Source organism: Arachis stenosperma, chromosome 9, assembly GCF_014773155.1.
Source record: "Arachis stenosperma cultivar V10309 chromosome 9, arast.V10309.gnm1.PFL2, whole genome shotgun sequence".
Taxonomy (NCBI): Eukaryota; Viridiplantae; Streptophyta; class Magnoliopsida; order Fabales; family Fabaceae; genus Arachis; species Arachis stenosperma.
In genome coordinates this window covers 160,258,092-160,328,259 of record NC_080385.1, presented here as the reverse complement: position 1 = coordinate 160,328,259, position 70,168 = coordinate 160,258,092, and the positions used below count along the sequence as shown (strand labels likewise).

Sequence of the window (70,168 nt, the reverse complement as noted above, 5' to 3'; positions counted from 1 at the left end):
CTAATAAATATATTAATAATTATTTTTTTTGTCATTAAAAACAAAATGAATAGTCACTAAAAATGCCTTTTAATAGTGGTGATGGAGTTTTTCTTCTTATTTGTTATTCGGAACACACGTTAATGTTGTTGGTTGATATGAGCAAGTCTTTTAAAAAAAATAATGTTATATATTTAAATTTTGTTGTTAATTAAATCTAATTAAATTAGTTTAATATATATAATAAAAATTAGTTATAATTAATATTATTTCAAGTTTTATTATTTAAGTTGATTGAATTTGATTCATAAAAAAAATTTAGATGTATAATATATATTTTTTTAAAAATTAGTAGTGTATTAATGGTTATGTCTTTATCTTTGAAATGTCAAATGCTTTTCCATCGGAAGAAGGAATATAAATAAATAATGAGAAGCACATACTACTAAACTAATAATTTTTCCAGATGTATTAGTAAAAGATAAAAAGATTTTATACACTTTGTTAGGATCACATCCACTAATGTACTTTTTAAGTTGGTGAATTAAATAGGAATGTGGATTCGCTCAGTGTTTTCATCCTTTCAAAGACTTTCTATATGTGATCATCATACTACCTTTTTATATGTTTATAATCATCACAACACATCATTTAATTCTATGTGATTTGGATTTTTCTTTTCAGCATCCAAAGAAACTGTTATGTGAAGCGAAAATTAGTTCCGTGATTTTTGCTATTCAAATTATCTTATGACATAGGTTAAGAAAATTTTTTTGAATAAATAAACTCAGTACAATAAAGTGAAACGAACTAAAACACAAAATAATATTAATCAAAATAAATAAAAAGTGATATATATATATATATATATATATATATATATTAATATTATTTTCGACATTGCTATTAATATTAGAAGAGATCTTCACTGTTTTACACGTTGTAATCTTATGACATAGGCAAGAAAATTTGTTTCCAATTTAATAACTTAGATGATTTGAGTGGTACTAAATTGAATAAAATTTAGGATTTAAAATTAGAGTTTAATTTTGATGTATTGACAGTATAAAATATTTTATACAGTAATGTAATTACATTCGTTTTTTTGAATGATTATTCTTACTATCAATATAAAAGTAGTTATTTTAGTTGACGTGACGTTACTAATTAGATATACATGTACAACTATTTTACACGGAAGGTTCATCAAAATTAAATTTTTAAAATTAAACCCTAGATTTAAAAAACTAATTTGGATTGGTTGAGTGGTCAACTCATTCGTCCGCTTAAATAAGTGTCGGAATTTGAATTCCGGCTTATATATAGAGTAACCCACTGGCTAGCGACAGATTCTTAAATGGAGACCAGATCTCCAATGAATTAATCTTTAGCCTATCGAGTTAGGGAATACCGTCAACAACGTAAAAAATCCCTAAATTTAGAAATTTCAAGTAACAAATTAAGCAGAACAGAAATATTTGAGAGACCGTTCAAATTAATTTAAAGTTGTCTCATTCTATAGTTATTAATTTTTTAAAATAAATACATAATATTAAATATAATAAATATATCATTTTAAATATTAAATACATAAAATTATAGATGTTAAATTAAGTAAAATAATTTTAAATTATTATTTTTAAATATCTGCCTAACATCACTGCAAATAGAAACTATAGACCAATATAGGTTAATTAAATTAAGAACATAAGAGAGGGGTGGGTTTTAAAAAAACAAAAACGAAAAAGAGAATATATCAATTTCAACCTTTTTTTTTAGCTTTCAACAAAGCACAGCATTCCAGTAAAAATAATAAAAGCAACTCCTACGAAAAGAATGAACAAATTGTATGCATGATAATGGTGTGATAGAATTATACAAAAAGTGGATACTCCAAGAAAAAATTTATAATTATTTTTATATAAAAATATTTTATTTTAATTATTGTATAATAAATTATAAGATTTGATTTTAGTATGTTATAAAAATATTATTTTTATTTAAAATAGGACCAAATAAATAAATTATATTTTTAAACAAAAGTTTTCGTTAGATGATATTTTTAATTTTTTATTGGAGTTAAATATCATACAAAAATATCCCCAGCCATCAACACGTGCTTAAAGAATGAGATTCACCGTTCACGGTAACATTCTCAAATTACGTGAATTTTTGGCCTCATGCACCCTTGAAAAAATTTCTAATGAATTTTAAATATTCCAATGCAATTTGAATTTTGAAGATCTATCTGCTTTATTGATGATGGAGTAACTCACGGAATGTATTAATTAATTAAGTGGGTAATTTTGATCTAATCGATCTCCTTTTGTGGCGTTGCTTGCTTTTCACTCTATTTTAGTATTTTTAGCTTTTCCCTATTTTAGTCAACATTATTATTCATTCATTCATTTATGATGAACAATAATGCACCCTTTTTTTCTCACTTGAATACATGACATGAATGAATAAACTTAGTATATAACTATATATATCATAATTTATTCTTCTTGCTATACTACTTGATACAAACTTTGTGGGACAAACTAAAAACTATTATATATCAATTAGTTTAATTACAAAAAAGTAACTAAAAAAAATAAAAAAATTTGCAAACATGATTAAATTATTTGTTCAAGATATACATTAAATACTAGCCAAGATAATAGTTAACGACTATAAAAAATTAAACGTTTTATTATTTTCAAGTTACATTGAAGACTCTAATTAGTCAAGTTAAATCAAATATGCATCACCTTATTAATATTTATTTTAGGGCTGATTTTATGTTATTTTTACTTTATTTTGTTTTTAATATTTTAGGTCTAATTATAATTTGGTCTATTTTTATTTTAGTAAAATTATGAGCTAAGATTTTGAAATTAAAAAGTATAAAAAATTTTAAATTATTTTGTTTTTAATTTTGATGAATGAATTTTTTTTTAGAATTTTAGATATAAACAAAAGAGATAGAATAATTTTTTTATCTGTTACATCAGAAAATTAAATTAAAGTAAAAGAGTTTTTTTTATTTCTATTTAGAACCAGACAAGTTTAATTTTATATTTTAATAAATCTGCCGAATCAACTAAATAACATCCCTTTGAATTTGGCCATGCACATGTTGGCTTTTCTTTCCAAGCATTTATAATAATTAAAGACAGAATAAAGTTACTTATTATGTTTCACGGTTTCACCTATTTTAGGGTCCTTTAAAGGGAAAAAAAAATCATTACGTCTTCTAGCCTTGATATTATTCTTAGTGCTGTTTTAAGCCACTATTCCACTTTTTCCGTCAATGGTTCTTTTGCAAATACAAATGCTACTGAAATAAATCATTAATTATGTTTTTTTTTCCCTTATTTTACCTTGTATTTAAATCAACATTAGACAATTCTTTACTTTTTTTTTTCTACTAAAAATAGTATTACCACCTACTATTTTCGTAGTTATTTTCCTCTAAAGATCTTTGAAAAACACAAAGACTAATTAAGTAAGAATGTATGTCTAAAGAAACATATAGTGCGGTCCATGAGATGAATGGTTAGATAAAGATAGCTTGAATCTGCAAAAATGGTAACAAGCAACTAACAACCTGTCCGGGTTGTGGGGCAGCATTACCACCACTACACCTAAACGTGAGAATTTGAGGACCAAAACTAATTCCCTGCGAGGTTCTCCACAAGCTACTTTTATAGCCTTTGACATAACGAGCAAGTAATAATTAATAATTGTTATTTGGTTTGGTCAAGCAGTTAACTCACTTGTCTATTTAAATAAGTGTTTGAATTCGAATCTTGTTTTGTACATGCATCAATTCATTAGCCAACAACAAACCTTTAGGTAGCGTTTGGTAGAGAGACAATGACTGAAAGACTGATATTGAGAGACAGACAGAGATTGAAATAAATCTCAGTATTCTATTTGGTGTAAAGTGAGAGATAGAAATTGAAACAAGAATGAAGTTTTAATTTAATTTGTACAAAGAATAAAATTGGAATGAATCAATTGAAATGAGGATATTTTAGGTATAAAATGCTGTTAAAATTTCAGTCTCCATCTTTAAAAATTTTAGTCTCCTGTATTCCTACTTTTTGGAAGTACTGAAATACTGAAATTTTAGAGACAGAGACAAAAATTTTAGTACCAGTCTCTGAACCAACAAACATAATACTGAATCTCAGTCTCTCCGTCTTTGTCCCGATATCTCAAAACAAAAACTACCTTAGTACTTAACCTATGAAATTGGGAAATACCGTAAACAACTAAATAAAATTAATAATTGTACTCATTCTGTATTGTACACTAGACAGCTTATTATCCGATACTAAAGATGTATAAATCGACTCAATATACAATACAAAATAAGTGATTAGGGTTGGAAGCAGAGCCAATTTGAATTCGATTATTTAACAATTCTGTAAGCCAAGTTTATGAACTTAGTGAGTTAAATTTGAGTTTAAATTAGAACTCATATATTAAATGAGTCCCACTTGAGAGTTTGGGTAAGCTGAATTTATTGATTTGTGAACTGAGTCAATTATACATGCATATAAAGTTGTAATTATATATTATTATTATTATGATTATTTGTATTAATAAATATACTATGTATTTTATATTTTTAATTAATAATAATATATAATTTTACACAACACACAATTATAATATTTATGTTTGTTAAATATACGAGAGTGTATTATTTTTTATTTTTGTCATATCTAAATATTTTTGTTTATTTTATTATAGGTTGAATGGATAATAAATCTAATTTAATTATTTTTTATAGAAAAGAACAATATATATATCTCAATGTTTGGCTATAAAATTTTATAATATTTTTTTATCTATGATTTTGGTAGTAGACATAAATTATAGTTGAATTTTTTTATTTAAGTTATAATTTATTTATATAAAATTATAAATTATATTAATCCATACAAATAAATTAAATTGTTAATACATCAGCCATAAACTAAGTTCAATTTTTATAGTCGAATTTAAGTTTAACCAGACTCAACTCAATTCCAATCCTTTTACCTCATCCAATAATAATGAAAATGTGAATTGAGTGAATCCACCATAAATTATAGTGGTTCCTGAAACATGTGCTTTACTCCATCATTCCCACATCATAAGCATCAAAAAGGAACTCACGTTTGCTCCATCTTATAATAATATCATTCTTCCCTTAACAACTCACTGTCTCCCACTATATGCTATGGCTACCACATTCCATTCCAGAACCGAATTATCCAACAAAGCTAACTAAACCTATATTAAAGTAGTACTCTAATCAGATAAAGAAGATGGACCCATTTTAATTTCTATTAATCTCAACTACCGTGACGAATTTTATGTTCTATTTACACCTCAATTCAGAGACGTTCTACTACACGCCATTGACTATTATAAAACGTAATAAACATTATTATGATGAGATGTATCATGTATGTGTATAGATAGGTGCACACGGTGGCTATATGTTAGAAATTTTGAATTATTAATAGTAGTAGGTTCACATGGGACACAGTTCATGCACACTAGGTTTGCTAGTAATTTTTTACCAAGGAGGAAAAATCATTAGCTTGAATTTTACATTTTTCACTACTATTGTGAAAAAAGTAGTAATTAAATAGAACTTATGGTATACCAAAACTAAAAAGAAGTAATAGTTAGTTAATTACCGTGTTTCCCTTCAAAATGTAACAGCTCAAATCATCAATGGTCCCATGTTCCTATTTTCAAAAGAAAAAAAAAATAAAGGAGATTGTAGAGGAATCTTGACTCTTCAACAAATAAAATTTAGACATGTTCAGGATATAATAGAGAAGAGAAATGTACCTGATTTGAGTGATTTCTTGATTTCTTCCTCATGGGGTTGTAGTGTAGCATATTATAATATTGAAAAAATGCTTAGTTGTCCAGTTATATTATAATATTATCCAACAACAGAACCAAACACAAAGTTTGCACGTTTCATTCATTTATTGATCTCATAATTTTTTATTTTTTATTTTGTTACCAGCAGACATTGATCAATCACTAGAAACGGTGCATTATTCGGCAAAGAAACCCCAAGTGTAATAGTGATTTCATTAGATTAGTTAGGAACATATCAAGGGACAAATTAAATACTTAAAACATAACACAACAAAACATAATACAGTATAATTTACTCAATTACACGTAATTATGAGAATTTAACAACAACTTAATGTGTATTTTTGTCATGCCTAAACCAGTTCAATTATTCAGCATTGGAATAGTTCAAGTAAGTGCACGTTTTATATTTTGTGATAGTTTGATTCTTTCTGTGGTTACTGAAATGATTGCACTCTGATCCTGATATGATACAAACCCAACACTAGATTTTTAAGAACTCAGACTTCCTATTTCTACTAAGTCTGAGTGTTCAGAAATTTTACATGCAACCAAACAGAGAAGCATTAAGAAAACTTTAATAATTATTATACTAGTATATTCCTTTTTGTGGTAATAATAATAATTAAGAAAAAACAGAGCATAGGTTAATACTTATGATCACAAATGGGTCCAGAGACATTGTTTCAAAAATGTCGCTTTCCCGAGGTTTACGACATAAAAATAAAGTGCAGGGTCGAAGAGAACTGCAATGATCACTTCTCATTTCACAAAAATGAAAATTATAGACCAGATAATTATTTGCCTGACTATAATTTCAAGCTTTTGCCTAATTTCTTTCATATGAATTTGGGTAGCAAAAGCTGCAATGTGTACCTTAGTGGGGGTTGAAAAATGAAAAACACTTGTCAATCACATTATTTCGAAATCACATGGGTGGGAATATAAAATTTGATAAAGAGAATCACAAAAATAGAAAAAGAAAAAAGAAAAAGAAAAGTGCAAACAAAAATAATCTTGCACTCCCCTCATGGCAACTTCTCATTGTGTCTCCTTCTCTATCCCTATTTTAAGTAAACGTATTAGGTGAATAAATCCAAAATTGAATTCTTAAAATATAAATAAAAAAAAGTGTATAATGATGCATATTATACTATTTGATATTTTTCTACATGTACATGATAGAAAATACAATGAAAGAATTACTGTTATATATATATATATATATATATATATAATTTTACAATCTTGATTTCAGTAACTTCATTTGTTTCATAGTCCCCACAAACACGTGGCAACTATGCTGTGGCAAAAATAGGGAATTATATATATATTTGGTTTGGATTATTCCTTATATCATACCATGCCAATGGCTTCTGTTCAAAACGTGCATAAAGAAATAACAAAATAGTCAAATATCTATATCTTCACCAATCACCCTTGATCCAAGGGATGTGATGAAATGAAAAAAAATAATAGTGACTCACTCAAAGGATCCAAGGTGCATGATGCAAAATGCATAGTGATTACTTTACTTTCCCTGAGAGAAAATAACAGAAAAGAAATAGAGAAAGAGAAAGATGTAAAAAGCATTTTGGAGTTTCTTTTTCGTCAAGATAGGCAACTACTACTCAACAGTTCAGGCAAGGGTGGAATAATGATTAAAAGAAAAACAAAAAAGAATGGTATGGTTGTGTAAATTGGTGTTAATACTTAACACCATACTACACCAGAAGATGCTCATTTATATTATAATGAACAAATAGGACAGAGTTTTTGCAATTGAAAAAAAGGTCACAAGGCCAGCTGGGGGGAACTTAATTTAAGAAAATAAAATCAAATTAGATTGATTTGAATTCATCCCTCTCTATGACAGCTCCCTTCTAACGACTCACTCCCATTATAAGTAACCAAGTATTTCATGCAGCTTTTCTCAGTCACCACTAACACTACACAACAATACAACTATTCTCCCACCCACCCCCCACTTCTCCCAATAGGAGAAAGAAAACACTAGTGGTAAGGTTCTGATCAGAAGCATTGGCCGGAGGAGGCCAGCTCTTTCCTTTCCACCCATGACTGCTAGGGGCAGAGACCCCGCAAGGGGTCGGCTTTGGCCACAATTGGCCATGGCATTCGCCACTCTCTTCATTTCTACTACTGTGGTTTCCGTTACTGCTGACGGTTACCCTTACTACTCTCCACCACCACCTTATGAGTACATTTCACCTCCTCCACCAACTGCTTCACCGCCACCTCCTTATGAGTACAAGTCACCACCTCCTCCACCAATTGAGCACAAGCCACCTCCTTATGAGTATAAATCACCACCTCCACCACCACATGAGCACAAGGCTCCTCCGTACGAGTATAAGTCACCCCCTCCGCCATCACCATCACCTCCACCACCTTATGAGTATAAATCACCACCTCCCCCACCACATGAGCACAAGGCTCCTCCATACGAGTATAAGTCACCACCCCCACCATCACCATCACCACCACCTCCTTATGAGTATAAATCACCACCTCCCCCACCACATGAGCACAAGGCTCCTCCGTACGAGTATAAGTCACCCCCTCCGCCATCACCATCACCTCCACCACCTTATGAGTATAAATCACCACCTCCCCCACCACATGAGCACAAGGCTCCTCCGTACGAGTATAAGTCACCACCCCCACCATCACCATCACCACCACCTCCTTATGAGTATAAATCACCACCTCCCCCACCACATGAGCACAAGGCTCCTCCGTACGAGTATAATTCACCACCCCCACCATCACCATCACCACCACCTCCTTATGAGTATAAATCACCACCTCCACCACCACATGAGCACAAGGCTCCTCCTTATGAGTACAAGTCACCACCACCTCCATACGTATACAAGTCACCACCTCCACCACCATATGAACACAAGGCTCCTCCCTACGAGTACAAGTCACCACCTCCACCATCACCATCACCACCACCTCCTTACATATACAAATCACCACCTCCACCACCACCATATGAGCATAAGTCTCCTCCTTATGTGTACAAGTCACCTCCCCCACCACCATATGAGCACAAGTCTCCACCTTACGTATATAAGTCACCCCCTCCTCCTTCACCATCACCACCACCCCCATATGTATATAAGTCACCACCACCTCCACCACCATACGAGCATAAGTCTCCTCCTTATGTGTACAAGTCACCTCCTCCTCCACCACCATATGAACACAAATCTCCACCCTACTATTACAGCTCTCCCCCACCACCTTCACCATCTCCTCCACCACCTTATTATTACGAGTCTCCACCACCACCAGTAAAGTCTCCATCTCCAAAGCCTTACTATTATAAATCTCCTCCACCACCATCTCCTGTACCCCATCCACCTTACTACTACAACTCTCCTCCTCCCCCATCTCCTTCACCTCCTCCACCTTACTATTATAATTCTCCACCACCTCCTTCACCGTCTCCTCCACCACCTTACTACTATAAATCTCCTCCTCCTCCATCTCCTAAACCTCACCCCCCTTACTACTATAACTCTCCACCACCTCCAGTAAAATCTCCACCTCATCCAACACCTTACTACTACAAATCTCCACCACCACCCACTCCATACTATTATAATTCTCCTCCTCCACCTGTCGTGTATCCTCCACATCCCCACCATCACCCATTGATTGTGAAGGTTGTGGGAAAAGTCTACAGCTACAAGTGCTATGACTGGGAGTATCCTGAAAAGTCACACAACAAGAAACATCTCAAAGGTACACGACATTCTCTACGTCATTTTTTAGTTCTAAAGTCTTGTTATTGTTACAATTGAATTGTCAATTCTTATGCTTTTGAGCATTGCTCGTTATTATCTTCATTTGGCATTCACTTTTTTTCGTTAGAGAATGCATGTCTTTTTCTAGTAGAACTTGTGCTGCATTTTACACAAGCATTTGCTATTAGTACTCACAGTATTTTGTCCCTAAACTTTTCGTGATACTTGCAGTTCCAATCATTTTAGATAACTCTAGAGCATGTAGAAATTAAATGTTAGAATGCATTAACTTAATTTATCTTGAACCAACCACCTAATGAGAAAACCAAAATGAATGCATTAATATTTGATGCTTAAATTAGTAAAGTGTCAATTAGACTTTTTAATAATGTATAGAATTGGAGAACTTTTTGTTACAGTTGATAGGTAAGATACAATCAATGTCTCAATGTACATTCACCATCACATTACTAAAAAATAACTTTTTCTTGTTCAAAACTGGCTGTAGCATGTAATTAATACCAACACTCAACATGAAAATGATAGTTTTCTTTTTCTTCATAAATAAACATGAAAAGGATATTTTAACTCGAGATTCTTTTTATAATTTGCTCCAATATAATATCTTTGGTGGATTTATGATATCTTGTCGTATTATTGTTTGCTAATTGTAATATTTCAATTATGGATCAGGTGCTGTTGTGGAGGTCAAATGCAAAGCAGGCAGACACATCATCAAGGCTTACGGGGAAACTAAGAGCAACGGAAAGTATAGCATTACAGTTAAGGACTTTGATTATGCTAAATATGGCTCCACGGTGTGCAAGGCTAGGTTACATGCTCCACCTAAGAACTCACCCTTCAACATACCCACTAAGCTAAACGAAGGAACCGACTTGAAGGTGAAATCAAAGGACAAATATGAAGTTGTGCTTGAAGCTAAGCCATTTGCCTATGCTTCAAAGAAACATTTTGAAGAATGTGAAAAATCCAAGCCTTCACCAACTCCCTACTACTATAAATCACCACCACCTCCATCACCAGTTTACATATACAAGTCTCCACCTCCACCATCACCTACATATGTATACAAGTCACCACCTCCACCAGTTCACCACTATTCTCCTCCGTACTATTACCAATCCCCACCACCACCTTCACCAAAACCCAATCCTCCGTATTACTACCAATCCCCACCTCCACCTTCACCAAAACCCAAGCCTCCGTACTACTACCAATCTCCACCTCCACCAACACCAGTAGTAAAGCCACCTTACTACTACCAATCTCCACCTCCACCATCACCGGTACCCAAACCTCCATACTACTACCAATCACCACCTCCACCATCACCAAAACCCAAGCCTCCATACTACTACCAATCCCCACCTCCACCTTCACCTAAACCCAAGCCTCCATACTACTACCAATCTCCACCTCCACCAACACCAGTAGTAAAGCCACCTTACTACTACCAATCTCCACCTCCACCATCACCGGTACCCAAACCTCCATACTACTACCAATCACCACCTCCACCATCACCAAAACCCAAGCCTCCATACTACTACCAATCCCCACCTCCTCCATCGCCAGTACCTAAGCCTCCATACTACTATCAATCTCCACCACCCCCATCACCAGTACCCAAGCCTCCATACTATTACCAATCTCCACCTCCACCTTCACCGAAACCCAAGCCTCCGTACTATTACCAATCCCCACCACCACCTTCACCAAAACCAAAGCCTCCGTACTATTATCAATCCCCACCTCCACCATCGCCAGTACCCAAGCCTCCGTACTACTACCAATCTCCGCCTCCACCATCACCGGTACCTAAACCTCCATACTACTACCAATCTCCACCTCCACCATCACCAGTAACAAAGCCTCCGTACTATTACCAATCTCCGCCTCCACCATCACCGGTACCTAAACCTCCATACTACTATCAATCTCCACCTCCACCTTCACCAAAACCCAAGCCTCCGTACTATTACCAATCCCCACCTCCACCTTCACCTAAACCCAAGCCTCCTTACTACTACCAATCCCCACCTCCTCCGTCACCGGTGCTTAAACCTCCATACTATTACCAATCTCCACCTCCACCATCACCATCACCCCCACCACCTTATTATTACCATTCTCCTCCACCATCACCATCTCCCCCTCCTCCTTACTACTATAAGAGTCCTCCCCCACCATCTCCATCACCTCCTCCTCCATACTATTATAAATCTCCACCACCACCTAAAGAATTGCCACACCCTCCTTACTATTATAAGTCACCACCCCCACCATCACCATCTCCTCCCCCACCTTATTATTACAAATCTCCTCCTCCACCTAAAGAATTACCACACCCTCCATACTACTATAAGTCACCACCTCCACCATCGCCATCCCCTCCCCCTCCCTACTACTATAAATCTCCACCACCACCATCACCATCACCACCTCCTCCCTACTATTATCAATCACCGCCTCCACCTAAAAAGCTACCACATCCACACCCTCCTTACTACTACCAATCTCCACCACCACCATCACCATCTCCACCACCTCCCTACTATTACAAGTCACCTCCACCACCATCCCCGTCCCCTCCACCCACTTACTATTACCAATCTCCCCCACCTCCTTATCACTATCAAAGTCCTCCTCCACCATCTCCCACTCCTCATCCTCCCTATTACTACCAATCCCCTCCACCCCCAACGTCATCTCCACCACCACCTTACCACTACGTGAGCCCTCCTCCACCTTCACCATCTCCTCCCCCACCATACCACTACACATCACCACCTCCTCCATCACCAGCTCCTGCTCCCACATATGTCTACAAATCCCCTCCACCCCCAACGTCGTCTCCACCACCTTCATATCACTACGTGAGCCCCCCTCCACCTTCACCATCTCCACCACCACCTTACCACTACGTGAGCCCACCTCCACCTTCACCATCTCCTCCACCACCATACCACTATACATCACCACCTCCTCCCTCGCCAGCACCTGCTCCCAAATACATCTACAAATCACCTCCCCCACCACCAGTTTACATCTACGCTTCCCCACCACCACCTATATACAAGTAAGCTCAGAATGTAGACGCAACAATTGTAATAAATCACGTAAGTTAATAATCTTATCTTAGTTCTTTTATATATATCTCAAAAGCATAAATGTGTTAGTAACCCAAAACTCTTTTTTTCTTTCCAGGTTCTAGTTTTCATCAAGAAATAAAGGCAAGCTCCATTTGGAGCAAAGTGAAACATCTAGCTTCCTGTTCAATTTCTTTAAATAAAAGTCTGGAAAAATCATCTCTAAGCAACAACCTTTATGACTCAAACGAGATTGCTTCTGTTTCTTTGGTGGCCATCTTGCACGTCCTGGTCTTATTGTGTTCCACTGAGAGAGAAATCAAAATGAGGAAGCATGATTTTAAATGTAAATGCCAAGTGAAATTGAGGAGTACAGTCCGCTTTTAGTAATATCTTTAATTTATTTGTGCATAGTCTATTATGGCCATGTTTGATTGCCTTTATATTAATTGTGGCATTTTTGTATTCTACCATGTCCGTTGCTGTGTTTGCAATAAGAGTACTAGCAATAAAGAAGCACATTCAATTTATGTCCATATTATTTCATGTTAGCACAACAAGCAGCATATATTATATATAAAAGGAGTTCAAATAACCCAAGTAAAACATAAAAGAAGTCCAAAAGAAAAAAGACAGAAGATGCATGGTTCACATTCCTCACAAACAACAATCAGCTTAATTATCAGTTGTTCTGTTTTCTCCTCCTAAAATAGCACAGGACGACAACTTTGAAGTTGGATCATTGGCAGAATTACTCATTGACCCTCGGTTGCCTTCTTGCAGTTTCTTCTTTTTTATTTTTTATTTTTTGCCTTTAATTTTCTAGTTTGGAAGTATGGTTGGAGCCAGCTAATCAATACAAATACTTAATAATCATTACTTTGTGTATCTTGCAACAAAAGGTGTTCCAGCAACCAATCAACTAGTAGAAATTAAAAGTGGCAACTTCATTATAAAAGAGGAGGGGCATGGATAGAAAAGGTTTGAAATCTGATTTGCTATCTATAAGAAAATTAGGCATTTCAATGACTAGAAGCTGCTCTATTCTCAATAGTCTATATTTCTTAGAGTGAAAAAATAGAGAGAACAGCCATGCTGCATCAGGTGATGATTGTAAAGAGGTTTAGTTAATTGGTCATCATTAACACTTGGAGTCCTTTTGTTTTGTATAGAACTTTATGAATACTTATTTGTTATTTCTAAAACAAAATGATCTATAGACCCTATAGAATTATATATATTTAACCTAAATATTACCCCAAAAATAATTTGTATACTTAAACTATTGTTATTTCAATGTTTTGTACAGAAATGCATTATAATATAAATTCTTAACTTCTAACTTTAACTTTTTTGATGGATAGATAGATCACAGAAGTATAAAATGAAAAATATTCACTCATTCCATTATTTAATCACTTGTGTGTTAACTCACACTTTCTTTCTCTCTACTTTTGTCTGATGCTTCTCTTAGAACCAAAAGTAAGATGGTGGTGAATGGCAATGATCCTTTGAAGCTGGTGTTTTTCTATTGGTACTTGGGGATGAGCCTTCTAGGATAATTAGAAGATTGGTTATGAGCTTCTTGGGTTCTTCCCTCAAGTTGAACTAAGGCCTTTCTTTGAAAGTCTGCATTCTATTTGTTAACCTTTTGTATGGATGGTTATTAATTTAGTGCTGGAATTTCTTTTGTATTCCTCTTCAATGCTTGTTTTGTTATTCAGATTTAGAAAGCTTTCTTGTCTATTGTATTATGCTTTTAACAACTGAATCAGTAAAATAGAAATTTTTGAAGTAAGTTATTCAATAGTGTGTGCTTAATATTACATCAATACCAACATTTTTCACTGACACAAAACAATGAAATGATAATTGCAACTTCAGTTTCAGGAAGACACAATGCAAAAACATGGTAACTTGAGACAATATGAACATCTAACTGGAAGTTAGTATATATACAATATACAGGGGTTATAAAAAAATGAACCTTGTCTGGTGAACAGCTTCAAGAAACTGCATGACCAAATGTAGAAACTTGCACCTTGGCATGCATCTCGAGCAAGCAAGTACTCATTACTTTTCTGAATGGCAGAGAGATATGAGCAATTATTCAGAAACAAATGCAGTAATGACCAAAACTTAGTTAATAATATTGAAAGACTAACCTTAAACCTTCACCTTCTCCTCCCACTGAGTTTTGTCACGGATTCACACTGTTGTGGCTTTGCTACTGTAAATCAATGTGACAAACTCTTTACACTTTTACATATATACTTTCCTCATTAAGAATATGCAATTTAGATAGAAACAAAGCAATATAACGAATTACTCAAAATCCTATGAATGATACAAAGGGTTTGAACTTCAATTACCCGAACAAATTCAAATTTATACAAATGATACCTCAACTCAATGTGAAGATCCGAAAATGATATCTCAATCTTAGTAAATAGTTCAATCAGCATAAACTAGAAATACCTAATGCCATTGCCACGCATAATGCGAATCCCATAATAATGATCATACGAATAAGCTGGTGAATGTGAATAGCTGAAACGAAAGGAAACCTAAAACAGAAAGAACGTTGTGAAGTGTTAAAGCTACCTGCGGAGTAGAATGAACAGAGGAAGGCGCTTTCATTCTGCAAATCTCGTTCTGCTTCTTCTTCTCCATACTGTCACAGTATCAATTATCAAGTGTGCTTTTGGATTAGCGTGTTAGAATTTAGAACTTAGAACTCAGAACGTTAAGGTAAAAACTAAAAAGATAAATAAATAAAAGGAGAAGAAAGAAAGTACTTATTTGTTTTGAATTTAAATTTTCTCCCCATAATCTAACTAAAAAAAATTTACTAAAAATACTAAGTGATTATCATAATTTATTATTTTTAGATCAGTTAAATATTAATTTCATTCTTTTAATTTAGTTTTTTTAATTTAATAATTTAATAATATATTTTATTTTATAATTTTAAATATTAATAACTAACGATGATTAAAAATAATAAATTCAGATAATTTTATAATTTTTTTATTTTTTATTACTTTTATGAAAATAAACAATTGATAGGATTTTAATATTTATTTAAAAATAAATTAAAAAATTTGGTTTTCATAATTAAAAAAGAATAATTAGAATCAAAATTAATCCTTTACGGTTTTTTTGGACCGCAGCAAGTTGCAGCCCGATAAACAAGTTTTCATGACACAACCCAACTATACAGAAATTGGTAATTTGTTGTAAAAAAAATTGGCCCTTTTACTTCTATAATATCCATAGGCACAACTCAATAAAAACAAAATTCAATCCACTAAGGGTCTGTCGCTGGCTAATGGATTGCTGTATGCACAAGACGGGATTCGAACTCCCGACATTTATTTAAGCGGACGAGTAAGTTGACCACTTGACTAACCCAAATTGGTTGACGAATTAGTCTTTAACCGAAAGATACCGTAGAAGAAAAACAAAACAAAATCCAAAAAGTCCAATGTCCATAAAGAAAATCTTTCTTCTCATGCTGTGTCTTAAATCTTATCCTATGAAAAAAAGATTTTTCTTTTCTTTAATAAAGAGAATTATAAAGTAACGAAATAAGAGATTAATCATCGTTGAACTTGTAATTTTTATTATATGTAAATTATATTACTTTAACAAATAGTGATTAAACTCTTTTTTTTTTAGTTTACTAACTTTCTTATTTTAGTGGAGCTTGATTCTTATTTTATTTTGTCGTGATTTTAATATTCCAATCTACAATAATTAACCTTGAAGTTTCCGAGAAAAAACATGATAATTTGTAATTTTATTCAATTTAAATATTATTATGACATTTTATTTTTAAATTTTAACACAATAGTAATATAAGAATGGGTTTGGTGGTAATATTTTTATTAAAGAGGTTTTTCTATTTTTCAAGAGTAAAAGATAATATTTGGGTTTGGTAAATCAAAAGTTTATTTATTTGTATTCAATGGGTGATTTTATAAACACGTTTGAAGATATTCTTTTAACTTAATTAGTTTGCATTTTTAAACACTAAAAGATCTAATATATATATATATAGAAAAAAATCTAATATAAGTAGAAAAATTAAAAATTATTCCTTACTATATTGTTTCGCAATTCTGCCTAGCAGAGGTTGATGATGATGATGTTGCAATGAACTGATGATAATGACAGGAAGACTTGTACCTTCGTAAGAAAAATACTCTCACATTCAAATCCATAAAGAGAGTGAAATTTGGTCATAATATTCCAAAAAACCATGTATATGTGTTAGAAATATACTATATTCCTAAAAATCATATTCTTGGTAATAAAAATTAATAGTTGAATCACACCCAGCCTAAGTGCATGTATTTCAAAAAAGAAAGTTATGCCAGAAGGTATGAGCCTCCAAAGTGTGGAAAGAAATCCTTGCATATTATTATTATTATTTTGAATAATAATAACATCAATAATAGCAAGAGCAATAATGAAATGGATCTAAAAAATAGAGATGCATATATAGGTGCGTGTCAATTATAAAATTATGCAATAAAAACGATGTACCATTGAGAGATAAGGAAAAAGTGGATAAATAATTAAATATTATATTCGGTAGATATATTTATAATTATGACGAAAAACCATTAAAATAGTCTCTAATTTTTATAAATGCTAACAAAAATATTCTCAAGATATTATATAATACGATAAATATAATTCAAAAGAATATTATTTTTTTACAAATAATAAATTATTTATATATTTAATTTAAATTTTTGTAAAAATATTTAAAAAATTATTTAAAAAGAATAAAAAATAGATAAAAATTTAATTTCTATAATTTTTTATTTTTTTATTATTAACAATAATAAATCAAAAAAATTTATTTAACGTGAAATTATTAAATTTTAAAGATAAAAATATTTTAATATTTTAATAATACTTGTAAAAAAATATTAAAATTCAATTTTTAAATCATTTTAAGAAAATATATATTTAGCATTTGGTATTTTATCACGTTTTAAAATATTTTAAAATTATTTTTGTTGTTAACAAAAATTGAAAATATCTTTATCAGCGTGTTTATGGTTGGCGATTTCGAAAATTTACCCTCTTTTATGTTATTATTATAATTATTTAAAATCAGAAAGTAAATTTATTAAATATTAATAACTTCGATTAATTAAAAAAATTTTTTGTCACAATATTTCTAAATCTGATAAATCAAAAATTAATTCATACTGTTGTAAGCGAGAACTTCATTTAAAGGTTTATTATTATTGTCTAGTAAATTACTGCATGCAAAAGGCATATTTAAATTTTTTAACACTTATTTAAGCAAATTAGTGACCTAATTAAATTATTTTTTGTTTTAGGGTAAAGTACTAAATTAGTTTCCTATGTTTAGGATTAATCGTGTTTTGGTCTCTAAGGTTTAAAGTGTCCTATTTAAATTTAAAAAATAAAAAATTTTATTTAACTTTAATGTAACCCTGCCTTAAAGTCAATATTTAGTAATTAACGAAACTTGGTTTTCATATATGAAAAAACTTATATAACTCAACTTTTCGGATGTCGATGGGAGTTTCCTGGGATAGAGGTGACGATGGCCTTGTCCTCGTCGCCACGGGCGAACTTTCTCGCAGAAAATGAGTTCTTGACGATATATTCTCTATGTATTTGAACTAAGGCCAGTGACTCGCAGTGATGCCGCTGCTGATCCTATACCTTATCTCGAGTTTGTACCTCTTATTCAGGGAAGGACATTAAGGCTTGGTGGAATGGTGACGTTAATTATTTAACATTGATTTTATCGTAGGACTATATTGAAACTAAATGAAATTTCTTTAAATTGAAATAGAACACTTTAAACCTTAGAAATCAAAACAAGATTAAACTCAAATGTTATGACCAATTTAATACTTTATCCTTTATTTTATTTTATCAAACATATTTGCCAATTTTTTTAAGTAATTATTTTTCATAAAAAAAGGATAACCCACAAAAATACCAAACTCGCAGTAGAACATGGCATATCTTTCTCATATGTTAAACTTTTAACCTTGTATTTTCCCCCATTTTTGGTAGACTAGTGTTTAAGAGATAATACATGTGTACTCAATCAACTACTTGAATTATACACTCTAGTCACTGAAAATGATTAAAGAAAAATAGAAAATATTGGTCTACATATACTCATATTACTATATAGGAAAATTATTAGGTGTATTGGTGTATGAAACCGAAATATTGGTGTTTGTGGTACGAAAAGTTTTTTTGTCAATTTTTTTGTCGTGTAGCGAATAATATATAGACGAATTTAACCCTCTAAAGAGATGCGAAATATCAGAAATGACCAATTTAAAAAAAAGAACGCTGGATTTAGTTTAAAATTGTCAAAAAAAATATGAGTGGGATGAGATTGTGTACTGTTGGAGTAAATTCAAAAAAATAAACGGTTAACCAAATTGGATGTTTAACAAATCAAGAACGCCATCCATGATAGAGTTGAAATCGAGACATTCTAGTTCAGATTTTGTGTGACGTGTATTACTGGCTCTTCGACAAGGACAATAATGGCAATGGACATGCCATTTTCATGTTCAAGAAGTTCGAGGAGGTTGAACACGGCAAGGACTAAAACCTCGTGAATCTATGGGCATAGCTTGGGTTTGAGTGGCTCCAGCGATTGGGCCAAGATGTCATCTTCTTCTGTGTCGATGGATTCCTTAGCTAGGTCATCCGGCGAAAGCTCTTCCGTATTGAAATGGTTCAATGTAGAGAAGAATGTGTTGGTGGATCTCGTTGGGTTCTCTCTCATTTTTTATGCATGGAAGCATTTATTCTTCTTCTTCTATTGAATTATATTATTCTCTTGTTACATTAATTTTTATGCTAACTAGGCTTAGAATTATTGGAATGTGAAAGGGAATGAAGAAGAAGGTGATTCTCATTGAGTAAAAAAATTGCAATTACAAGTGAGGTATCTGTATATATATATTTAGTAGGAAAAAATGACTAATTAACTGCTAACTAATTAAGTTAGGTATTCATAACATCCTCTCTAGCTAGCAGGTGTATGTTGATCATGCTAATACAAACTTGAAGATGAGATTGTGGAATTAGGTTAGAGTTACCGCCTTCATGAAGATATTGACAAGCTGATGTTGAGTTCGGACATGGATCAATTTGATGAATCTTGCTACAACTTTCTCTTGAACAAAATGGCAGTCTATCTCAATATATTTGGCCCTTTCGTGGAATGTGGGATTTGATGCAATGTAAATGGTTGACATAGAGTCACAAAATAACATGGAAGATGGTGTCTTGATTTGAAAATCAAAGAGGAGTCCTGTCAACCAAGTCAATTCAGTATCCACTGTTACCATAGCTCTGTATTCGGATTTAGCAGATGATCGAAAAATCATTTGTTATTTTTTTTTATCTCCACAAAATCAGAGAGTCCCTAATGAACACACAATAACCTGTAACGCTTCTCCAAGTGTTGGGACATCCCACCCAATCTACATCCGCATAAACCATTAGCCTCTTATGATTTTGCGAAAAATAATAACCCTTGACTCACAGTTCTTTTCAAGTATCTCAAGAGATTGTGAAGTGTATTTAGGTGAGCAGTTCTAGACTTAGACAAGAATTGACTAAGGGTAAACACTGCATAGGTAATGTCGGGGATGGATATAGTGTGGTACATTAACCTCCCTATTAGTCTCCGGTAGATGGATGGGTCCGCAAGTAAATCACTATCGAAGTTGCTTAGTCTAAGGTTAGCCTCTATAGGCAGAAAAACAGACTTAGAATCTGTAAAATTGGTGTCTTTCAAGATGCTTAAAGTGTACTTTCTTTGGCTAAAGACAATTCCATCGCTGGACCTTGCTAGCTCCAAGCCTAAGAAATACCTCAAATCACCCAGAATCTTCAATTTAAAGGATGTCTTTAACAATTTCTGCACCTTATGCATCATATCCTTGTAGGGACTGACAAGTATTATGTCATCTACATAAACTAGTAAGCAAACAATCTTATCGCCATTGCCATAAGAGAAGAGAGAGTAATTACGGCTGGACTGTTTGAACTTGTGAGTGAGCAGCGGTGAAGTGAATTTGTAGAACTATTGTCTTGAGGCTTGTCTCAAACCATAGATGGACTTGTTCAACTTGCATACAAGTCTATAGTTATTGGATTTGTAACCAAGAGGCATGTCCATATAAACTTCTTCAAACAAGTTACCATTCAAGAAGGCGTTGTTCACATCTAGTTGCAACAAAAGCCAATTGTTGATGGCTGCTAAAGAAAGGAGAACCATGACAGTGGTGAGTTTGGCCACGGAAGAGAAGGTGTTCTTAAAATCAATGCCTGCCTGCTGAGTATAGCCCTTTGCAACCAAACAGGCCTTATAGCGTTCTACTGATCCATCTGCCTTACACTTGACTTTGTACACTCAATGACATCAAATGATGTCTTTATTTGGTGGAAGAGGAACTAAAGCGCAAGTATTAGTAGCCTCCATGGCCTGAAGTTCCTCATCCATAGTCTGCCTCCACTCAGAGTACTTCACAACTTGATGGAAGAAGGTGGACTTAGGAATTGCAGCGATATTAGATATGAAATGAAAGTAATGGTGTGAGATGTGTTGAAACTGATCTAGATTCCCATGAAAAACAATATTACACTGATAATCTTTGAGGTATGGTGATGGTCTGTATTGTCTGGATGATTTTTTTAAGTTAATTGATGAGTTTGAAATAACAGACCCGTGTTGTAAGGTAGTGGTTGAGATAGTAGTTGGACAGAAGGAAGACTGATAAGCGTGGCTGGAGGGGTTGCATTAGTGATGGATGCGGGAATAACTATATCAGAAAAATTGTCCACCATGGACTTGGAAGTATCGGTTAATTATCGAAAAGGAAATTCAGTTTTGACAAAGGAGACATCTCTGGAGATGAAAATCTTCTTACTCACTGGGTCATACAGCTTGTATCTCTTATAACCAAAAGGGTAGCCAATAAAAATTGCATGCACTGTTCTAGGAGAGAATTTATGTCTATGAGATAGAAGAAAAGACGCATGAACCAAGCAGCCCGAAGACTCTCAAAAGGTGATAGTCAGATTGTTTAAGAAAGAGTCTCTCATAAGGAGAACAGTGTTGAAGTACTGAACTTGGTAAGCAATTGAATTGTATGTATTTTATATTAATTTCTTATTTTCTCCCTTCCTTGTTATTGTCAATGATGCAACACTAAACCATTCGTTTCCTAGAGAAATGTGTCTCTGTTATTAGTTGGCTCATTTATGTTAGTATAAAAAAAGATACGAGGATCAAAGTGTGTTGCTTCCATTCTTGCAGGTAGGGGTGTGCAAAAAAACTGGTTTCACTGAACTGAAACTGTTTTAAATAAACCAGTTTTTTTAAATAAAAAACTGAACTGAAACCATAGTTTTTATGAAAAACCAGTTTATCAAAACCCAGTTTTTATGGTTCAGTTTAGTTTTAAACCAAATTAAAACTGGTTTTATTTAAACTCCAAAATTAATTTTACATACTCTTTCTTTCTCTTTCTCCCTTTATTCTCTCTCTCTTTCTCTCTCTCTCTCCTCTCCTCCTCTCCTCTCTCTCTCCTCTCCTCCTCTCTCCTTCCCTCCCCTCTCCTCTCCCTCTCCCTCTCCCTTCCTTCCCCTCTCTCTTCCTCTCTCTCTCTCTCCTCTCCCTCCTCTCTTTCTCCCACTCCTCTCTCTCTCTCTTTCTCTCTCTCTCTCTCTCACACACACACACACCCCCTTCCTCTTTCTCCCTCTCCCTCTTTTTTTTTCTCTTTCTCTCTCTCTCCCCCTCTACCTCTCCTTCCCCTTCCTCCTTCTCTCTCCTCCCCTCTTTCTTCCTCTCTCTCTCTTCTTCTCCTCTTTCTCCCCCTCATCTCTCTCTCTCTCTCTCTCTCTCTTCCCTTTCTTTCTTCTCTTCCTCTCTTTCTCTCTCTCCCCCTCCTATTTGTCTCCCTCTTTTTCTCTCTCTTCCTCTCCTTCTCTCTCTCTCCCCCTCTCTCTCTTTTTCTTCTCTCTCTCTCTCTCTCTCTCTCTCTCTCCTTTTCCCCCTCTCCCTCTCCCTTCCTTCCCCTTTCTATTCATCTCTCTCTTCTCTCCCTCCTTTCTCTCCCCTCCCTTCTTTCTTCTCTCCCTCTCTCTTTCCCCCTCCTCTTTCTCCCTCTCCCTCCATTCCCCCTCTCTCTCCCCCTCCTATCTCTTTCTCTCTCTCCCCCTCTCCCTCCCCCTTCCTTTTTCTCTCTATTCCTCTCTCTCTCTCCTTTTTTTTCTCCCTCCTCTCTCTATCTCTTCTGCCCTCTTTCTTCCTCTCTCTCTCTCTCTCTCCTTCTCCTCTTTCTCCCCCTCATCTCTCTCTCTCGCTCTCTCTCTCTTTTCTTTTCTCCCCTCTCCCTCTCTCTCCTCCTCCCATCCCCCTTCTCTCTCTCTCCCTCCCTTCTCCTTCTCTCGCTCTCTTCCTCTTTTCCCTCTTTTCCCTTTTATTTCTCTCCTCTCTGCCCTCTTTCCACCTCCCTTCTCTTATTCTCTTTCTCTCCTTCTTTTCTCTCTTTTTTCTTTCTCTCTCTTCCTTTTCTCACTCTATATCTCTCTTCTCTTTCTTTTCTTCTTTTCTCCAAAATAAGAGAGAGAAGGAGGAGAGAGAGGAGAAGGAGGAGGAGAGAGAAGAAGAGAGAGAATAGAGGGAGAAAAAGAGTGCAAGAAAAGAGAGAAGGAGGAAGAGAGAGGAAGAAAAATTGAGAGAGACAGAGAGAAGGAAAGAGAGAAAGAGAGAGAGAAAAATGGGAGAGAGGGATAGGGGAGAGAGAAAAATGAGAGAAAGGGATAGAGAGTGAGAAAAGGAGAGCGAAAGAAAGGGGAGGGGAAGAAAGAGGGGCAGGGGAGAGAGAGAATAGTGAGAGAGAGATGGAGATAGGGAGAGAGAGAGAGGGGAAGAGAGAGAAAAGGAAAAGGTGGAGAGAGAGAGAGAGAGAAAGACAAAGAGAGGGAGGGGGAGAAAGAAGGGGAGCGAGAGAGAAGAGGAAGAGAGAGGAGGGAGAGAGAGAAGGAGAGAGAGAGGGAGCAAAGAAGAGAAAGAGAGGAAGAGGGGAAGGAGAGAGAAAGAGAGAGAGAGAGAGAGAGGAGGGAGAGAAGGAGAGATGGAGAGAGGACGGAGATAGAGAGAGAGAGAAAGAGAGAGAGGGGGGAGAGAGAGGGGAAGAGGAAAGGAGAGAGAGAGGAAGAGGGATAGGGGAGAGAGAGAGAGAAAAAGGAGAGAGAAAGAGAGAGGGAGAGAGAAGAGGGAGAGAGGGAGAGAGAGAGGAAGACAAAGAGAGGGGAGGAAAGAAAGAGGGGAAGGGGAGAGAGAGGGAAAAGAAAAATAGAGAGGAGGAAGAGAGAGAAAAGAGGGGGAGAAAGGGAGAGAAAAAGATAGAGAAAGGAGAGAGAAGGAGAGGAGAAGAGAGAGAAAAAAGAGATAAAGGAGAGAGAGGAGAGAATGAGAGAGTGAGGGAAGAGGAGAGAGAGAGAGAGCAGAAGAGGAAAAGGACAGAGTAGAGAGAGAGGGAGGGAGGGAGGGAGGGAGAGAGAGAGGGAGGAGGGAGGGAGGGAGAGGGAGGGAGAGAGAGTGGGGAGAGAGAGGGGAGAGAGAGGGAAAGAAAGAGGGAGAGTGTGAAAACTAGTTTTACCCTATAAACCAGTTTAAACTGGTTTTTTTAATTAAAACCAGTTTTATTTTTATGAACTGGTTTAAACTGGTGCACTGTATTATAAACTGGTTTAGAACCAGTTTCATATGTGACAAAGCAGTTTGGTTCAATTTTTAAACCATTTAAAATGGTTTAGTGCAGTTTTAGTTCAGTTTATAGAAAAACTGAACCATGCACACCCCTACTTGCAGGCTAGTATTATATAAGGTTAAGTACGATTTTGATTTCTAAAGTATAGGTCAAAAATTTTTTTGTCTCTAATTTTTTTTTGCATATAAAATAGTCCATAAGATTTAATATGGTTTTAAAATCGTCCATAAGATTTAACTTGGTTTTAAAATTTTGGTGGCAAAAGCAAAGAGAGATGTGGATCATGGATAACTTTTTCTTCTTCTTCTTTGCTTTCCCTTTTTTCTTCTTCCCTTTCCAAGAGTAGAAATACTCTCCTTCTCTTATTATTATTTTTTATTTTATAATTTTTTTGTTATGAGTAATTTGGACAAAAATTTTAAAATTTAGGTAAAAAATGATGATTTTAAAACTTGGTTTTAAACCTTATGGACGATTTTGTATACAAAAAAATGTTGGAGACGAAATAAATTTTCGACCTATATCTTAGAGACCAAAATCATATTTAACCCTATTATATAAGTTGAAGTTGAGAGGCTCTATAAAAAGGTAACTATTCCGATAAAAATATCAAAAATATTTTTTTTGTGATAATTTTTATCTAAAAAATATGATTTATCTGTTTAAAAATATTTTAAATAAATATAATACTTTTATAATATACAAAAATTAAGTCTTATAATTTATCATAAAAAATTAAAATAAAATATTTTTACATAAGGATAATCATAAAATTTTTATTGGAGTACCACAATAAAATTATGCTCAAATACAAAGGAATACCATAACCGGTTTCTACTATATATTTTTGGAAGAGTTTTAAATTTATCGAAAATACTGGTATTTCAATTATTTTAACGGTTGATTTGGATTATAAAAAATATATATAATATATATTAATTAAAATTAACTGTTAAAATAATTAGAATATCGGTATTCTTGATACATTTAAATTTTTTTTTCTATATTTTTACAGTTGGACTTTGACATAACCAATAGTCCAATATTATTGATCCATCCGCTTAAACTAAAAAAGGATAAAGAAGAAAGATGTCAGCTCTGGTACATCATAAAATGATTTTTCCAATGCTATTTTATAGAAAGCCATGCGATAATTATAAACTATATTAGAAGAAAATTTTAAAAATTAGTGAACATTTTCTTTTTGATACAGTATTAATCTATTATAATAAAATTACACATTATTATTTATTTTTAAATTAATAAATAAAATTTGAAATAATAAACACTTTCTTTATAAATGATATGTACTTTAGGCCAAATTTGAGTTTGGTGTCTCGTTTAAAAAATAAGATAAGATGTCAAAACTCTAAAATGAAATCAATGATAATGATACAGCTGGAAACTGCTTCTTTCAGGTTCAAACTTCATTTATACTCTGTGAGTTGATTGGGTTTTCATGAGTAAAATATACTAAAACGATTGGTGATAAAGATAGTTTCATGTTTATGAAAATATTTATATTTGAATTTAATTTTAAAATATTATTAATATAAAATAATTTTTATGTGTGTTTAATTACATAATGTAATATTATTAAAAAAATATTATTTTTATTAATCACATAAATTATTATTTAAAATAATAAATATAATTATATAATTAAATAAAATATTTTATACTACTAATACATTAAAATTAAATTATTTATATTTATATTAAACTCTACTTTTCTTTTTACCGAGTCAACTTTGGAAAACATTTGCTTCCCATGAACAAACCTACTTATTTTGACTAATCATCATCCAAATGCAAATTGACCAATACAATTTGGTCAATATTTTTTATTCTTTTCAAGCACTTTGAAATTCTAGAAAGATGTATGTCATGATTTTAGTTGCATAATCCGATAATAAATTAAATTAAATTTTTACCTTCATAATATTTTGCCAAAACAATAATTTCGCCAAAACAAAATAAATTATTCTAATATATCAAATATTTTATTTGTAGACACCAAAAAATATTTTATTTGTATATAGCCAGCTAAATAAACTGAATTAAATTTGTAAATATATCCCCAACAATTATATTAGAATAAAAGTCATTAAGTCATGTATCTATAAATTATATATTTTAAATTAATTTTTAAAAAGTACAACTGTGAATTTCTATCAATTAAATGACACATTATCATCTAATATTTTTCAAGAAGGGCCTTTGAACATTGAAGCATACAAGATTTCTTTTTCTTTTAGCATTTTAATTACTGAACCAATATATATGTTTCTTTAAATACCACCATACCAATAAAATAAGGCAATGATTCTGGTATATTTTAAAAAAATAGAGTGAACAATTATTCTCTACTGTGTATTATTATTTGATAAGGCTAATTGTGCATATATGTAATGCATTAAATAATTATCTTTTCATATTTTATTAGAATATAAATATCATATTTATTTGAATTTCAAATAATTATCTGTTCTAGTGTGTTTTTGCTTTTCCTTTGTTTGGGATCTTTGATCCTCCTTAAATCACCAAAAAAAACTTTATTGCAGCACTTATTCTTATAGAAATACAGAACTCAGTAAATACGATTTAATTTAATCGTATATTTAATGTATATTTTAAAATTTATTTTTGTCAGAACTTTAGCCAATCATATTATTATTATACATATACAAAAATTATTTATTAATTAGCTATTCATATAAAATAAATATTAATATATATATAATAATTAATTTTTTAATATACATAATATTTTTTAATTTTGAATTAAATTGATAATTTTATATATTAAAATCTGTAAATAAAATATAGAGTTAATATTCAATTGGATTTTTAAAATTTGAGTTCAGACTCAAATTAACTCTTAAAATTATAATTGACTCAATTCAGATTCTAAAATTTATAATAATACTTCGCTTTAGCCTTAAGCTAATTTTTGTAAAGGAAAGTATGAGAAGTCAATGAAATATTTGTATAATGTGTACAATAGAGGTTTATGGAGTATTAAAGATATAACTATTAGTGCTACATTTTTCCATCAGTTAAAGCTTTTGGGATGAGTAGATGGCTAGATCTAAAAGGTCAAGAGTTGCATTCCTAAAGAATATCATCGGAGGAATATGCAAAAGTACACAAACAATAGGCATGGCTTCTTCAATATCGCCATACTAATGGCAACCATTATCATTATCTCCAGAAATACACAAGTATATATGAATAAGTCATATTTAACCAAAATTTTTTTTTATTATAAATTAAAAAATTATTATCTCAATAAAAATACGACTTATTCCTGTGTATAATAATTGTAATGGTTAATTTTCAAATTTCTCTTCTCACAAGAAATGTGGTAAAGTTCGGTGGCAGATATAAAAAATTAAAAATATAAAAATTCGTTGGAATTCAGACGAACTCTATTAAAATAATAGAGTTCGTTGGAGAGTGCGACAAATTTACTCTAAATAAAAAAAATTATATTTTATAAATTAAAATTCAAAAATCGAATTTGGAGAAATAATAAATTTTTTATTTTATTTCAGAAAAAATTCCAAAATCTACAATATAATTAAATAGAACATAAGATCATTTATTTATCAAAAATATTATTGTACATAAAAAAATTAATGTATTTTATACTAAAATTGATTTATTAATTTATTTATGGTATGTAAATAGTATGATTGTAGATTGTGTATTTAATTGATGCCATAATTCCCTTGGTGTAAGTTGCCATGTCTTTGTCTCTGTCTTCAATTTTCTTTCGGTTTAAACTCCAGAATTGTAGAGAGAGAAAATCACTCCCATGTTAATATTGTAGTTTCCTTTCTGTTTGTTTCCCTCGTAATTCTATGTTTTCAGAGACTCACCAAACACACTCACACGCACCTCTCTGCAATCTCCGATTTCTCTTTTTCTCTCTCTAAAACCTTCACCTTCATCTTCTGAGTTCTGCCCACTGTTTAGATCAGGTAACTTCGATCTCGATTTCGCGTACTCAGATCTGGATTCCCCTCAAATTTCTTCACTTTTTTCATTTCTTGGATCTATCTATCTTTACCTCACTTATTTATATTTCATTTCGTGCTTCAATTAAGGATCCTGATTTTGATGCTTTGTTTTCTTATCTGTTATGTTGCGATTGTCAAAATACTGTTTTTTCGTTTCTTTCTTGTTCCTTAGTTGTTTTTTGGGATCACTATATTGATTTTGATAAGTTTCTTTTAATATAAGCTTTATTGATACTTGCTTATTACTGCTGTTTTATATTTTATTGTATTTTACCTCATTTGATGAATGGATATGGCTGTTACCGAATTGCAGATTGGCCTGTGGTGCCGGCACATAACCGTTATTGAAACCAGCTACGATGAAGAAGGCCATTGGTCAAACTGTTAGGGAACTGTAAGTCTTAACTCTTTATTAACATATAACAACATATGGATATGGTTCAATATGGCGGGAGTATAATTTTCTATCTTGATCTGTATTGCTATTTCATTACTGATTTATGCTCTCCATTGTAAAATTGCAGGAAAAGAGAAGTAAATAAGAAAGTACTCAAAGTTCCTGGCATAGAACAGAAGGTAAATTTGTGTGTGGTTTTCTTATATTTTTATACTCACTGTAAACTATGTTTGCATAATTATGGCATTGGTGTAAGGATTGTGGGGAACTTTGAGCTCACTTTTCCTAAGTTTTTGCTCGGGAATAGTTAGTTGAGTTTTTTTTCTTTTGGTGACTATATAGTTAGTTGAGTTGAGTGTCTTCGAATTTGCATCATATAATCTTATCTCACAAATATTAATCCCATTAGCTGTTTCTATCCTTTCCTTAGGTTCTCGATGCTACGAGCAATGAATCTTGGGGTCCTCATGGATCACTTCTTGCTGATATTGCACAGGCGAGCAGAAACTAGTAAGCTTAATCTCTCTTTCTAAATAATGAATCGAACTGTGCTTTGCCGTAAAAAGAATCTCATTTCTGAGCTCCAATTCTAATGCAGTCATGAATACCAGATGATCATGGCGGTAATATGGAAGCGACTTAATGACACTGGCAAGAATTGGCGACATGTCTACAAGGTGTTCAGGGAGCAGTTTTATGTTTTAGTTGTAGTTACTTGTGTGTTCTATTATTCTTATTTATTTTCTGTTGTTGTAATGCTTTTTAGTCCCCATGACAATGAAAAGCACCCATGAAGTAAACCGCTTGTTAAATTTGTCATGACTATGCTGGTTACCTTCCTATTTAGAATTCTGTCCTGTATGTGTTTTACTGCTGATTATACATGCTTAGAATTACATAGTGCTAATGTTTTCATATTAACTGTTAAATCACAGGCTTTGATAGTACTAGAATACATGGTAGGTCATGGGTCAGAGCGAGTCATAGAGGATATTAGAGAGCACGCCTATCAAATATCGGTAATTTTCATTTCTGTCATTCAGGTTTTGTTTATTATTGAAACGATCTGAAAATTAGAATTTAACTTAATATTATTGCCAATGTATTGTGAACAGACATTGTCCGATTTTCAATATATTGATTCCAGTGGAAAAGACCAGGGAAACAATGTCAGGAGGAAATCACAGAGTCTCGTTACTCTTGTGAATGATAAAGAAAGAGTCATAGAGGTTAGACAGAAGGCTGCCGCTAACAAGGACAAGTAATTCTCATCTTATTATCTTTATTTATATTTTGAACTTTTGAACTTCAGTATTTCCCATTTTATATAACAACTTAGACCAATCACATTAATTAAGAAGCACCAGCATTCTTAAAGCATTTTTTTTTTATTGTTTTTATTCATCTATGAAGTTCCAAAGGAACTTCTAGACTATTAAATCTAAAATCACAAGATATAACTTACAACATGTAAGTATCAATCTTACTTTGGAGGATATATGTAATTGCCGATATGATTCCCCAGGTTTCGCAACAATGCATCAAGTGGAATGTATAGACCTGGTTCATATTCAAGCAATGGACCTTATGGTGATAGATATGATGATGATCCTTATAGGAGCAGGGAGGAAGATAGAGGCTATGGTAGAGAAAAAGAATGGGGCTATAGAGATGATGATCAGTATAATCGTGATGGAGATCGTTATGGCAGAGATTATGAGGATCGATATAATAGAGATGGCTACAGGGATGATGAATCCAGGGGAAGAAGTCAAGATGTTAATGATTACAATTATGGCTCTAGAAGCAGGAGCTCAGATAGAGATCCTGATCGCAGTTACAATGATGAAGGTCAACACTCGTCTCGGTATGACCCTATATTTGGATAAGATATTGCATTCACTAAAATTTGCTTTTGTCTAAACAAATATTCATTGATAAATATTTATCAATAGAGTTCTCAAGGTTGATTAAATTTTGGATCCAACCTTTCTTGTTATTGTCTGTACTTTATGTTTGGCCTTTGGTAGCTTCCATTTTTCTTGGAAAAGAAAAAAGTTGCCCCCGGGGGGGGGGGGGGGGGGGAGGGGGAGTGAGGGGATACATGTAGGAGTTTCACAAGATTTTACTGTCCACTTTTTACTCTCTAATCATTAATCAATGACACCCAATTTCTCAGTTTAACATTTTTTATATTGAGGATGTAGAGCTGTAAGACTGGCAGAGATAACAGAAAGTAGATCGGTAGTTGCAGTAGGAATTAGAATAGAAATAGAGAAGAATGTGAAATCACTGAAAAGGGAGTATCTGTGTGATATTTCCCCAATCAGTGAGGAATTATATTATTTAATTGTGTACGAGTGTATAAGAAATAATATAAATGATATTTGCCATTTGAGAGGCCAATTCTCTCCTCAATTTGTACTCTACTTACTTCCTAACGTCCAATTGCTTCTGGCTTTCCTATTTATATCCTCCTCTCACTTCTAACAAACTCCCTAAAACTCGGTTCCCCTTACTCCCTAGACCCCATTCTGTTATTTTCTTCTTGCCTTTCCTCCTATATGTAAATTGATAAGGGGCAATTTTTCCCATTCTGTCCTTGATCTTCCTTGCTGCTGAGGTATGTAATAAGAACCCAATTCATTCAATACCAACTTGGTCTGGCCTTATTCCTTGATTTATTAATGTGGAATGGATTGCATATATTTTTAAAGTTCAAGTTTAAGGAATATATTGTGAGTTCACTGAGTTGTAAACTCTGGCAAAAATAATAAGGAATCATTGTAACATTCTTTATTGCAATGTGTAACATTCTTTATTGCAATGTTCTGTCAGAGGTACCAGTGCTAAGGCTGAAGACCCTTCTCTGGAAGGAAGGTAAAACATTCATAGATATGTTATTTCTTTTTTCTCTCGGTCCCCCCCTCTATTTACACATATTACTACATGGTATTATTTGAGTTTACCATATGTAATACAATGGGCAGGCTGGAGCAGAAACTACCAGAGCAAAATATGGGGGCTCCTCCAAGTTATGAGGATGCTGTTGGTGAATCTGAAAGCTCTGTACATCATGAAAGGTATCAAGTTTACAATATGGACATCACTTGCTGACAATTGAATCTGTTGCTAATAATTTCTTGATTACAGGGATGGAGAAACTTCAGCAGCATCTGGTCCAAGGGGCTCTTCTCCTGCAAGTGATAATCCACACCAAACTTCTGCTCCGACAGGATCTTCTCCTTCTGTAGGTAATAATCCAATTGAAGTAAATGGTGTGCCAACTACTGCTATATCTAGAAACCAGGAAGTTGAGGCTTCTGATGAATTTGACCCTCGTGTTCCTCTTTCAGGTGTGAAAAGTTCTTTGCTAAATTCAGTTGCGTTGATCTTCATTATTATTGTAAATCCAGTTGTTAAATTGTTACAAAATGTAATTAGTATTTTCTCTCTTGGATATTAAATGCAACTATGCAAGTGCTTTCAAGGAATGTTCTACCTTGGTGTCTGGCAGCATGTAACACTTAATTTAATCCATACATGACTTTGGTCCTACACATCCAAATCAATGGCATGACCATACTGTAAAATTGATGGACTTTTAAATGCAGATATTCACTGTTTCAGTTTACTATTTATTGTATCCAGGAGAATGTATTCGTGTTTTAGTGCTAATTTCTTTGCTAGAAAAATTCATTATGCTTTATACTCATGATGTCTGTGTGTTTCTTCTTAGCTGCCCCGGCCACCTTAAATAATGTTGAAGTGGACTTACTTGGCTCCCTCTCAGAGTCATTCTCGTCGAATGCATTGTCCTTAGTGCCCTCTGCATCAGCAACTGCAGCCGCAGCAATTGAAGGCAATGTACACCTTGATTCAACAGCTTCCTCTGCAGCACCACCACCTGGCTCCAATAATTTTGATCAGGTAAAAATGTGCTTGATTGTCCTTTTTTATATATACAGTAAGTCAGTAATATACAGTAATTATAAGAATGAGTTTCTGTGTGGCTTGAAATGCTTTTTTACCTTGTTTCCCCCCTCTCTGTCCTTTCTGATATGCGCATGCTTGACTTTGAACATGTATGCTTATTAAGCAATGTAACATAATAATTACTACCATTTTTGTTGTCACCAGAATGAATGGTTGGAATTCAAATTTCTAAATATTGGAAGTGCTATTTTTATATTGAAAGTATATCTATTCTTGTGCTTATGCGGAGAATAATCCTTTTTAGATGCTTCTGAGCATTTTTACTCTTAATGTCCTTTTATGGGAACTGATCTCCTTGTTAGTCCTAGTTGAAAATATTGTTGATTTGACTTTTGGCAGTCTTTTGAAGACCCTTTCGGTGATTCACCATTTAAGGCCATTTCTTCTGAAACAACTCCATCTCAACCTGAGACGAATCAGAGGGTCGAACCATCCCAATCAAGTGTATCTGACTTTGGGTTTGGAGACTCATTTTCTGCTGCACTGCACTCTACATCAGATGCCAGTGACACTCATTCTTCAGCGACAAACTCACAGTTAATATCTCAAGGTTTTTCTGCCCCACAACAGCAGAATGATATTCTTGCAGATATTCTTCCGCCTGCACCATTACCTGGAACGATCTCTCAGCAGAACTTTTCAGCCCCTCCCAATTCTCAATCTTCATCTGAGCTAATGGCATCACAATCCATTTTTGCACAAACTGGCCAAAATACGCCGCAAAGTTTCTCAGCTGAACCAGCAACACATTCCTTTTCAGTTCCCACTGGCCAACTTTCCCAGCAAGCCTTTTCAGCTGCCAATGGCCAACCAGTACAACCACCTTATTTGGCACCAACTAGTCAACATGCACAGCAACCCTTTTCAGCCCATGCTGGTCAACCTGGCCAGTCAATGGGTCCTATGTATGGTGGATTCCAATATCAGGCAGGATCTGTGACTTCAGGAGCTTCGGGTATGTTACTTGAACCAAGTGGTGGAAATAATGGACATATGAACAGTTGGAATGTCCTGCCACAAGGATCTCCAGCACCTATTCCTTCACACATGACTCCCCAAGCACAAATAGGACAGCTGCCACAGACTGCAAACTACTTTCCCCAGCATGGAGGGTCTAGTTCTCAATCCCCAACGAATCAAGCACCACAGTTTAGCAGTGGGAATTTCATCGCACAAGAGGGGAATGCATCCACTTTTACACATCAACCACATGATGTATCTGGTGAAAAACAAAATGAATTTGTAGGCAGCTTACTTGGTCAAGGTGCAAATGTTCCTAATGCTTCCCAGTATGCTGTGCCTTCAACAGGATCAAATTATAAGGCCTCAGAACCGTCTAAGGACAAGTTTGAGATGAAATCAACTGTTTGGGCAGATACACTGAGCAGGGGGCTAGTTGATTTGAATATATCTGGAGGTGAGTGCTTGTACCTCAGCCTCTTCTTGCTGTTTCTGACATTTTTTATTCACTTCGGTTAGATTGTCTTCTCGTATCTGAACCAACTATTGACTTCAATGCTTCTTATCTGCAGCTAAAATAAATCCCTTAGCAGATATTGGAATAGACTTTGCTTCCATTAATAGGAAGGAAAAGAGGATGGAGAAACCTACCACAACAGCGGTAACATCAACTGTAACCATGGGTAAAGCCATGGGATCCGGTTCAGGTGTAGGCCGGGCTGGTGCTGGTGCTCTCAGAGCTCCGCCAAACCCAATGATGGGTTCAGGCATGGGAATGGGAATGGGCAATGGTCCTGCTGGTGGTATGGGTATGGGAGGCTATGGAGGTATGAGCGCGCCAATGGGAATGAACATGGGTATGGCTCAGGGAGTCCAGATGCAGCCACCTACTGGGTTATACTCTGGGTCCAACATGGCAGGTAATTATAACCCCATGATGGGAACTGGTGGTTATCCTCAACGGCCATATGGTTCCTACCGGTAAGATTTAGCTTGTACCTCAAGATAGAAAAGTTATGGGTATGAGATTGAGAATTGTACTTAGATAGCATGATAAAGATTAATATTGATTGTTTTGTCGAATGATTTTGAGCGAGATGATGGCAAGCCAATCCAGTGTTGCTTGTGGTCTGCATTCTATACCTTTACATTTGTATTTTAATAACAGATGTAACTTTCTGTAAAGTGATCCAGATGTATGGTTATAGTACTTGTGTGATGTATGGTACTATCATTCTTTCTCTTTTGGGTGGTCATATTCATTTGGTGCTTTGTGGCATCGGCATTGTATTACCTTTGCTGGGATTGGACAGAAGAGGTGATATTAATATATTGTTTTTCTCCATTGGACACATGAATTCAGAATATCAATGTGTAAAAATTTGTGTTTGATTTAATTGATGCTTCAAAGGACTAGTGATATCAGTCCATGATAATGTATAGGCATTTTGCACATGATAACAAATAAACTATTTAAAACATAGTTTGAAATCCCAGACCAACTCATCTTATTTCATACTCCAGGTTCTACTTCCTAATACCTAATAACCACAATGATTTAATGTAACGTAGCACGCCATGTATTCATTTATTGAAGGTCTGAAATTGGTTAGATTTAGTTTTATCCGGGTGAAAGAGAATTTCAAACAGCTTAATATATGAAAAACACTATTTTGTCTGCGGATTTCGGAGTTCCTAACGTGCATGGGACGTTGTTCTAGATAGCTGTCCGTTAATATTTTTTAAGAAAGTATTTGTTTTGAGATATTAGGACAGATATTGAGATTTAGTATTATATTTATTAGTTCAGAAGTTAATACTGAAATTTCAGTCTATCTTAAAAATTTAAGTATTTCAATACCTCCAAAAAGTGGAAATATAGGGGATTAAAATTTTTGGAAAAAATTTAATAATATTTTATACTTAAAATACTCCAATTTCAATTCATTAATTCTAGCTTTGTCTTTTATGCAAATTAAATTAGAATTTTATTCTTATTTCAGTTTTTGTGTCTCACTTTACATTAAACACAATATTGAGACTTATTTCTCTGTCTCTTTTCCAAACGCTACCTAAAAGTTTATATTTGGTTATTGATTGAATGGTCTTTGTTCATCACATTCAGGTTTCAGTTAAAAGAAACTCAAACACAAACACTTATGAGCTTGCATTGCACATTTTTTTTTAATTCTCAAATATTTGTTGCCATTATCAAACAAAAACACTTGATATACCACATGCTGGAAATTGAAATAATTGTTTTTGGTGATGTCTGGGGGTGAGTTCAGCGAAAGGGAAAAACATTTCCATTTCTTTTTCTTTGGATTCTATTGGTGAAATAATTATATTATGTGTACACACTTAATTCTATAAAATATATATTGAAAATGTATGAATATATATACAAATAAACTGATTCTGTAACTAATTTTTTACTTGGTACAGTAAATTTCATTTTGGTGCGTCCCAATGACCCAATATGAAGAAAAGGTGGAGTAGTTGGGCCTGGCCCGTCAAGTGATAAAGCGGAAAGGAAAAAAAAAATGATCGATTTGGATGATGTGCATAGCAGTAATAACTAGCAAGCGATGATGTCACGTGACGTGGGGCGCACGCGATTGTGTGTGGCGGTCACCCTTTCCTTTCTTCTCGATATTCCCCTTTTCCCTTCATTTTGCAAATTTTTAAAAAATAAATAAATAAACGATGCATGAGATGAGATGAGATGAGATGAGGCGCAGAGAGAGCGGCACGTGAATTCAATTACAGCGAGTGAGCGAGTGGGTGACGAACCTCTTTCATTCTTCTTTGTATTTTGCTGCTTCTGCTGCTTCTCCTTCTTCCTCTTGGGTTTGGAATATCGAAGCTGGTAGAACCCTAGCTAGGGTAGGGTTAGCTTTTTCTTTTTCTTTTTCCTTTCTTTTCCCTTTTTTTTTGGGAGCTAGAATGGATCGCAAAAGGGGACGGCACGAACACCCTTTCAACGGCACCGGCAATGGCGCCTCCAAAAAATTCAGGCCACCTTCAGCTTCAGGTTCGTCTTTCCCTTCCTCTTTGGATTCAGCACAATGCTTCCATCTCTATATTTTTGTTTTCCCCGTTAAAGTTTTCTGCACTTGTTTTATCTTTCTGTTGTGCTTCTATTGTTATTACCCTCTTTACCTGCTAGCTCCAATTAGGTTATTTACAATTTAAATTAAAAAATAAACTGTACTGTGTTAAGTTCCTGGGTATTGGACTCTTCAATTATTATATGCTCGCAGAATAATCCGTATGCTTGAATATAAATGAGCTGATGTTTGCTTAAATACTCAGAAGTAAGGGGGGAGAAAAGGTTATTGGATGTTATTTAAGTTTGAAGCATAAAAGGTTAATCAAATTTTAACGGAGGGGACTTAATTAATGTTCTGTAACAGAAATGGAGTCTTTTCCAACTGGTTTAGGAAGCAAATTGAAGCCTTGCACAAAGTTTTTCAGGTTCAAATCTTTAACTTATCTAAAATAAAATCTAATGCAATTACATATATTTACAAATTCCATTGGTGTTGCGGAAAAATCCTGATAACAATCTCACCGAGCATAATCCATTTGATTTGACTAATGAATTGGGTAGTCAGAGCTGTGATACAGGTTCTACTTCTAATCCATGATAACCAACAAGACTATGAACAGAAATTGTTGATTCTCAAGAAAAGTTCTGTTAACTGCTTGCCAGGCTATAATAAAATAGAACGCCATTCTATCGGATGCAAAACTTGATCTACATTTACAATACCCTACAATTCTTTTCAAGTAAAGAGGTCTGATGCAGATCACTGAAATGTTCTAGAGCACTACATGGCTTAACACATGCTCTATCAAGAGAACAAAACAAAATTTGATTGGAAGCATTCATAACATACTTCATTTTGGATATGTTTGAATTCCATATTGGTTGACCTCTCATTTTCTGTTTGCGTTCAGAACAATCTTTGTTTTATGCTTGATTTTAATTTTTCATTTGTTTAAATATACGTGCTTTGGCTTTTATATATGAAATCACATTGTAGTATGATAACCAAAGTCCGTATCAGGTATATGGCGTTGGAATTATGTATTAAGAGTTTTTCCTTATTTTAATATCGGTTTCTTGGGTCTTTCATGCACCCCAATGCCCCCAAGAATACTTAAATGCTGCAGGTTGGCTTATTTTGTTTCTAGACTAGCTTCCTGATTGGAATCTTGTTCCAGATAGATTATATTTCCATGTTTTGGCAGTGTTGCTGCATGAAGGGTTTTGTTTACATGTTTGTATAATAATGCATTTGGGTTGTAGGATGTTGTTAGTGTTGATTTGGCCATACAATTTGATTCCTTGGTTATCTTGTTTCATAATATTAAAGTTTGAAATCATTCTGTTGTTTCTTAAAGCAATTTGAAGCTGAGAAAATACTCTTTGATGCTGAATCTTAGGTACTTAAGGATTTTAATTCTGTTATTGTTTTTCTTTTAAAAAAGTGGCATTATTCAACCTATATATTCTATTTTTCGTTTAGAAAAAAGTCACTTGTTTTCTTTTATATGATGCTGTATATGTACCCCTTAAAAGGTTCGTTAATCCATTGAGGTAGGAGAGTTGAAATTGCATCATTGCATGTTCAATGGGACGTAATATACATTATTTCATTGGTGTATGAGACTTTGAATTGCAATTTCATGTAAAAGTGTCTGATTGCAACCTGAAGTATAAGTTTCTTTTTTATGAGATGATAGCTTATGTTTGCCAAACTGAATTTGTTTGTACTATTCTACTATATGATTAGATCATTCTGTAAGAGAATGAAAAGTAATTTAAAATTTATGATATGTTGGATTATGCAGAGGCACCTAGATTTCTCCATTTAAGCAATATCATCTCAGCCATGCAGTTTTCTTCCCCCCATTCACATTTTCATTTTGTGATCAGAACTAAATTATTTCTAGGGTGCCCTCTTGTTTGTGACGTGCTGTTAAGTCCTGGACATTCCTCTGTGGTCGTTGTGATTATCATTTTGTTGCTTACTTTCATTGTCACTGTTAAATCTGTGGTTTGCTCTGCTAAAACTTCTCATATAATATTCAATTGGTATATGCTTAACCAAAGGAAACTCTTTATTCGTTCAATTAAATAAAAATGTAAGGTTAGGTTTAATGGCAAGCATTATTTATGCATTCTGAAGGGAATATCTTAAGCCGTGCAACCCTGGTGGAGGATTGATTTCTGTTCACAATTGAAAGAACCACACTTGCAGTTCACTTAGATCTGGCTCTATCTACACAATTTTTGTATTGTTATTTGTTAGTATGTTGATCTGATGTATAAACACTTTCCATCTTATGTGCAGCACCTCTGGCTGTCCATTTGGTGAGGGATGCCATTTCTTGCATTATGTTCCTGGTGGCATCAAAGCCGTTCAAATGATGAATGCTGGTAGCAACCCTGCTCTTCCTCAAGTTAGTAGAACACCACCTGTTCCTCCATCTTTCCCGGATGGGTCTTCTCCTCCAATGGTTAAAACCAGATTGTGCAACAAGTATAATTCAAGCGAAGGTTGCAAATTTGGTGACAAATGTCACTTTGCTCATGGTGAGTGGGAGATTGGCAAGCCTACAATGCCTTCATATGAAGACAGACAAAGGATTGGTGGGCGAGTTGAGACTCCAGTTCATGGAGCTGCTGCTGGCTTTGGCGCCTCAGCTACCGCTAAGATTAGTATCAATGCTTCCCTTGCTGGGGCTGTTATTGGGAAAAATGGTATCAACTCGAAGCAAATCTGTCGTGTAACAGGAGCAAAACTTTCTATCAGGGAACATGATTCTGATCCTAACCTTAAAAACATCGAGCTTGAAGGAAGTTTTGATCAGATCAAACAAGCAAGTTCCATGGTCCACGAACTTATTCTGAATGTTAGTTCGGCTGCTGGACCTGCAAAGAAGAATGTCACTTCATATGGTCCTGGTTCAAACAACTTCAAAACCAAGATATGTGAAAAATTTTCAAAAGGCTCCTGCACTTTCGGGGAGAAGTGCCACTTTGCCCATGGAATAGAAGAATTACGCAAGAGTGGAATGTGATTTATGTTTCCTTTGCCCTTGTTTTCTCTTAGCACTTTCAGGACAAACACTTATGATTAGTTTACGTGGTTTTCTTTAGTGAGGATTGAATTGTGCAGAATTTTCTAGTTGAAATTTTTGTCAATTAGCTTCCAATGTGCCACATGATCTGATTTTAGCTTCTAATATTTTGTTATCTTCTACCATCATCAACTTTTAATATATCCACGTATCTAAATTGTTGGTCCAAGATTTGGTTTCTGCTCTATATTGCAGGCTTTGCTATATGCTTTTAAGTTAGGCTTTACTAGTATATGGTCTATATTTGAAAGATGCATTTCGTTAAGTTCGTTGAGTAATAAACTAATACTAGCTGGTTTTTGTCTTTTCGAAAGATGATCAATTCATAGAATTGAGTGGAAAATAAAGATTTACTTAATGCGAAGATATGAAAATTGTGGAGTGACTTTGTTATGGCATGTATCTGTATCATACAATTAATTGACCTAAGTCAATACGTACATGTTACATCACTTATCATACATATAGTAGATCTCACCATCACTCATAAAAACACAATTATTCAACCAATCAATTCCTAATGAATACCATACAGTATTGCATTTTAATGGATCCTCAATCCATTTTGGTAATAAATTGGCATTTGAATAATGGGCAAAAGCGTTAATTACACTCACTACAGCAACTTAATGTAACTCAATATTATGGCGATAAATACAGGTGCACACTAGGACACTGCATATGTCAAATGCTGACATGCTTGCCGCTGGGCGCTGGCAAATGTTGGACTTCATCACATCACCTTGCTCAACAAACAGAGAAGCCATTTATGGGAATACAACCGAGTAGATTATTGTGCATAGCCACACCGGTAACATTCTTCGCACACATTTTGCTTCCTCAACTTGTTACCGTGCAGAGTCGCCACTGCTTCATTGGACTCGCCTCGTCATTGTCTGTCATCGGTGTTGCCTTATCCATGAATCTGCCAAATGCGTGACACAATATAATCTAATAGTTCTGTTAGATATACAATTATTTATGTCTCTTCTTGTCAACTTAAACTTTTAGATATGATTTTATGACATTATAACCAGTGGCGGAGCCACGTTATGAGCAAGGGGGGCAATGGCCCCCCAAACTAATAAGATGTATGTATAAGTTTTTAATTTTTTAGTTTAATTCCTTTTTAATTTTTAATTTTTCTTTCTTCTTAACTTATATTTTTTATGTTAGCCCTTCCCAAAATAATTTCTAGCTCCGCCCCTGATTATAACAAAAGAAAATCTAGAATCAAAGGTTTTTTGACATTATAACAAAAGAAAATCTAAAATTTGAATCTTGTTAAGAAAATGAAAAGTAAAAAAAAAAAGCCTATGCAAATGTTACTTACATGAAATCATCGCTATGAAGAATCTTTCTACTCCCTTTGATGGTGGATTTAGCGCCCTCAACCTCGAAAAGTTGGGTTGCCTTGGCACAAATAACATCGCTTTCACTACAAGAAAGTTCTCTGATACTGTCGGACGGTATGAACATTGCCGGTAATTGTTTACTGGCAGATTTTTTTTCATCCACTATTAATTACCGGTATATTTAAACTTTTGATTGGCAAAATTATAGAGCTTGCTACCGTCGTATTTATCTAGATAAATTTGACGATAATATATAATTTATTATTAATAATTAAATCAATAGTTACTAACCGATTTAATCGACGATAAACTTAAATTTTAATTTTTTAAAAAAATATTTAAAAATTCACGGTATAATTTTAAATATTTAAATTTAATAATTTCTAACATAACAAACTATTACCCGAACAAAGATAATCTGAAAGATTGTGCAGGTTAAGTATGGACCCAAATAGGAATCAATGAGGAATGCTTCAATGAGTGAGAACATATAACTAAAGTTAGTATACCTTATCAAGTGTTACAAGACCAGTATACCTAATTGGGTGCGGCGACATCAACTGAGAATGAAGAAGTGGCCATTCTTGGTATGTTGTGGACTAACACACACATATTAAATGAACTAATGTAATGCAGGAAACAAAAGGAGGGAGCTACCAGAAACAAATTAAAGCATAAGTATGAAGAAGATGGTAAAGAAATTAATTGTTGGAAGTAGTGTTGATGATAATATAGCTGAAGCAGAACATGCAATATATATAATGGAACGTTGGGCCAAAAGACACGAGGGAATCGCTTTCGTATTGAGCTTTATTATTGACATTGCTTAGTTAAGATCACAGTTAAGTGTTGAAAAAAGAGAGAAGGGTTTGAAATTTGAATCAACGGCTACTTACACAAGACGTCTAAAACTTTTTTTTTAAGATTTTTTTAGTAATTAAAATTTAATACATATAATCAATTAAATCGTGTTATTTTTGTTAAAATTAGGTTAGACAAATTGATTTTACCGAAAAAATAGTGAATCAAATGTTGAACTGGTCTAAATTAATATTATTTTTTATAGAAAATAACTACAATATCCTATTATAAAAAATAACTAAAATACTTCTATTATACATTCCAATATTTGTTTACATGCAAGCTAATTGCTTAAATAATTGAAGTAATTTTCTAATTCCAATTAAAAATAAATTATTATTTTTATTCATAAAAGTTTAAAATTTAAAATATTGATAAATTTATCTAAAAACAATATATGCATTTTGAATTGCATATTTTAGAAAACTAATCCTTATAATGTTATTAACTTTAAAGTTGACTGCACTTAAATTTTTACCTAATGCAAAACACATACATATATTATATTTTACATTATTTAGTATTTTCATTGTTTCGTAATGAATGTAACATATGTTTCATTTAACTAATTAATGTAACACATGTTTCATTTAGCCATATATTCATGTAATTATAATACTGTTTTAATTTTGTTAATGGTTAAACGACAGAATTTTAATTTTTTGTGACGGGGAGGAATATTCAACCAAAAAGACAGTAAATTTTACTTTTCCAATCACATTATGACAATAGAAAAGAAACTAAGCTACTAAAAAACAAATATAATTAGCTTTGAGATAATGAATACATTTCCGTTATCCTAAACTAAGAAAATTAAAGACTACATAGATTTGTTCCACCCAAGTTAACTTAAAAACACATTATTTGAAGTTTAACTTGAAGTAGTTCAATAATTAGGTTCATCCTTGAACTCTAAGTTGTTATGCGATTAGTTACCCAAAATTAGGCACAACAAATAAACATCACAAATAGGCATAAACCTCATCAACAAATCAATCATCACATCCCTTTTCTGTTAACTTTTTCTATTTATCATATCACATTATTAGTTGTCCCATCCTCTTGTCCATTGTTGTCATACTGAATTTCAGTTCAATAACTCGAAATTCATCAAGACAGTAGAAGAAAAATAATATATTATCCTAGTTATCATCAAGAGTGATGATCATAATTCATCAAGAACAACATAGAATGATGATGCCAAATAATAACTCTGAAACGTGTTCATCACCTTCTAATAACAATAAAGAAATAATGGGGAAACGTTTGAGGTACGAAGAGAACGCAGGGTTTCAGAAGTTCAAAGGCGTTGTTCCTCAGCAAAACGGGCATTGGGGAGCACAAATATACGCAAACCACCAGAGAATATGGCTGGGAACATTCAAGACAGAAAGAGAAGCCGCCATGGCTTACGACAGCGCCACCATCAAGCTAAGAAGCGGCGAAAGCCACAGAAACTTCCCGTGGAACGATCAAACCGTTCAGGAGCCTTATTTCCAGAGCTATTACAGCACGGAAACTGTTCTTACCATGATCAGAGACGGTACATATCCCTCCAAATTTACTTCGTTTCTTCAAAATCAAAGCCATAAAGAAGAAGCCACAGGAACAATTTATTCCCATAATACGCGCATCAAGATTCGAGGAGGAGAACAGTTTTCTTGCACGCAACTCTTTCAGAAAGAATTAACGCCCAGCGACGTTGGGAAACTGAACAGGCTTGTTATTCCAAAGAAACATGCAGTTACGTATTTGCCCTTTGTTGATGGCAATAACAATAATGCAATGGAAGCAGGGGAATTCGGCGGCGGCGGCGTTGGCGTTGATGTGGAGGTTATGTTTTACGATAAATTGATGAGATCGTGGAAATTCAGGTACTGCTATTGGAAGAGTAGCCAGAGTTATGTGTTCACGAGAGGGTGGAACCGTTTCGTGAAGGACAAGAAACTCAAGGCTAAAGACGTCATTGCATTTTACATGTGCGAGCCTGTGAACAATGAAGTTGTTCATCATCATCAGCACCGTCTGTTTGGGTTGATCGATGTGATTTATAATAATAATAATGAAAATGTTGAAGCCACAAAACGACAGGTAATTGGGAAGAGTACTACTAGGTTAGCTTGCAGTGAAGTAGTTATAGAAGATATGGAAGAAGAAGAAGATGAAGACAGAGAAGAAGAAGAAGAACATAAAGTTGATAGAATGGATTCGAATCCACCACACAAAGGTGTGAAGCTATTTGGCGTATCTATCAACTGAAATAATTAGTGTTAATTCAAATGTTAAAAAAATATATATTAATTATCTATCATGTATATATAAACAATAATGCTGAGGAGGATGTGCATCTCCAATGAGAATTGCTTCTTGAATCCAATCTTACTCTTTAGAAAAGCAATCCAAAACCAAAGAAAGCAGCCGGTTAGTTGGAGATGCTATAGCTCTTACCAATGTAAAATATTTATTATTTTTTATCGTTTTTAGAAAGATAAATCTGCTTTTACTTTTAGTGATTTTTGGAGGTTATTTAATTTGTTACGGTGGAACCTCAAATACATTTGATTTCATATGAGTTAAATGATAATTTAGATAAATCTATAAATTATTTAACAATTTTTAACTATCAATTTCAAAGAAAATTAATTAAACCTTTTATCAAAGAAAAGTATGCTTCTAATTCAAAGAATTAATGCATTCATATTTATATATCTATTGATAACCTCGTTATTAAAAACTAAGTTGAGTTGGTTTAGTAGTTAGTTTATTAATCTGTCTCGTGCATGTAACAACCTATTGACCAGCAACACATTCTTAAATAAAACTTAGTACCGCGGCGGATTAGTTTTTAACTTGTCGAGTTAGGAAATATCGTGGAAACAAAAGAAAAAAAAACTTCATTATTAGAGAATAGAGACTTCTTAAAGTTCTTTTAAAAAACATTGATGATGGCTAATTGATAGTTACACATTACAAATTATTGGTTTTTTAGTACTCCTCTTTTAAAAAATACATTCGAGATTGAATTTTGATATAATTTTTTTGCAAACATGATTAAAAAAAAGATATTATTATCCTTGAAATTTGATAATTTTTCGTTAAGTATATATATATATTGTAATTTTTTTGTTAATAACTAATAATACTTTTAAAAAATAAAAAAATATATACTTAAAAAATTACAAAATTTTAAGAATAATGATATATCATTTTTTTAATTATAATTGTAAAAAATTACATCAAAATTTAATTTTTAAAAAAAATATATTTATTATCGAATATTTTTATCGTATTATTAAATTATTTAAAGATATTTTTGTTCATAATTTTAAAATATATGATACGGGCCTTGGTATTGGGGAAGAATATTTTCCAGAAAAGGCCAAAGCCCAAAGTTATGAGGCGTGTGGCGTAAGTTTTGGAGGTAAAAAGGTAAAATAGGTGGGGAAGTGGGAAGGGTTTGGTAAGGGAGGGTTATAAAATTTCACACAAGCGGGAAAATTTTCCCCTCATTATTTATTTTCGTTTCTTATTAGTTTGAAACACCAAGTGCACTGATTTTCGCTTTCCCTTATTTGAATTTCTTTTCTCGTCGCTTCAAAACCCAAACCCCTCTCTTCTAAGGCGCAAGCGCAGCAATTCCGTCTCAAATTAGGGTTCTTCAATTGTTCGACGATGGGTGGAAAACGAGTCGCCAATAAGCGGCAACGCGACGCCGCCGACGACCAGCTTCGCACTGTCAAGAGAGAACGCGTCGCCGCTGCTGAGGCCGCCGACGAGGCTGAGTCCCCTAAGAAACAAGATCCGGCTAGTCGCCGGTTCATACGCTCCGAGTTTTTCAAACTCAAAACTCTCATTAACGGTAATTTTTTAATTATTATTCATATTAACGGTAGCTTCTCTCCCTCTTTCTCTTTCTCCCTCTCAATGACACTCTCGTTTCAAATCTAACAGAGAAAAAGGACGATTTGATGAACACCGATTCCGACAAGTTCGATTCCATCTTGAATGAGTTCCACAAGCTCCACGATCAAGGTATTCTTCTTATCTTATTTATTTATTTGTGGTTGTGTTGCTTATTTAGCTGCATTCATTATCTGCCCCGAATATTGAAGATGATTTAGTTAGGGTTTGGTTAATAGTTGGTGACACTTGACACTGTATCTTCGATTTTGGCTTAAAGTCCAGAAGCCGAGAGAGCAGGTTGCAGATGCAGAGGCGCTGCTGGAGCTGACTAACAGTTTGGTGATGTCAGTGAGGTCTATGGTGAATGACAATGTTACCCCTGCTGAATTTGTTGGTTGTTTGATCAAGGAATATGGCCAACCATCCATCCAAGACCCGGAGTGCAACTCGATCGACTGGAAAAAACTTGGTCTTGCTGTGTCCCCCATTTTTATGAAGGTTCAGGGTTGTTGCACCATGTGAGTTTTGTTTTCGCAGGGATTCTTATATTTTTTTATTCTTGTTTCTTTTTTTTAGCTGATCTGTTTTGTGTTGTGTTTTCTAAAAGGCTTGGTCCCATGGAGAGGGAGTTGAAGCAACGCAAGATTGGAGTTCAGAGACAAAGAACACAGCCAACATCTGAAAGGGCTAGACCTCAAGAGGTTGGCTGAGTTTTACTTCCTTGCTCTATTCCTTTTTTGTTTGCTGTGTTGTGAATGTTTCTGTGATAAGCATCCGAAATCCATTGTTAACGAATGCTCATTATGCTGATTGTTATATAGTTGGATTTTTTATTTACTCGTCTTAGTACATATTTTGCTATAAAGGGGTGTGGCTTTATCTTTATTGTTTACTTTGTGTTCCATAATGTGCATAAAAATCGAAAACAAATGTGGTGCTCAACTATGTTTCATATTCTTGCAAGTATTTTGGCACTGATTTCTAGTTATTGTTTGTTTGAAAAAGGTTGTTCAGGCCCAAGAAAAGGAGAGATCTGATACTGATCAAACCATGAAAGTAATGTTTGACATCTTGGCGAAAATGAGACGCGTTCAACTTGAATGTCTAATTCTGAACAGAACATCATTTGCTCAGACCGTGGAAAACTTGTTTAGCCTGTCATTTTTAGTCAAAGATGGTCGGGCTCAGATCACTGTGGATGAAAACCGCATACACTACGTTTGTAAGACATGTTACCATAATATTCAACTAAATTTGTGCTCTCTTATTGTATTCCTGGGTCATCTGTACGACTGTACCTAAAATACTTGTTTTCTTTTCCAGCGCCTAGGAATGCTCCCTCGGGTGATTCTCTGAAAGCTAAAGAAGCCACTTTCACTCATTTCATGTTCAGATTTGATTTCCAAGATTGGAAGGTATGAATTTGTCCCAGTACTTGTAAAGTTGCAATTCAATGTGCATATATGATGCAATTTTTTGTCCACTTCTTTGTTTACAATTGCTAGTTTCTTTTTATTTAGCAATGCCTTACAACAAAGTTAATTGAATTTAAAGATGTGAGATACTAAATGGGGATCAAAGAAATGGTGCATGGCAAGATTTGTTATTTTATGGCACAGTAAATTAAACACCATAATGTTCTAGACAGATTGGCATTATGGTTCATGAAGGAACATCTCTGTTGTCATCTCAATGCTGTACATCATTTACATCAATATTCTTTTGTTAATTCTGGTTTTGTCAACATTATTTACAGTTAATGAAAGATATGGTGCCTGAGGGCAAGGAGTTAATGCCTCATAGGACTCAGTTTTGCACTGTTGGTTCTCAACCACAGATGGGTTCTGATGATGGTTCCCCACGTCCTCTAACTGTCACACCTATCAGGAAATTTTCTCGGAACCGAGGGCTGGTTGTGCAGGAGGAAGGTGTGGTAGAGGAATCTCCTGAATGTGATGATGAAAAATCTTCCAGAGCAGCTGCCATCAGAAATTGTAAGCGTAAGCTTACATAAGCAGTAGCATGTTAGGGACTAGATCGACTTATGGTGTGTACATGAGTATGTTTTCTTTTGTGCAATAGATATGTTATTGCTAGCAACCTATCAGACTGGCTTTTGCAGTATATATATATGATGTAAATGTTCCTAAAAATACTAAAATACCTTCCGAATGATGCTTAATTTCTCTTGCCTCTTGTGAACGTTGCTTATATTTGTTAGGAGTAATATACGTACTTGAGACGTGACTAATGTGTTAGCTTAGACTTTGCAAACAGGAAGTTTTGAATTATCTTAATTCTATAAATTAAAATTGAGTTGGTATTAAATAGTGCAAATTTACTTATTTAGCATTGTTTATGATAAATTGAATATTGTTCGAGTGATGTTAGTTGAAATCAATTTTGATATTTAATTACTAAAAGGGAATACATTTTGTATTATAATATAATTTTAATTTTAATCAGTAATATCTATAAATGGCCAAAATTGATAGTTAAAAAATTATTAGAACCTTCTTAGAAAGCGAAATAGCTAATGGGAAAATCGACTATAAGCTTGCATCTAAACCAGGCATTTAGTCAGTCTTAAATTAATTTAGTTTAAATAACTAAGCCATCGAAACCTAAGGGTTTGTATCATGGAAGTTTCAATTCAACACATTCGAGAGAACTATACTATAACATAGCTTCAACTCTTGGTTTTTTGAAGATTTTTTTCCCCAAAAAAAAAATCATAATAATAAGTACATGTCTTCAATCGTGATACACATTGATAGAATGCTCATGCTTCAACAAGAGCCAGAGTACTAACTGTATCTATAGCTGCACTAGAACTTCCAACGATTTTCATTGAAAAGGCTTTGGGAATTAAAAGTTCCTTATCCATGTTATGGACAATGATGAGTATGCTGATGTGGTTAGATGATTCTAATGATGCATTAACAGTAAGTCTAACCCTACTAAATCATTGTGAGATTTTTATAACTCAAAGTTTAACAAACACTTCCAAAGCATAATTGTATATCAGATTTTTTTATTATATTGATGATGACAATGAGTTTTGAATTCAAGATGTGATATATATGTATCCAATGAGAAAGTCTTTCAAAGTTCCAAAGAATAGTTCTCTTCAGTTTAGGTTTAGTCATTTTTAATTTCTCAGCCAGAAGTTTGGAAAGTGAAGTATCTAATAACACGTGTCTTTAATTAAATTTGTGTTTTCTCTCTAATTATGTAATTTCATGAATAACATAAACCCTTTTGCAGAATATGATAATTTCATGATTTATTGTTTCTTTTAACACACCATAAAATTATGTTCAGGTCCCCTGTTTTGTAGATGAGTAGTGAGGGAGTGGTATGGCCTTCAAAGGAAGAGCTTTTCTGAGAGTAATTCCGAAGCCTTCTCTCATGTCCATCTCGTGGGGATTCATGCCACGTGGCAGAACCCAGTCAAACTTATGCAACAAAGATCCAAGTGCGAGTGGGAGCACCCTAGAAGCAAGTGGCATGGCAGGGCACATTCTTCTACCAGAGCCAAAGGGTATGAACTCAAAGTGGTGACCCTTGAAATCCACATGATCCATGTGCATAAACCTCTCAGGCCAGAAGAGCAATGGAGCGTCCCAGGCCTTCGGGTCCCTTCCAATGGCCCAAACGTTGACCAGAACTTGCGAGTCCTTGGGGATGTGGTAGCCCTGCAGCTTGCAAGAGTCCATCGCCATGTGAGGGACCAAGAACGGTAGAGGTGGGTGCAGTCTCAGGGTTTCTTTGATGACTGCTTTGAGATAAGGAAGGTGGTCGATGTCGTTCTCTTCCATGTTCCTGTGGGGCCCAATCTTCGTCCTCAGCTCCGTCTGCACCTTCTCCAGGGCTCTTGGGTTGTGCAGCAGCTCCGCCATTGCCCACTCCAGTGTGCTCGTTGTTGTGTCTGTCCCCGCCGTAAACATTTCCTGTCACCACTCACAATTTGTATGTAAATATAATATTTTTGTTCAATTAGAATTCAACGGGTATTGCTGGAACTTACAAAGACGACGACGTTGATGATTCTTGGAGAGAAAGTGTAAGGGCCAGTGGCAGCATCTCCATGAAACTCCAAAAGCACATCCAAGAAATCTTTATTCATTCCCCTTCCGCACCCGCTCTCCATCCTCTCTTTAATGAACAATCCAGCAATCTCGAACGCTTTTTCCACGTGATACTGCGTCCTCCGCCGTATTCCCTGCGGATCAACCCACTTCAGCACCGCCATGAAATCCGCCACATTCGGCTTCCCTGCATACTCCATCACCTTCACCGCATGCTCGTAGAATCTCGCCCCTCTCTCCATCTCACCCTCCAACAAATCCTTCGAGAATATCAAGTTCCCAATAAGGTTGAACGCCATCATGAAGAACAATCTCCCCACCTCAACGCCGCCGGAGGATTCATCTCCAGCCGCGCCTTCTATGGTCTGCACCATGCGGTTTATGCATTTTGCACGCACGGCCCGCATGGCATCTAGGCGACTCGCCACAAAAAATTCTGTTGTGCTAAGTCGCCTCAGCATGCGCCAGTGCGGGCCGTACTGCGAGGTTATGAGGGAGCCTTCACATCCATAAGGACCCCTCATAGCTTCGTAAATTTTCCTACCAGCGAGGATGACATCATTGTTTTTAAACATATGACATGCAGCCTCGCTGGAGGAGACTACCACGGTGCACATGGACCCTAACCAGAGGGTCATGATTGGACCGTGGTGTCGAGCCAGCTTTGCGAAAGACTCGTGTGGTGACAAAGACCAACCTAGTTGAAAGATGTTGCCGACCACCGGCCACCATCTTGGTCCCGGCGGAAGCTGCCTTAGCTCCTCCAATCTCCGGTGCCTGCGTTCTATGATTAGTGCACAACCCATCCACACTAACATAGCTACCACCAATCCCACAACCTCGTAATGCATGATGCCTATGGCACTCTATCAGTTTTGTTTTTTTTTTTAAATTATTATTTTTGAGGAATGATATGATTCAATATGTGCATATTCCTCTTATGTAGTTGCTTCCTCGGCTATCTAACAAATTCGTCTCCATCAAGTCTAAAATAATTTCAATTATTATATATTAACTTGATTAATTACGCACATAAACCTATATTTTAGTGTGAAACCCAGAAAATTTTAGTATTAGGGACGAAAATAACAAAAGAGTTAACATCAATATTTTAAATAGTTTAATTAACACATAAAAAATTTAATTTTAAAATATTTTTTTGTCATTTCTTTATTTTAGCAATATTACATGCTAAATTTATTAAAAATGCTATTTGTATACTAAAATTAATCACAAAAATTAGTATGTATAAGTATACATGTAATTTAATTTATTTTTAATGTATATTTATATTCCAACATATATTTTACATTGATAACTATTTTGATGTACATATAGCATAGTGGTATATTTATTGTTAATACTAGGATCTTGTCCGACATCTTGTGTTTGTTAATTCACATTTTATTAATTATTTTTTATATAATACCATTATAATTTAATAGTTAAAAAATCTAAAAAAATATAACATTATAGAAAGAGACATAAGAATAATTATGAAAAAGACAAAAATTCAAATTTAATAACTACAATTTTCTTTATATATAAATATAGATAATGTTTTTTTCTATCAAGTAATTATTTACAAAATTGATATTCTATAATATTCATAGTAAAAAGACTTTAAGGAAAATAATTATTATATGTAAGCCGAAAACCAAATTAAATAAAATAATAAAATAAATATACGATATATATATATTGTCTCCATTAAATTTTTAAAAAATCTATTAAATACTAATAGTCTTATTTTCATTTGAGAAACTATATTTATTTTGGATAATTAGCTAATTGAATTATTATTATTATTTATTTGAGCATATTTATTTTTAACGGCGGCATTATGGGGCAAATCTGTTATTTAATTAACGGAAATATTATATACTTATATAAATACTTGTTATTATTTATTTTTAAAACAGTAGTATTAAGAGGTTAGCAAATTTATAACTTTTGGGTCAACAAATTTTTAACTTTTAGACTAATAAATAATTAATATTGGTATTTTTGTACACCAAATAAAAAAAATTCAAATACATATAGAGAGTGTGAGTATATATTTTTTATCTCACACGCTCTTCTTCTACAAAATTCCATTCACTCTCTCGATATTCTTGCAGCGCGTTCTCTTTCTTACTCTCAATGTTAATGAGCACTCTCAACGTAAATCAGTTTTCTTGAACTCGCAATCTATCACTAGTAGCGTTTCTAATAACAGCAGCGTTACTATTTGCAGTAGCATTTTTGAACTCTCTATATATTTTTCTTAGTTTTTACATACTTATGCGTTCTGTTTCTGCAAGATTTAAAATTTGTATTACTGAAAAGTTCTAATAAAAAGGTTAAGTAGTTTTAATTTCTGTTTATTTATTGCATTATGCAACTCTTTATTTTTTCGCTTTCATTTCTAGTGTATCCGAATTTTGGTATATATATATTTTGTATATAATGAATCACCTGAAAAATTACATCAAAAAGTCAGACTCTGCAATTTAAACAGACTGATTTAGCATTATTATAATATTGATCTTTTTGTTTAACTCAAATTTAAATTGTCATAGAATTATTCTTTAAACTTAATATATAGCTGTAAACTAACATATACATAATTTTATTGTATGTGTATTTGACTCTAAGTCTCTATTTTAGATAATCTATTAGTTACTGATGTCATTAGTATCCATTCAAATTACGCAAGGAAAAATTCATAATAATATCAAAAGACATGAATCAATATTTTTTGTCTATTCATGAAAATTTTTAAGCATTCTATAATAAAAATATTTTTTTAATTTTAATTTTAATTCATCATATCTTGTTTACGAAACTTAGGTATTTTTAATTTATAAATCTTTGAAAAAATTCATTATGTCATTATCCTAGTTACTTAACTGGTAATTAACTTTTGACTATGGCTATTGTCTTTGTTGTGGCAATACTGGTAATTAACTTTTGATTTGATATGTATTTATATTTTAACATATATTTTATATTAATAACTAATTTTAATATGGTTTAATTACTCTGTAGGTCCCTATAGTTTCACCGAATTTTTAATTAGGTCCCTATACTTTTTTTCTTTTCAATTGGGTCCATGTACCTTATTTTTTTTTCAATTAAGTCCCTATTAACGTTTGACGTTAAAAAAAACGTTAGTGAGCTGTGGAATGACTTATTTACCCCTGTCTTCTCCCTATAAACACTCGCATTGCAGTATCTGAGGTTTCTCTTTTTCTCCCTTCTTCAATTTTAGTTTTCATATTCTCCAACTTTATGGCTCATAGTCAAGGAACCTCATTCATTCTCTCTTCGGGAAGCTGTGTTTCCAGGAGCTCGTACTCGAAGGAAAGAAGACACCTGTGTTTCTGTGGAGAGGCAGTAACCGTCCGCCGTTCCTCAGCCGTTTTTGACCATGGTAGAAGGTATGTTACTTGTGGGAAGATACCAAAATGCAACCTTTTTTGAGTGGCTTGATGATTTTGATTGGATTGAGGTTGATGATGGTGCAAAGAATGGGTGGCCAAAGGAAAAGGAAAGGCGGGTTCACTGTTTGTGTGGTGACACTCTGAGTCTTCAAATTTTAGGAACAACAAAGAATCCTAATAGAAGATTTGTTTCTTGCCCTAACAGAAGATGCAAATTTTTTGAGTGGGTTGATGAAGTTGGTGCAAGAAGTAACGTGTCTGCTGCTGCTGTTGGAGTTGTTGGAACACAAAATTCTGCTAAGCTGGAAGCTGAAATGTGGAAATTGGATGCACAAGAAAGAAAGATAGAGAGGCTAAACGTGGAGATGGAGAGATTAATTGTTGAAGGCAAAGAAATAGATGCTTGTGTGGGTAGATTATGTGATGAGTTGAATATTCTCCAAGAACAAGTTCGGAGGTTGGATGACAATATGAAAATTCAATGTAAAATGCAATATATGCTATTTATGTTTTTGCTAGTCTTAATAATTGGAATGTGGTTTGCAAGAGTTTAGAGTTATGTGTGCTATGAAGTTGTAATATAAGAGATTGTATCGCTTCAATCCAATTAAAGTTAATTAAGTTTAGTTTGAATCAATTTTACACTTTGATGTATTTTGTGTGTATAACAAATGATAGTTGGGAAGCAACTTTATCAATCTGAATAGTTAAAATTTCACAATTGACAACAACTTACAGCAAGAAGTGGCTAGAAAATATGCTACAGATATTTTCATTAAGTGTTCCTGTAAACCATACTTACACAAAATATCATAACATAAGTGGTCATATAATATGCTACATATAGCTAAGCCAAAATAAAGATCCAAGAAGTGCAACAATTAAAAGTGGTCCAACCTGATTACAAAATATCAAAATAGTGGTCCTATTCACATAATAAACAGTGGCCACATAGACACAATTCATCACAAGATATACTATTTAACAGCAACCCCAACAACCCTAACTATAAATATAAAGAGACTTCAGTCATCACTTAGGTCTATATGTAGACTAGGTGCTCCTTTTTGCTTCATCACTCCTAACCTCAGCCGCCCACTTCTCCTCACACCAAACACCTTTGTCTTTGGTAAAGGTTGAGAAGATGCTTTAGGTGCTTGGTCAGATTTTGCAGTTGCCACAGCTAGGAGAGGCTGGGAGGCTGGCCCTTCAAGAGGTAAGGCTTGTTGTGAGGTGGTTGTGGTTGGAGCCACTGCACCGGTGGATGTGGTTGGAGCCTGAGAAGCTGAAGTTGCAAGTATGGGAAGTGGTTGAGTGGAGGCAGCAACAGTAGGTATGGCAGGTAGCTGTTGGGAAGATGCAGGTGTGGTGGGGAGTGGTTGTGAAGATGTAGCTCTACCCCTTCCTCTACCCCTTCCTTTGCCCCTTCCTCTTCCCCTGCCTACCCCTGTTTGCCTTATTCGCTCAGATCTGCGGATATTCACACCGGATCTGTTGTCGGCAGCAGGATCAGTGTCAACAGCAGCTGCAGGATCAGCAGCAGCAGCAGTAGGCACAGTGTCAGCAGCGTTCGAACCTTCTCCGTTGGCGGCAGCAGCAACACCAGGTTCTGAAATCAGGTAAACAGCAGATTGCAACATGAATATTCAGCTCTTTTTTCAATGAATTTATAATCCATTTACAATTTATTTATAACACAGCATAATCAATTGATAATCATCTTATAGTCTATTTATAAGGCAGCATAATCTGTTTGCAATCCAAATCAATTCACAACAATTTATAACACAGCATAATAAATTTTCATACACCTCAAATACCCTATAATTTCGAATTTAAAACAGTAAAACAACAGTTTGTAGGTTCAGATTTGCATGATACCTGACACTATTGGATTGGGACAATGCCTTCTATTATGTCCATATTGGCCGCAGTTGCTACATGTAACAGATGAACCCGTCCTCCTTAGCTTTGTCTGAGAACGGTTCTCATCAGGTTCTCTGATCCTCACCATCTGTGGTCTTCCTGGCTTCACCCTAAAGATGGGAGGTATGATGGTGTCACACTCAACCTTCGGCCACATATTTTCTCCATTGATTGGAGAAACTAAGTTACCATAAGTTGCAACATAGGCTGCTGGGCTATAAAAGTTGCTGCAATAATCTTCTGGACTATCCCCTTTCTCGAATATGGCACAACAAGCATGCGGACAGGGCATTCCACATAACCCCCAAAATCTGCAGCTACACGTTCCAGCCAACAAGTCAACCACAAACCTCTCAACAATCATCCGGTTCTTATGAGAAACTTCGTATTTCAGTCCTTCAGCCCATCTTGCTTGCCACTCCATAGCTCGCGTAGCAATGACATCAAGCCTCTTTTTGGGTTTAGGCATGATTGTACCCTCATATTTTTCGGCCTTCTTCTTTTTTTTCAGCAAACCGAGACATCCATTAACATCGAATCCACTCGAACATAGTAAGTATGGGCTTGTCTTTTGCCTCCAAGATCCTACCATTGAAAGCTTCAGATATGTTATTCATCAACATGTCGCTCTTAGCAAGAAACGTGAAATGGCTCTTGCACCAGAGCTTTGGATCCAATGATGATAACTTTTCATAGCATTGATGGTTGATATTCATTAGTTGAGTCATCCTCCTCTCCCATTCCTCAACATATGTAGCTTTAGCTATTGATAGAATTAGATCCCGCAAAACAGTCCCACCTCCATATGCTTTCTTGCAATTCGCATACAGATGTCTCAAGCATAGTCGATGCTCTAACGCCGGCATCATCTCTTGCATAACTTGCATCAAACCCTACAGCACAGCATATATAATTCAGATTCATATAGCTGCATCATATCATTTATAATAACTTTTTATAGAGCTGCAACATAACATATATAATTCAGTTATAAAACGCAGCAATATATGAGCTAAATTTCAATTTTCAGTAGCTACAATATATCATATTAAAAGTAAATAAATAAATAAATAAATAAATAAAAGGTAAATTCTTATATCACTGTTTTTGTTTTTCCCCATAAAAATAACTTTTCAAATTTAGACATAATCAAATGATGAATCGATGCAAAAGAAATGAGACTTGTGCATCTATGATTTAAGGGTCCACCATGATTACTGACAGAACATTTCAATAATCTCAAAAATCAAATAAAGAAACTTGATAAGAAAAGTGACATGCATTATTCTGGTGCTTAATGAGGTCTACACTATAGATATATTATTCACATCCCTTTTTCTTTGTGGCTTTCTTTTCCTCATTGCATGCTCTGTTTTGACTTTTGACTATGAAATTGATTTTAAATTTAGGCAAATGTTCCACATCATTTCCAATTCTTATCTATTCTAATCTGGAAGTTAGGCTGTGTTCCGTTTTTTGTTCAAACACAAGCAACAAATAATACATCTAATTTTATGGCATAGGCCTTTCTTCGCATTGTTTGCTAACTTATACTATAGCATTCAGCATGGGAGGATATATTTGAATTGTATTAAATGGAAGAAAAGTAAATGTTAACAGAAATTTAAGAGGCCAAAGAGACAAGATCTAACATCTTTTGTTTTTTTTTTTTTTCTGCACACAAGTTAGAAAAATCACATTTACCAATGGAATTATCAAACACAAATAACAACAGGATAAAGATATACAAAGAATATATATATGTGACATTTTGAAAGCTTGCAGCATGTGCCCGCCTACAAGATTTCAAGAACATAAATCATACACATGCTACATTGCAGTTTTTATAAGCCTATCAAAATAGATTTAAATAGCAAATGCTAACCTTTTGTTGGTCGGACATGAATACCCACTTCCTTCTACTGACATCTCCAATATCATCCAATAACAGGTTTATAAACCAACCCCAACTGTCTCTAGTCTCAGCCTCTACAGCAGCAACAACAATTGGAAAATAGTTATCGTTTGGATTTTTTCCGACAGCCACCAACAGTTGTTGACCATGATCACCCTTCAAGTGGCAGCCATCTACTCCTATGATAGGCCTGCAACCAGCCAAAAAGCCTTGCTTGACAGAATTTAGACACATGTACATCCTCATAAACCTTGGCTGGTGTGTAATTGAAGGCCTGTCAACCAAAATCTGAGTAGTAGATCTGGGATTTGTCCTCATAATCTCTGCACAATAATCTCTGAGCTTGCCATATTGTAGAATAGCCCTGCCATGTACTTCTTCCTGCGCCTTTCTCCTCGCCCAATAAGCCTTTGTGACTGAAATATTAGCCATGTATTTATCCTGAATAGTCTGAATTACTGTTGCAATCTTCATCTCCTCCCCCCTACTAATATTGGTAACAATCTTCTTAGACACCCAACTACTTGATGCAAGCCTACCGCTGTAATCTCGTTCACAAGTGTGCTTTCCGTTAAGGGTCTTCAGCCGAAAGCAATCGGAACCACCAACTTTGGATGCAAACGCCATCCATCTACACTTCCCTTTCTTTCCTCTACAGCCCACTCTACATCTAATCTTATCATTCTTGATATACCTAATATCCCTTCCATTCAACAGAGCATGCTCCCTAATAGCATCCTTAAACTGACCAAGTGACTTGAACTCCAATCCCACCTTAAACATATATTCCCTACTCATCTCAGCCTCATTGTATTTAGGATATCTTCTCTTCTTAATCATATCATCCGAATCTCCCTCATAGCTATCAATATCTTCAGTTTCATAACCCTCGGAAATCTCTCCAACCTCAACATCATCCCTAACGGCTGCGTCTTTCACAGCAGCATCAACACCACCAATTTGAGCATTGTCATATTCATTTAAAGGGCCATCAAATCCCCAAAAGCATTTCCAATTCCACCATCATTTCCATCTTCAACGTCAAATCCAAAATGATCTTTGTGGTCTCCATCTCTGCACTGTCATCAAATCTATCCTCCTCACTAGACGCTTCTGATTCACATTCAACCTCTACTTCTACGAAACCACTCTCATTGTACTCAGCTTCAGTTGGCACATAGTCCTTATCATTCGAACATATCTCAACACCGTTACCTTCCCTACAGCCATCAACAACATACACCGAGCAATGCTTAACAATTTGCGACACTAATAACCTACCCATTCTCATGGCATCTCCATCACTCATCAACTCTTTGAGACCCGAGCTCAATTGACAGCCTGGTTCACAGTACCAGATCCTGGCATTCCCTTTGTACCCTAACTTTTGCAACTCACTAACTATTTCTTGCAAACTCCATTCATCGAGCTCATAATGCATATCTTCCAATACCTTTCCCCCCAAATATTCTAGCCCGTTCCCTAAATCATGAAACTTGCCACCATGGTGTATGTCTATGGTAAAATCCTCCTCCCCCATTCCTACAGGTATTAAAAACAGAAACATAATCTATTTAAAGCAACATCGGCACAGCCACAATAATCAACATTCAAGAATAAACAAAATTCATCATCCAATGCCATAGTAGCTCCATTCAATCACATAATTTGAAAAAAAGGTCGAGACTTTCATAAGCTGAAACCATCAGCATACATTACACTTTTACAAATCTCCCATTGAAAGCAAAATCTATTTAATAAAAATAGAAATAGAATCAATTCAAAGCACCACCATCACAGCAACAACAGTCAAACAATGCCATATTTTTTTTTTGCAAAAAATTAACATAAATATCAACTTTTAACATTGAAAAATTAGGGTTTTTTCTTTGTCACTTACTTGCAGAAACTTCGACTGCAGGGAGATGGAGCAGAGGCGTGGTCGGAGGCTCGGCAACGTGCGGCACGGTGACTCCAGGCGAGGGCCTTCACCGCGACGGAAGGAAGACGTCTTGGCCGGACAAATCGTGGAGAAGACCTCAGAGAAGAACAACGATCAAGGGCCCAGCGTAGAGAGAAGGCAACGGAGGGGACACCAGCAACCGTCTGTCGCAGTCGATGGCAGACACACACGCTGTCGACGGAGGCAGGAGACGGAGAAGACAGGAGAAACTTAGGGTTTCTTTTTTTCTTAGGAATGAAATGTGAGGGATTATTTGGGTATTAGGAAAAAATTCAGATTACTTCACCAAGCCTCTACAGCTAATTGCCAAGAATATTCCTTTTTTATGAAGAATATTCTGTTATCTCAAACGGTACACCGACGACAGGGACTTAATTGAAAGAAAAAATAAGGTACAGGGACCCAATTAAAAAGAAAAAAAGTATAGAAACCTAATTGAAAATTTGGTAAAACTATAGGGACCTACAGAATAATTAAACCTTTTAATATACACGTAACATTGTCATATATTTATTATTAATATTAGAATCTTGTCAGACATTTTGTGTTCCTTAACTCACATTTTGTTGATGATCTTTTATATAATACCATTATCATTCAATAGTTAAAAAATTTACAAAGAATATATCATTTAAAAAAGAAACAAAAGAATAATTACAAAAAGACAAAAACTCAAATCTGATAACTATAATTTTCTTTATATATAAATATAAATAATATCTTTTTCCTATCAAGTAATTATTTAAATATTTTTTACTATTTAATTACAAAGTTGACAATATAATATTCATAGTAAAAAAACTTTAAGAAAAAAACCAAATTAAATAAAATAATAAAATAAATATACGATATATAATGCATATTATCTCCCTTAAATTTTTAAAAAATCTATTAAATACTAATAGTCTTATTTTTATTTGAAAAATTACATTTATTTTAGATAATTAGCTAATTGAATTATTATTATTATTATTATTATTATTATTATTATTATTATTATTATTATTATTATTATTATTATTATTATTATTATTCGAGCATAATTATTTTTAACGGGACATTATGGGAGAAAACCTGTTATTTAATTAATGGAGATATTATATATTTATGTATATATTTAGGTAAAAATTCACATACAATTATCTTTATGTGAACTTCATATTTAAGAATTATTAGATTATTTGATAAATTTAACTAAATCAGACAATTCTTAACTATCAACTTTACATAAAAACAATTGTAAGTAGACTCATCCCTAAAAAGTATAGTTAATATCTTAATAATGAGTTAAGGTTTGTATATTTGCCATCAAAATACAGATTTAATTTACCATCATTGTATATTGTAACTTATATAACTGATAACTACTGCGTGTCTTAGGTTTTATTTTGGGTACACATAAGTTAATAACGAACTTAATAACTTCAATTCCTGTCATTTTGTTTGCGAGAATCTGTCTCTGAGATTGGGATGCACCTCTCTATATATGCTTCTTGTTTCTATCGTAAAACTGCATATTAGAATATTTTATACGGTTTCATTTATATAGTTTCACCTTGCTACTAATATATTTTATATACACAAAATATTTATTATAAAGAGAAATAAATATGTACGATTTATAAAATAAAATGAAACAAAGGAATTTAAGTATACCATTAAAAAAAATAAAAAATTACACATTTACTATTCACTTATATCTGAAGAAATAAATGTAATATTAAAAACTAAAACTAAAATATATATTTCTATAAATCGTGCATATTTATTTCTCTATAATATATATATATATATATATATATATATATATATATATATATATATATATATATATACTTTTTTTATGTGAAATATGTTTACTAGTGAAATAACCAAGCATGGTTACGTTGAATAAATATTTCCATTTACACAAAAGGAAATCTACATGCAGTGACTAGCAGCGTGAGTTAATATTTCATTTACTTGAATGAAGATAAATTAAAGTTATTATATCCAATAATTCTCGCATATATGGCTATATCTTTGGAAATTAGGTCTTAGATTAAGCGTTATACTAATTTATTATAGTGCAAATGATAATGACTCGAATTTGAGGGGCTAGTGCATGTTTGTTTCCGGGTGCTGTTTTTTCTCTCTAGAAACAAGCTAGCTAAGTAGTCTCTATCAATTAAGGGTCTGAATAACTAATAATAAGAATATATTCCCATTATGCTTTGTAATCTTTTGTCTTTCTTTTTTGTTTCATGATCAGGATCGGATTCAGGAAACCCAGATAGATATCATACAGTGCTATCAATCATTTACTAATAAAACCAACATTATGAAAAACATAATAGATTTGTAGAAAAAAGGTGGAGGAGATTTGTAGCTATATAGTATTATTAACTAATTAAATGTGTACGTACGTACCGTCAAAGAGCAAGGATTTTGAGTTTTGGGACCATTAATTACTTTAGGTTTAGGGGGACCGCAATTATAATGCTTAGGGACCATATTTATAGTAATAACGTTTAACATGATAATTGCTAAGGTCCATTATATTGTATCACGCAACATATATAAGAAGGGTCAACCAAATTGGTTCGATCTAGTTGTTAGTTTACTAATTTATTTAATTAAGTATTAAGAATTTAAATTCTATTTTATATATATAATAATTTATTAATTAATATTGTTTTGATTCATGATAAATTAATTTTTGATCGCTCAAAAATACCGTGAAAAAAAGGATAAGAATATAACTATATATATATAAGAGGTGCAGCCCCACTCATCGATATTATTGACTATGATTGCCATAAAAATTATAAGGACCAAAAAATCATGCGTGACACAATATTATTGTTTATTTTGACTACTAAGTTGGATGTAAATTAGAGAATGTCACGATTGAGTTTTTTCTTGTTGTTTAATTTTTGTATAATTTTTTATTTGTTTTATCTTTTTTTTTAGATTTATTAGAGATTGAATTCTTGATTTTTTAGATATAAATTCCATTTCCGATACTATATATGTTGTCTGGATAAGTAGATAATTAATTTTTTCGTTGTTAGAAATATAATTTAATGAAAGTTGTTACATATCTTTTTCACGATTATACGTTGCGTCTTTCTTATATGTAGAGGCGAATCCACTTAATTTGGTTGTTCAATTGTCAATTTTATATACAGTCTATCATATTATATGAGATGATAATATTGTACTACAATCAGCAATGTATTAGTACCTCACATGATTGATCTATATGTTTTATGGGTGATGTTTCTTGTTGCATTGGACGACTGATTTTAATGATAAAATAACATAATTTTATAATAGTAATTTAGGTTTTTAAAAAGAATTAAAGATGGCAATTGCAGCTACTTTCAGTATGAATTTAATAATAAATAACTTTGAATTAAAAAAAAATCGTCAATTCAATTATTTATATAAGTTATAAATTTTTTAATTCATTTCAATTTTAATAATATTGTTATTGATTTTTCTATTACATAAGTTATAATTGTGATTTAAATTATTTAAATAAAGCATAAATATATTTTATTAATAATTTGTTATAATTTTACAAAAAACATCTAAAAAAGAATTGAATAATATTTATAGATTTTAAATACAATAATCTGTTTTTATAATATTTAAAGTTAATTTTAAAATATTTGTGTTTAATTATTTTAATATATAATATGTTCAATTATTTTACAAAAAATAAGTTTAAGTCTCAATTATTATTTTAAATTAATTTTTTAATTATCTTTTATTAAAATAAAAAACAAAACAAAAAAATCCTGGCCCCCGCGAAATATTACCTAACTTCGCCCTTGGACTCTAATAATGACATCTATATTTCTCTGAGCAGAAAAGCAATTTCCGCTACTCAATCAATCCAACTACCAACCAAAAATCAATGAAAAAACTTGAGTGCTTAGAAACCATTGGCTCAAAGGTTACTAGTTGTTCGATTAACTTGCAGGGAAGGGAGCTATTATATGCAAAAATGACTATGATTGATCCATACTATTTTGGTTCAGTTTGAGTCAACAATTTAATTAAATTTAAAAAAAAAAATTAAATAATAAATAATTATATTAAAAATAATTTATAAATAAATTATTTTATATTTAAATTTTTAATTTTAAAAATACTTATTTTATAAAAATATAGTAAAAAATAATAATAATGTGAGAGAAGTTATTTTTTTAATTTTTTTACAAGTTTTTAAATAATTTTTTAAAAAGTCAATTTAAAAAATTATTTTTGATTTTAAAATTACACCAAATATTAATACTACTATTTTTTATAAATCAAAAATTCAAAAAAATTACTTTTAAAGCTTCCTAAACGGTCGTTATTACCAATGCCTTGTAACTTATTTGGGAAATTTAGCCTATTTAAATTGTGACCAAAGAATAGGTATTGTTGCCTATTTAAAAACATTGTATATTATTACATTAACAAAAACAAATATTTTAAAATTTATAATTTAAATACATAAATTTAATTGAAGCATCAAAATTAAAGTCAGTTGAAACTAGTACTTTTCTAAATTGGACACATTTTTGGTGAAAGCAGAGGATGGAAGAAGAAGAAGAAAGTGGAGGAGGTGGCGAATAAATGAGAGAGTGACCCAAAACCATTAAAGCAAGCAAGCAATAAGTGTAACTAACCCAATTGATTAAGTTTCCGAAACAGTAACAGTTGAAGCTCACGACTGAGTGAGGAGCAAGAATAGAAATGTCGAACTACACAGTGGAGTCATTCATGGTGGATTCCACAGATGGGGTCAAGCTCCGCACGCGCCTCTTCAAACCGTCAGAGGGACACGGATCCCCAACCATGGCCATCGTGCTCGTTCACCCCTACTCCGTCTTGGGTGGTTCGCAGGGCCTCCTCAAGGGGATCGCCTCCGGTTTAGCCGAAAACGGTTACGTCGCCGTCACCTTCGACATGAGAGGCGTCGGCAGGTCTACTGGCAGAGCTTCTCTCACCGGCTTTTCCGAAGTTAACGACGTCGTTTCCGTCTCTAATTGGGTCTCCAACCACCTCTCTCTCCGCAAGATCCTCTTGGTTGGTTCTTCCGCCGGTCAGCATCCTCTCACATCTCTTCAATTCATCGTTTTCATTATCCTCAATGGAATCTTTTTGCTCCCTAGGGTTTCATACAACTGATTTCATGTGTTTCTGTCACCGATCGAAACGGATGAATGACAAATTGAGACTTGTTTTGTATTTTTGTTATTGCAGGTGCTCCTATTGCTGGCTCCGCTGTTGATAAGATAGAACAAGTCATTGGTTATGTAAGCATTGGTTATCCATTTGGAATCACTGCATCAATCCTCTTTGGAAGACACCACAAAGCTATTATACAGTCCCAGAAACCAAAACTCTTCATTATGGGAACACAGGATGGATTCACCAGTGTCAAGCAGCTCAGAAATAAGCTTAGTTCTGCCGCCGGTCGCGTCGAAATGCACCTCATCGATGGAGTTGGCCATTTCCAAATGGAAGGGCCTGCTTATGATGCTCAGATGGTTGATCTCATTGTCAAATTCGCTGCATCATTATAGAACCCAAACAGTTTGATTCCTATTGCTGTGTGTGAATTGATTGGGATTAGTTTATTATGTACATAAACCTATAACTTGTTGGATCTGCAGATTAGACTGTTAATTTGTGTTGTCTTGTGTGTCAATCTTCTTAATGAATGAAATTCAGATCAAGCACAAGAACCATCCTTTCCTTTCAAGTTTAATAATTTACAGGTTATACATATGCCATGTTTCAGTAGATTTACATACATATGATGTTTCACTAGATTGGAGCCAATTCTAATGGCAAAAAGCTACACTAGTAAACAAGGTAAAATAAGATACATGCATATCATGCAAAAGAAACGGTTGCATATTGAACATTACAGTGGTAAGGTAAAAGGCCCTGCAGCCCCCTGCTTAAGTCATCTATAATGTCTGTCTTCACGTGGGTGAGCAGACGAAGCACTGCCATCCGTCGGCAACTTGCCAACAGAAACACCACCCAAATGATCATGCTTTCGCTTCTTCCGCCCTATTTCCCGATCTGTGGACTGTACTTGGGAAAATGGAGGCTCTCCATCTGGTTTAAAGCAACAGAGTTGAAGGAACAAAAGTGTCTCATAATCAACAAGTTAAACATTCTTGCTGGTTATACTACGTATATGGATAGAGGATCAGAATAAGACAACACATGGTGCCGGAGAAGTATTTGAAGAGGGAATTAGAAAGTTATAGTCTATATACAGAACAAAGGGTAAAAAAACATGTTCACATCCTTGTATTTCGCCATCAATTACGCTAACCTCAACTACTATGTTGGCTGGCGATTGGAACAGTTATAACTTACAAGAGAAAAAGAGGGTGCCTCCATGGTTTTGCTGGCTTTCTTGTAATACCCGATCATTAAGATACAACAGATTTGGTGAAATACCGACTTCCATTCAATTCTACATTAAAAATTTTCTAGTTACTTTAGTTATTATTACCACTTTCACCGTCAGATGCATCCCCGAGCCTGGCAATTGCATTAACAAGAGCTTGTTCATGTTCCTGCGTTTCAACAGTTGAACCATCAAATTTGCTGACGAGTTAAAGATGATAAATGCAGGCCATTCAGAAAACATGCTATAACTATATACTGACTTTGAGCATTTTCTTTGCTTTCTCCATATCTACCGGATCCGGATGATTGGCGCTAAAAATCTTTTCAACCTGCTTTGGTTTCATTCTATCAGGTAATAATGAGCCAAAATATTTGTATCTTGAAAAAAGAAAGGAAAAAAAAAATTCGTGAATGCCCTAATGCATATGCTAATACCTCCTTGATAAGGGTATCTGTGTGGAGTAACTCAATATCACTTGTAGGTTTCCTCCTGCTCCCATTTGTTTGTGATGAAATGAAATTTTTCTTAAGAACCTTTGTCATTCCCCTACCTCTCCCAACAACTGTAACGGCACCACCACGAGACACAGACTTCTTTATCCCTCTACCTGGACCAGCCCGAACACCTCTTTGGGATATTCCAGGATCTTCACCTTCCCATCGAATATCTTTAGGAGATATCTAGCATATCAAATAGATAATTAATAACAAGAATCGAATGCAATTGAGTGAGTGATAATCAACAACAGACAAACTCTTAAATAAACTCTAACAAGTGATATTTGATAGAGATGGGAACAGAAAGTGGATCTATGAAAATAGAAGGATTTCTTCATATTATCAAGATCTCACAGTTAAACAACCTCTTTTAGATTGACCCATTCCCAGGTCTCATTTCTTGCATTCATATCATAGACCAAGGCATGCCGACCCTGTCAAATATTTAAGTGGAACGATTAACTGAGGTTCATGTTTTTTACTTCCATTTTTTTGAAGAATACAATAAACAAACCTCGGATGCATTATAATCAGTAATAACAGCTTCGTAGAAGTGGTTGTCGTCAGGCCACCTTGTCCAAACCTTCCTTCCGATCATAGGATCATAAGAGGTTGCTTCAGGAGGCTGATTTGTTGCGAAGGCACCTGAACAACCCCCCCGATTAGTGACCTGGCTTCTGCTAGCAAGACCTGTAGAAGGTAACTGTAGGGACTTCATTAAGAAAGAACTAAGCAATTAATTCCTTCTACTGATTGAGAAAAGACAAAAAGGAACAGAAACATGTAATTTTGATACTCCAATATGAAAATACTTACTGATTTTGGCTTTTTAGTCTTTCCTCCTGATGGAGGTCCTTGCCTCGCCGTGGATGACGATGGTTGAACTATTGGTGATGGTGCACCCAATGATAACGAAGCTACAGATTGTGAAGTTTTTTGTTTCTTATGAGGAGCAGAAACAGTAGGGCTGGGTATGTGGTCGTGAACCGGTTGAGAAGTATTTACTGCGCCTGGTTGGAGTCCACTTGTCTTTCTCCACTCCCTAACAGCACAATAGGTTACACCCCAGATTGGAATGCAGAACTAACCACGTTTTGTTCAATGGTATACAGAAACTGTGCAGAAGGCATGACAAAACATAATATGACCTTATCTCGCGGATGATGTCATCGGCGTTGACCCTGGATAGAAGTTCTCTGTGTTCTTCATCTGATACACGGAGCTCCTTCCTAAGCTCTGTAATTAAACTTTCTTTTTCCTGAAGTGCATATGTACAAAGACAAGAACCTTTAATCCTATCTAACACAATCCATAGGAAACAAAGCTAACGAATAAAAAAACATGCATACCCAAGTAATTGCATCAGATTGAGCTTTAAAAGCCCGCAGAACAGAGGTGTATGCTTCTTGCTCAATGTTGTGGATTTGGGTTTCCATGTCATTTTGCACCCTAGGAAATGGACCAGAACCTACAGCTGCTAATCTTCCGTTTCCGGTTGCATGATCTGCTTGTTTGAATTTGTTTCGATGGGAAGGAGGAAAATCATCATCTGTTCCTGCAGGCATTTAAGACATTGGAGATTAATATGCTAGTAACCTCTTTAATACTAAAATCCATACGGCATAGTCAAAACGGGATAAAATTTCATCAATGATGCCGATTCTCATATCTGAAATATTCACCCGAACTTTTCCTTTGATATTTAATTTTATCATGCAAACAGATGAAAACAGAGCATAAAACTGACATGGTTTCTAATTTCCATTTTGCACATCAATTATGACTATGGACATCAAGGAGGACTGATGCTGAATAGAAAATTTTTGGATTTAGAACAAAACACAGGTGATGTTAAGGACAAAGAATTACACAAAATCCTGCTATAGGACTTATTTGGATCAGTTAAGTTATTTCCCTCTGCTGCAAATATCACTTAGAAAACAAATCGAGTATATCATAGTTTGTGTTATTAATTGGACATGGTGCATGCGATGCTTTCCACTTCAAAGATTATACTTTCCACTCTTTGCAATCTAATTTTACAGTAATTTTCCTATGACAATACCTGTTTTGTTCACTCGATGACACATTTCAAGGACAAAGCAAAGCAAGTACATGCTTTTCGCTTTTTATTTCTTATTCTTGCTTCTTTGGATGAGTTTTCTGTGAAAGAATGTGAAATGCTCAAAAACACATAAGTGACAAGAAAAATACCATAAAGCACCAATAATGTTCATTTTTAGGATTCAGGACCCATCATTTGTGGCACAAAACAAATCTCTTAACTCAATACCTCAATCATTCTGTAAGACAAAAATCAGGTTTAGCAAAAAGAACACAGATTGCTAGCCAAATACACAGGTCTACATTAAATGTTCACTTATCAATTTCTAGTCATGATTTATTCAAACACATCCATCACCACAAAGCAGCTGCAATTATTAATCTAAATATGGAGTTAAAATCATCTTAAATGGTAAAAGCCCACAATGTGGCAGTTTCTAGGAACAAAGCATCAACTTGCAAGTTGAAACAATAAGAGCAGCAATCCGAAAAGGGTTTCTTCATGAATTAGAGAGTTGATATTTCAGTCCAGTACCACTATAGTAACTAAACAAAGCTCAAATAATCTAAAACTAATGAAAATAAAAATAAATTAAAGTAAGAATACAATTCATCAGAATTCAGAAGCAATCCACTGCCCATAAAGGCCAAAGTCTCCAAGAACAACACACATTACAAGCACTAAGAAAACATTAAAAATCGAGAAAGAAAACAGGGAAGGAAAAAGATGAAATTTTTGGAATGACCCACCACTGCTATCGGAGCGATCAAATTCCATTGAGGTCCACGAGCGTCAAAATTGAGAGAAGCTCGTCGGTCTTCGGCGATTGAAAGGAGACCCAATTTGAATTGAAGGTTTGGAGGCCAATGGATCTTGCTCAACGCTTTCAGGCCAGTGCTTTCGAACACGTCAGCTTTGCAATTTTTCAACTTCTTTGGGGAAATTTTTTAATTTTACTATAATGTAGGGGCATTAGAAGATAAATATCTGCTTTTTTTATTTAAGAGTTGATTTTTAAAAAGGATTTTTTTATCAAAATTGTTAAGAATGATTTGTGTAATATTTAAGGAGAATACCAAAAAAGTATAAATTAGAAAGAGAATACTATCCTCATCTTTTTTTTTATTGGATTCTCTTCTTCTTTTCTTTTTTTTTTCCTATTTTTGTTTTTGATTTTAGTGTAATCAATTATTTTTCATAATTTTGATACAGAAGATTCTTTCTAATAATTAACTCCTCTCATAATCTTTTAGAATATCTTTTCCTATTTTCCCCCTCTATCTTGAATGGAAATAATTGTTTATTTGTTATTACTAAGTTATACTCAATAATACTAAATTTTCAAGGAAGTTACTCTTAGTATCCTTTTATAAGAGCACATTTGTAATTTTGGAATTATGTAATTATATTATAGGAAGCATTTCAAGTGCTCCAAGGAGCACCGGTGTACCAGTTGTTTTAACCGTTGATCTGAATTATAAAAAATATATATAATATATATTAATTGAAATCAACGGTTAAAACAACTGGTACACCGGTGCTCCTGGAGCACTTGAAATGTTTCCTATATCTATACACACACTTTGTAATCATCTAATTCACTCCAGGAGACAGAGATGGTTGTGCAGTCAAAGCATCTTCATCACTTTATATACTAGAAAAT

The 70,168-nt window shown here is 34.0% G+C and overlaps 10 protein-coding genes and 1 long non-coding RNA gene across 17 annotated transcripts; 6 read left to right on the top strand and 5 right to left on the bottom strand.

Annotated features, from left to right (window-relative positions):
- The first annotated feature begins 7,710 nt into the window (after nt 1–7,710).
- Nucleotides 7,711–13,281, top strand: LOC130950609 (extensin-2-like). The gene is made up of 3 exons (XM_057879159.1): nt 7,711–9,633; nt 10,329–12,775; nt 12,864–13,281. The coding sequence occupies exons 1-2, from the start codon at nt 7,935–7,937 to the stop codon at nt 12,737–12,739; spliced, it is 4,110 nt and encodes a 1,369-aa protein (XP_057735142.1). The 5' UTR covers nt 7,711–7,934; the 3' UTR covers nt 12,740–12,775; nt 12,864–13,281.
- Nucleotides 13,282–14,617: 1,336 nt separating this feature from the next.
- On the bottom strand, nt 14,618–15,508 carry LOC130947783 (uncharacterized). Its single transcript, XR_009072804.1, has 3 exons — nt 15,350–15,508; nt 14,911–14,975; nt 14,618–14,826 (listed from the first exon to the last, which is right to left on the bottom strand). It is a non-coding gene; the product is annotated as an uncharacterized LOC130947783 (long non-coding RNA).
- A 12,791-nt stretch (nt 15,509–28,299) lies between these two features.
- On the top strand, nt 28,300–35,336 carry LOC130947496 (clathrin interactor EPSIN 3). Its single transcript, XM_057876197.1, has 14 exons — nt 28,300–28,547; nt 28,900–28,980; nt 29,111–29,162; nt 29,414–29,493; nt 29,582–29,660; nt 29,919–30,002; nt 30,099–30,244; nt 30,509–30,850; nt 31,822–31,863; nt 31,974–32,066; nt 32,137–32,339; nt 32,723–32,913; nt 33,319–34,396; nt 34,512–35,336. The coding sequence occupies exons 2-14, from the start codon at nt 28,946–28,948 to the stop codon at nt 34,922–34,924; spliced, it is 2,838 nt and encodes a 945-aa protein (XP_057732180.1). The 5' UTR covers nt 28,300–28,547; nt 28,900–28,945; the 3' UTR covers nt 34,925–35,336.
- Nucleotides 35,337–36,631: 1,295 nt separating this feature from the next.
- Nucleotides 36,632–40,207, top strand: LOC130950698 (zinc finger CCCH domain-containing protein 44-like). Its single transcript, XM_057879256.1, has 3 exons — nt 36,632–36,973; nt 37,356–37,416; nt 39,303–40,207. The coding sequence occupies exons 1-3, from the start codon at nt 36,886–36,888 to the stop codon at nt 40,030–40,032; spliced, it is 879 nt and encodes a 292-aa protein (XP_057735239.1). The 5' UTR covers nt 36,632–36,885; the 3' UTR covers nt 40,033–40,207.
- Nucleotides 40,208–40,571: 364 nt separating this feature from the next.
- On the bottom strand, nt 40,572–41,612 carry LOC130947590 (protein NRT1/ PTR FAMILY 7.1-like). Of its 2 annotated transcripts, none has more exons than XR_009072722.1 (2): nt 41,426–41,612; nt 40,572–41,043 (listed from the first exon to the last, which is right to left on the bottom strand). XR_009072722.1 is itself a non-coding variant. In XM_057876290.1 (2 exons), exons 1-2 carry the CDS (start codon nt 41,569–41,571, stop codon nt 40,933–40,935), a joined length of 231 nt encoding a protein of 76 aa, XP_057732273.1. In that variant the 5' UTR covers nt 41,572–41,612; the 3' UTR covers nt 40,572–40,932. The 2 variants fall into 2 exon arrangements, 1 of the variants encoding a protein (XP_057732273.1); XM_057876290.1 differs by having other exon boundaries at nt 40,572–41,017.
- A 1,950-nt stretch (nt 41,613–43,562) lies between these two features.
- On the top strand, nt 43,563–44,567 carry LOC130950330 (AP2/ERF and B3 domain-containing transcription factor At1g50680-like). Its single transcript, XM_057878837.1, has one exon. It carries the CDS (start codon nt 43,563–43,565, stop codon nt 44,565–44,567), a length of 1,005 nt encoding a protein of 334 aa, XP_057734820.1.
- Nucleotides 44,568–45,842: 1,275 nt separating this feature from the next.
- On the top strand, nt 45,843–48,401 carry LOC130947722 (non-structural maintenance of chromosomes element 4 homolog A-like). The gene is made up of 7 exons (XM_057876425.1): nt 45,843–46,167; nt 46,260–46,340; nt 46,489–46,729; nt 46,819–46,912; nt 47,217–47,433; nt 47,535–47,626; nt 47,968–48,401. The coding sequence occupies exons 1-7, from the start codon at nt 45,981–45,983 to the stop codon at nt 48,223–48,225; spliced, it is 1,170 nt and encodes a 389-aa protein (XP_057732408.1). The 5' UTR covers nt 45,843–45,980; the 3' UTR covers nt 48,226–48,401.
- A 1,012-nt stretch (nt 48,402–49,413) lies between these two features.
- Nucleotides 49,414–51,192, bottom strand: LOC130950674 (cytochrome P450 76A1). The gene is made up of 2 exons (XM_057879231.1): nt 50,242–51,192; nt 49,414–50,164 (listed from the first exon to the last, which is right to left on the bottom strand). The coding sequence occupies exons 1-2, from the start codon at nt 51,151–51,153 to the stop codon at nt 49,532–49,534; spliced, it is 1,545 nt and encodes a 514-aa protein (XP_057735214.1). The 5' UTR covers nt 51,154–51,192; the 3' UTR covers nt 49,414–49,531.
- Nucleotides 51,193–56,180: 4,988 nt separating this feature from the next.
- LOC130950329 (uncharacterized) lies at nt 56,181–58,408 on the bottom strand. Its single transcript, XM_057878836.1, has 2 exons — nt 57,539–58,408; nt 56,181–56,546 (listed from the first exon to the last, which is right to left on the bottom strand). The coding sequence occupies exons 1-2, from the start codon at nt 58,406–58,408 to the stop codon at nt 56,181–56,183; spliced, it is 1,236 nt and encodes a 411-aa protein (XP_057734819.1).
- A 5,635-nt stretch (nt 58,409–64,043) lies between these two features.
- LOC130950497 (uncharacterized) lies at nt 64,044–65,095 on the top strand. Its single transcript, XM_057879013.1, has 2 exons — nt 64,044–64,611; nt 64,773–65,095. The coding sequence occupies exons 1-2, from the start codon at nt 64,263–64,265 to the stop codon at nt 65,093–65,095; spliced, it is 672 nt and encodes a 223-aa protein (XP_057734996.1). The 5' UTR covers nt 64,044–64,262.
- A 250-nt stretch (nt 65,096–65,345) lies between these two features.
- Nucleotides 65,346–69,418, bottom strand: LOC130950495 (protein EMSY-LIKE 3). Of its 6 annotated transcripts, none has more exons than XM_057879008.1 (10): nt 69,255–69,418; nt 67,790–67,995; nt 67,589–67,698; nt 67,257–67,482; nt 66,955–67,143; nt 66,806–66,874; nt 66,378–66,623; nt 66,203–66,271; nt 66,046–66,109; nt 65,346–65,639 (listed from the first exon to the last, which is right to left on the bottom strand). In XM_057879008.1, the coding sequence occupies exons 1-10, from the start codon at nt 69,280–69,282 to the stop codon at nt 65,482–65,484; spliced, it is 1,365 nt and encodes a 454-aa protein (XP_057734991.1). In that variant the 5' UTR covers nt 69,283–69,418; the 3' UTR covers nt 65,346–65,481. The 6 variants fall into 6 exon arrangements, 5 of the variants coding, with proteins under 5 accessions (XP_057734991.1, XP_057734993.1, XP_057734992.1 ...); XM_057879010.1 differs by having other exon boundaries at nt 67,790–67,989; nt 69,255–69,403; XM_057879009.1 differs by having other exon boundaries at nt 69,258–69,403.
- Between the last annotated feature and the right edge of the window lie 750 nt (nt 69,419–70,168).

Coding starts and splice junctions, on each gene's coding strand:
- LOC130950609 (XM_057879159.1), top strand. CDS start 7,935: ATGACTGCTAGGGGCAGAGACCCCGCAAGGGGTCGGCTTTGGCCACAA. Junction 9,634..10,328: donor CAACAAGAAACATCTCAAAG/GTACACGACATT, acceptor ATTATGGATCAG/GTGCTGTTGTGGAGGTCAAA.
- LOC130947496 (XM_057876197.1), top strand. CDS start 28,946: ATGAAGAAGGCCATTGGTCAAACTGTTAGGGAACT. Junction 28,981..29,110: donor GGTCAAACTGTTAGGGAACT/GTAAGTCTTAAC, acceptor GTAAAATTGCAG/GAAAAGAGAAGTAAATAAGA. Junction 29,163..29,413: donor TTCCTGGCATAGAACAGAAG/GTAAATTTGTGT, acceptor TCCTTTCCTTAG/GTTCTCGATGCTACGAGCAA.
- LOC130950698 (XM_057879256.1), top strand. CDS start 36,886: ATGGATCGCAAAAGGGGACGGCACGAACACCCTTTCAACGGCACCGGC. Junction 36,974..37,355: donor CAGGCCACCTTCAGCTTCAG/GTTCGTCTTTCC, acceptor GTTCTGTAACAG/AAATGGAGTCTTTTCCAACT. Junction 37,417..39,302: donor CCTTGCACAAAGTTTTTCAG/GTTCAAATCTTT, acceptor TCTTATGTGCAG/CACCTCTGGCTGTCCATTTG.
- LOC130947590 (XM_057876290.1), bottom strand. CDS start 41,571: ATGTTCATACCGTCCGACAGTATCAGAGAACTTTCTTGTAGTGAAAGC. Junction 41,018..41,425: donor CTTCATAGCGATGATTTCAT/GTAAGTAACATT, acceptor CGCATTTGGCAG/ATTCATGGATAAGGCAACAC.
- LOC130950330 (XM_057878837.1), top strand. CDS start 43,563: ATGGGGAAACGTTTGAGGTACGAAGAGAACGCAGGGTTTCAGAAGTTC.
- LOC130947722 (XM_057876425.1), top strand. CDS start 45,981: ATGGGTGGAAAACGAGTCGCCAATAAGCGGCAACGCGACGCCGCCGAC. Junction 46,341..46,488: donor CCACAAGCTCCACGATCAAG/GTATTCTTCTTA, acceptor TTTGGCTTAAAG/TCCAGAAGCCGAGAGAGCAG. Junction 46,730..46,818: donor GTTCAGGGTTGTTGCACCAT/GTGAGTTTTGTT, acceptor GTTTTCTAAAAG/GCTTGGTCCCATGGAGAGGG.
- LOC130950674 (XM_057879231.1), bottom strand. CDS start 51,153: ATGCATTACGAGGTTGTGGGATTGGTGGTAGCTATGTTAGTGTGGATG. Junction 50,165..50,241: donor TCATCAACGTCGTCGTCTTT/GTAAGTTCCAGC, acceptor GAGTGGTGACAG/GAAATGTTTACGGCGGGGAC.
- LOC130950329 (XM_057878836.1), bottom strand. CDS start 58,408: ATGATTAAGAAGAGAAGATATCCTAAATACAATGAGGCTGAGATGAGT. Junction 56,547..57,538: donor TCATGTCCGACCAACAAAAG/GTTAGCATTTGC, acceptor GCTGTGCTGTAG/GGTTTGATGCAAGTTATGCA.
- LOC130950497 (XM_057879013.1), top strand. CDS start 64,263: ATGTCGAACTACACAGTGGAGTCATTCATGGTGGATTCCACAGATGGG. Junction 64,612..64,772: donor CTTGGTTGGTTCTTCCGCCG/GTCAGCATCCTC, acceptor TTGTTATTGCAG/GTGCTCCTATTGCTGGCTCC.
- LOC130950495 (XM_057879008.1), bottom strand. CDS start 69,282: ATGGAATTTGATCGCTCCGATAGCAGTG. Junction 66,272..66,377: donor CAGATACCCTTATCAAGGAG/GTATTAGCATAT, acceptor AAACCAAAGCAG/GTTGAAAAGATTTTTAGCGC. Junction 65,640..66,045: donor TGCATCTGACGGTGAAAGTG/GTAATAATAACT, acceptor GCTTTAAACCAG/ATGGAGAGCCTCCATTTTCC.